The sequence below is a fragment of the Molossus molossus genome, unplaced genomic scaffold, assembly GCF_014108415.1.
Source record: "Molossus molossus isolate mMolMol1 unplaced genomic scaffold, mMolMol1.p scaffold_m16_p_6, whole genome shotgun sequence".
NCBI lineage: Eukaryota > Metazoa > Chordata > Mammalia > Chiroptera > Molossidae > Molossus > Molossus molossus.
Genome location: NW_023425399.1, coordinates 6,186,927 through 6,258,499, shown reverse-complemented (window position 1 = coordinate 6,258,499; position 71,573 = coordinate 6,186,927). Strand labels below are relative to the sequence as shown.

The 71,573-nt window shown below is 47.4% G+C and overlaps 1 protein-coding gene across 5 annotated transcripts; it reads right to left on the bottom strand.

Annotated features, from left to right (window-relative positions):
* Positions 1 to 17,977: 17,977 nt before the first annotated feature.
* ZNF217 (zinc finger protein 217) lies at positions 17,978 to 57,603 on the bottom strand. Of its 5 annotated transcripts, XM_036244323.1 has the most exons (8): positions 57,489 to 57,603; positions 55,932 to 56,117; positions 45,107 to 45,189; positions 29,383 to 31,141; positions 25,371 to 25,487; positions 22,303 to 23,847; positions 20,305 to 20,436; positions 17,979 to 18,247 (listed from the first exon to the last, which is right to left on the bottom strand). In XM_036244323.1, the coding sequence occupies exons 4-7, from the start codon at positions 30,767 to 30,769 to the stop codon at positions 20,327 to 20,329; spliced, it is 3,159 nt and encodes a 1,052-aa protein (XP_036100216.1). In that variant the 5' UTR covers positions 30,770 to 31,141; positions 45,107 to 45,189; positions 55,932 to 56,117; positions 57,489 to 57,603; the 3' UTR covers positions 17,979 to 18,247; positions 20,305 to 20,326. The 5 variants fall into 5 exon arrangements, with proteins under 5 accessions (XP_036100220.1, XP_036100216.1, XP_036100217.1 ...); XM_036244324.1 differs by lacking the exon at positions 45,107 to 45,189; XM_036244325.1 differs by lacking the exons at positions 45,107 to 45,189; positions 55,932 to 56,117; positions 57,489 to 57,603 and adding an exon at positions 41,348 to 41,369.
* Between the last annotated feature and the right edge of the window lie 13,970 nt (positions 57,604 to 71,573).

Sequence of the window (71,573 nt, the reverse complement as noted above, 5' to 3'; positions counted from 1 at the left end):
CATCCGAGGACATTTTTCCATTTTTTATTCAGATAGAGTGGGAGGGAGAGAGAGAGAGAGAAACGTCGACGTGAAAGGGACACATCGAGTGGCTGTCTCCCGCACAACCCAACCGGAGCGGAGGACAAACTGCAACCGAGGTACATGCCCTTAGCGGGAACCGAACCCGGGTCTCTCTGGACTGCAGGCCGACGCTCTAACCGCTGAGCCAAACCGGCCAGGGCTGGCTTTTTATTTTATTTTATCTGACGATTTGGCCACAGTGGATTCGCATTGCTACCTGGCACCCGTCAGCTATAGCTAAGCTGCCCCTGTTCCTTTAAATGGGTCGAGGTCTCATGTTCCCCTCCCCATTGCACAGGTGCACGTGTCCACTCACACCCCTGAGCCACCTTGTGGGTCGCTGACCCTGATGGCGTTGGAGTTGGCCACCTCTGCTCTAGTCCAGTCCCGTCATTTCCTCTCGAGGGACCGAGGCCCAGGCAGGTTGTGGGGCCCACCCGAGGTCACACAGCACAGGGTTGCAGTGGAGCTGGGACTGGACCCCGGCCTCCGGCACCCAGCTTCCTCGTTGCCACCACGATGTTGACAGACATGGGTGAGCCTGCCTGATGCCTCCAGGTGACAGGGTGAAAAGCTTCCGGCGTCCCTTTCGGCCTGGCCCTTGGCAAAGACGGAAGTGGGTCCACCGCAGGGGCTCTCGAGTCCTTTGGTGCCAGAGCCTCGGGGGGCAGTCAGGCGGAGCCCACAAACCCCTCTCGGGAGGGCGTTTAACCCACACAAAATAAAACCCATACGGTTACAAGCCAAGTCAATTATTGTAAATAAACCTTTTGAAATATAAACCATACAAACACATTGGAGGTATTGTACCACCTGTACTTCTTCATTGAGGCGTTAATTACAAGATGCACGACTGACCATGACCCCAGTCGTGATGAGGGATAATGTTCCCAGCTGTCCGTGGCCGATGGAACACACAGGGAGGTATCTGTGGCCTCCGTTGGTGGCAAAGTCACCGGGCCCCAGCCACTGCATGGTTTGCGGCCACAATCAAGGAGACGCTAAATTAGGGTTTGGACTTGGTGACAGTCGGCGTTTGTCACTTTCCTCCTGTGCAAATTCATAGACCTGGTCAGTTCTGTCACTGAAGCTCCCAGACTAAATCTCCGTCCCAGGAAGGAGCCGGCAAAGCTGTGACTGACAGCTGAGCTCGCGGTGCCACTGAGTGGGGTCTCAGTACCTCCACACACCCCTGGCTCCTCTGGCGACAAACGGCAGGAAACAGAGATGGGGAACAGGACGCATACTTCCAGAAACCCCCAGAAAGGACACGCTCAATCCAGAGCGGAGGGGGATCCTGATTAGAAACTAGAACCCTCTGGAACCTCTACTGTTTTTCCACCTGGATGAATAACAGTACATTTAAATCATAATAGCTTGTCTTCATTGAGCATTTGCCACATGCCTGGCTTCTCTCAACTGGAATAAATCAACTCATGAAATCCTCCCAACAGTGTGAGATTGGTACTACCAATATCCCCATCCCACAGATACGGAGACAGAGGCTCAGAGAGGCTAAGCCACACAGCCGAGGTGGCAAAGCCCAGGGGGGGCAGAGCTGGGATTTGAACTCAGCGTTCAGAGCCCCCACAGCGAGACTGATTACAATCATGGATTTCCTTATCACTCACTTCCAAAATCTCTCTCCTCCATTTCTTTTTTCCTTTATTGATTTTAGAGAGAGAGGAAGTGAGAGGGAGAAACAGAAACATCCATGAGAGAACATCGATTGGCTGCCTCCTTCATGCCCGCCACTGGGGATCAGGCCCACAACCTGGGCACGTGCCCTGACCGGGAATCAAACCTGCAACCTCTTGGTGCAGGGTCGACACTCTACCACTGGGACTCTCTTCCATTTCTTCTTTGCTCTTTCAACAATCCATTATTGGGGACCCAACAGCCTCAATGTTAAAGCCACAAAGATGAGTAAAACCCAAAACTAGTAGATGTCTAAAATTGCATGCAAATCATGTTTTTGTTGTTGTTAATCCCCACCCAAGAATATTTTTCCATTGATTTTTAGACAGATTAGAAGGGAGGGAGGGAAAGAGGGAAGGAGAGAGAGAAACACTGGGGGGAAATCAAACCTGCAAGCCAAGTACATGCCCTTGATTGGGAATCGAACCCTCAACTCTTCAGCCCGCAGGCCGATGCTCTAACTGCCGGGCCAAACCGGCCAGGGCCGATTCTTTTATTTCGATGCAAGTTTTGACTTCTGCCAGCAGACGCTGGGATGTTATCAGGTGGTCACTGTGTGAGCGAGTGCTTGGGGGGTGTTCGCCGTCCCCCGAAGGTCAGGCTCTCGGCGACATTTCAAAGTCCAACTGTCTCCTCCTTACAAAGAAAAAGCCACCTTCTTTAGCAGGAGGAGCTGGGCTCGCCCAAACTGGTTCTGGGCTCAGCTGTTCGCTGGGCTGCGCCGTGGTTCCGTGACCTCTGGAGAGGCCTCTGGGCGCAGGTGGACCGGCCCGGTTGGGTGCGGGAGGGAGTGGCGGCAGTGTGCGGGGCGCTCTGTGCGCGCGTGGGTCTGTGTCTAACGGTTCGCCTTGCGTGGAGGAGGCAGCACAGGAGGGCGGTCGCAGCGCTCACCCTCGACCGTGCAAAAGAGGGGCCCCAGCCCCGGCGCTGGCTCCCTGGAGCAGCTGGAGGCGCGAAGCTAACGCGGCCTTGCTCAGACCAGAGAAAAACAAGTGTGGCCCTCGTATTGGACACATTTAAGGGGTCACCAAAAAAACCTCAGTAATCAAGATGAGTGATATTTTTTTCTTTATTGATTTGAGAGAGAGAGGAAAGGAGAGGGAGAGAGAGATAGAAACATCGATGAGAGAGAACATCAATTGGCCGCCTCCTGCCTGCCCCCCACTGGGGATTGGGCCCACAACCCAGGCATGTGCCCTGACTGGGAATCGAACCAGCGACCGGGGCATGAGGCTTAGGTCGACGCTCAACCACTGAACCACACTGGCTGGGCGATGTTTTATTTTTTAAAGCATGTTTTTATGGATTTTCGAGAGAGGGGGAGAGAAATATCAGTCGGCTGCCTCCTGCACGCCCCCGACAGGGGAATGGAGCCCACAACCTGGGCATGTGCCCTGATGGAGGCTCGAACCTACCACTTTGGCATATCGGGTGGCTGCTCTAACCAACTGAGCTGCCTGCCAGGCCTCCTCCGTAAACTCCAGGTCGGCTTCCCTTCCCTGTGGAGCGGGAATGGCTGGGCGCTCCCGTCGGAAGGGGAGTCTGAGAATTCAGCGAGCCTGGGCGTTGGCTGTGCGTGCTCACTGCTCGGCTGGGGAAGGAGGACTCTCCTGGGGTCTGGTGGAAAGAGCCCGCGTGTTGGGGGAATTCAGGGGAGTGACTTGTCCTTTGTTATCTTGATTTTCTGAAGAAGTTTCTCTCAAACCAAAGGAATGAACACCTTTCGAATGATGCCTCCCAAGGGGCATCTTTGTGCGAGTCTTAATGAAGTTTTCACTGATTTCTTTTTCACGTGGCTGTTTTCTCGGTTTGGGTTTTGTTGTTGTTTTTTGTCCATTTAAACAACCGCCCGTTAGTCTTCAATTATATTTTTCCAACAGTCCTGCGCTCGCTCTCTTTTATGAAATAATGGTGACAGCAAATGCCAACTGCATTTTTTTTTAATACCCTTGACTGGCAAGATCCAAACTTGGTGTCCATCCTCATGATGACACCTATTTATTTTTTTTTTTTTTTTTTTTGCAATGTTCCTGGTTAATGAACTCCAAAGGTCGGGGTGCCACCGGCCCCCACCAGAACGGAAGGTCACCCTGGACCTCGCTTTCATCTGCTTCTGAAAGAGGCACGTCGTGCCACGTACCTGCCCCCTCTTCCTGGCCGAGGGGCGCCCTTCCCTGTGCGTCACCACCTGCCAGTGACGCCAGAGCTTTGACCCAGGAGCGCATCCGGCAGGAGCGGGGTGTGAGCCCGTGGCCTCCCGCGGCGTCCGTGCGAGTCCTCCCGCGATCCTCCAAGCCGGTGCCCGGTCTGTTTTATATTGTTTACCCAGAGTTCTACAGCTGCTGATTAATTTCTTTAAGTTGCCCTAGAAATCCAGCAGCCAGCTTCTTTGTTCCAGCGACTGCTCTTCTTGGCTAATCCTGCCCCCGTGTGGACCGAGGTGGTACTACCATGGCCTGGAGGGAAAAGCTTTTCTTTGGTTCACCAGTTGAAGGAAGTCGCTCTAAAGGGCTTAAAAAACAACAAAAACGGGCAGTTGTGGGGAAACAAGAGGGTGGGGGACATCTGTAATACTCTCAACAATAAATATTTTTATTTAAAAAAAAGAAAAAAGGAAAGTGCCCTCTCTACCTGGGTCTGGGTTCTGAGTATTCGGGTTCTCTGGATAGAGAAAGTAGCCCAATTTAGTAAACTGCTCTAGGATGTGGGGGTGAATGTGAACTCCACTGCTGAGAGGCCTCTGGTCCAATAAAATAGGAAACACACTAGTTGTGAGATTGAGACAGAAAAAAATTAAAATATACAGCCTATGCCCCTTGATAAGAATAAAGGTTCCATAACCATTCATTATAATCAGGTCCTTGTAATAGACTCAGTTGGATGTCCAGAATATACAAGACATATGTAACAATGTTTCAGATGCTGTAATTGACCTGGGCCCCAAGGCTAAGGGGACCAGATTCCATTCTTATGTGGGCCTCTTGGCCAAGGTGACTAACTCCATTTTTATCATCAGTGGACTTTCCCCAAAATGTTTCCAATAATAGGTTAATTACCCCTAGAAGTAAAGGAATTTTGCCTAAGATTATAGTTGCCCCACGTGTTGGGAGGCATCTGCAGGTATTTGTGAGCCTGGGGAATAACGCTAATTTTGACTTCTGTAATCGCTGTCACACCCACTAGTGTACCGGTCTTGGGGGGGACGAGCAAGAATCAGGGCTGCTGATCTGAGGGGAGACCATGCCCTCCGCAGCCCGCAGGCAAGAATAAAGCTTTCCTTTACAATTTGGCTGTGCGTCTCTGGTTATCTCGCTGACACATTATAACATAATGAATAAGGTGCAAATTCATTGGTCTGGGTGGTTTTTGCCATCAAGGGTTGTGTTGAGGAATATCATTCATCCATTTACTAAAATATATTTATTCAGTATCACCGTCATTTGCAATAGAGATTCAATAAGGAAAACAAGGCCATTATTAGTATTTAGAGTAAAAGTCTGGAGGACAAGTATCACACTACAAATGGGTTTACATGTCATTTAAACATTTTAAAAATAAAAGTAACATGAAGCAAAAATATGGGTTTTCATGTTTGAAAATGTAAGAAAAAAGTGTGTGATAGCCCTAGCCAGTTTGGCTCAGCGGTTAAAGCGTCGGCCTGTGGTCCGGAGAGACCCAGGTTCGGTTCCCGCTAAGGGCACGTACTTAGGTTGCAGTTTGTCCCTGGCCCTGGTTGGTCGTGCGGGTGGCAGCCACTCGATGTGTCCCTTCACGTCGATGTTTCTCTCTCTCTCTCTCTCTCTCTCTCTCTCTCTCTTCCTTCCTCTCTCTCCCTCCCACTCTATCTGTACAAAAAAAATGGAAAAATATCCTCGGGTGAGGATAAAAAAATTAAAAAAAAGTGTGTGATATAGTGACTCATGTGACCAAATAATTCCACTCCTGGGTGTGTACCCAACAGACTGAAAACAGGGACTCGAACAATAACTTGCGCAGGTAGAAGTTCCAGTACTGTTCACACAGTGGGGAGGCAAGAAATCTTGAGTTTGGGGAAAATCAATGCAAAGGAGACCCCACTACTGGAATTACAAATGTAAATGGTAAACACCCCGTGCTGACCGACTGGAGGCAACCCCCCCCCCAGAACATTTGAAAACACCTTCCTCATATAACCCCAGATTCTCCACTTTGGGTGGGGGTGAGGGGCCGGAATGCACGCAGGCCATGTCCCACACAAGAAAAAGTTGTCCTGCCCCAGATGCCAATAGAGCCTCCCTTGGAAAACACTGCAGACTCAAAATCTTAGCCAACCTAAGGGAGACGCGAGCGCTAGCCACTGGCCGGTGCCACCCAGAAGCAGGACTCGGGTGGGGCAGCCCGCGCGGGACACTTGTTCTTCTTTATAATGCTCTTCGGGTGTTTTAACCGGCTGCAAATATAAGTTTGGTCACTTTGATTTCGATGGCAATTTTAACGGTTCAGAAAAGTCTGTGATACGGAGCATTTGAGCTCTTGCTGCCCGGCATCTGCCCTCAGTTTGGCTCAAATAAACTCGTATAAAAGGGGGGAGGGGCTCTGACATAAACTCGACCATTGTGCAATTAAGGCATCAGCTACCATCTTTCATTTGAACTTTTAAATGTTTCCTTTGGCCAAAAGGCCTCTGGTTGCAGAGGCCTATCCAGCTTGGAATTACAAGCAGCTGCGTTCCGGGTGTTTGTTTTCTGTTTTGTGTTTTCCTCTCCAAAGCCCACATCAGCTGAAGCCACAGCATCCAAGCCTCGTCTCAACAAAGGATTGCCCAGAGGTCCGGTTACCTGACGGCGGGCGCCCCCGTGTGGCAGTGATGTGTAGCCACCTTCATGACATGAGCGTCTCTGAAAACGTCTAATTCTGTGCAAATCGCTCTATTGCAAATTTAGTACACACGATGGGACTCTATTTAACACGTCTCTAATTCACAATTTCAGATTTGCATAATTCAAATTTGCATACAAAGACCTTGCTGTGGCAGCCAGCCCCACAGCTGGGTTCCCTCAGGCTGATGCTCCTGCACCGGCAAATCTTTTCTTTTCTTTTTAAAATATGTTTTTATTGATTTTTTTAGAGAGAGAGGAAGGGAAAGAGAGATCGAAACATCGATGTTAGAGAGAGACATCCATGGGTGCCTCCCGCACGCCCCCTACTGGGGATGGAGTCTGCAATCTGGGCATGTGCCCTGCCCTCTCAGTCCATGGGGTGACGTTCAATCCACTGAGCCACACTGGCCGGGCGACACCTGAAAATCTTTGCCCTCCTCATCTTGATGTGTCGTGTGTGTTGCTGTTCCGGAGGCGGCCGAGCTGGCTGTGAGTTCAGCTTGCTTATTAAGGATCAGCGAGCAGCAGCAGGAGTCGGCAGAGGGTTCCAGCTCACTACGCTCGCCTTCCAAGTCTAACCAGGACCGATGAGGGAGATGTTAACACAAGTTCAACCGAGAGTTGTCATCTGGCGTCGCCTTTCTGCTTCCGGTCGATGAAGCCGCGGGTCTTGTCCTGCCATGTCTCTCATGGTCAAGATGATGGGAGCTCCCTCCCCAGCGACCAGTCCCTCTTCAGCCTCTTCACGTCCTCCCTGGCAGAGGACTCTGCTCAAAGGTCCCCCCCTCCTGCTGAGCCCTGACAGGGGCCTTGCTGCCTTCAGCCCCCCACGGGGAAATTTGGAGGGAACTGCAGGCCCTCCCGGCTCCTCGTGCAGGTCTCAGATGAGATGGCCCTTCTTCCGGGAAGCCCTCTGGCCCTCCTCCTGGGGGTCCAATGCCCTGATAGGCGGTGTCTTCCAGAAAGGAAAGTCAAGTTCAACATGGTGGGAAGAGCAGCTTGTCAGTGTCTCTGCTGCATGAATGCTCAACCTCGTTTGAAGGCAACCTCAGTGATACAATGACCAATTAGTCTGACCACGCTGGGAGCTGGGGATACAGCTGGGACTAAGTCCAATCGCGTTAATCCTCTGCTCAGACCCCCAGCGACTCCCCATCATGCTCAGAGCAAAAGCCTAGATCCTTCCAACCGCCCCGTAAATCCCCATTTCTCTCCTCTCCTCACACCTGGCCCGCCGGCCCCCTGCACCTGCTCACTGTTGAGTAGCCCAGGGCCTTTGCACCTGCTGTTTCCTTTGCCTGGAACGTTTCTGCCTAAATACCCACATGGCTCCCTCTCACCTCCTTCAAGTCTTGGTCCAAATGGGACCTTTCCGGTGAGGACTTCTCCAACCGCTGTACTTGAAAGTGCACCCCGCGCCCAGCCCAGAGTCCCAGTTCTCCTCACCAGTTTGTTTCCACATAGTTCTCACGAGCCCTGACACCCTGTGCAACACCCTTAGTTACTGCTTCATAAGTGCCCAAAACGTCTGTTTCCACCGTAGGCCCTGAGAGAAATAAATAAACAAAGGAACAAATAAATAAATAGCGAGTGAGTGAGCCTGCCCTGCCCTCGTGGAGACTCAGCCCGCGTGTAGCCGACGTCACAAATGAGCATCTCCTCTTGTGGTGGTGACATCATGCAGCCCTGGAGGGCCCCCTGTGCTGGAGATGCCCAAGGCTCCCTGGGCAGCCACACCCGGACCGAATCCCTGCCCTGCCCTGCCCAACTGCGCCCAGATTCACGGTGCTGAACTGTCCGAGCCTCAGTCTACCTGTTTAGAGAAGGGCATTAAATTGTGCTCATCAGATAGGCACCTTGTGAGTCAAAACCTCAATATTGCTCTGATTTTTAAAGTCCAGCGTTCCCAAATACCTTCCTGCACTTTTTTTTTTTTTTGATGTATAAGATACATAAACGTGCCCCAATCCTCCTTACAGACCTCAGTACATTTGCACAAAATAAACCAGCCCCCAGAGGAAGAGAAGCATTTCCAGCCGCCCGGGGGGCCCCCTGCACCTCTCTGCAGTCACCCCACCACCACATGACCCAGCCTCTGACTCCCAACGGCACAGCTCACTTTTGCCTGTTTCTGTCCATTACATAGTGGAATCCCACAGAATGTTCTCTCGTGCTCAGTTGTTTGTGAGTTGATTCCGTGTTACTGTCTCTTCGCGGGCTATTCACTGTCACCACCATCTACTGTGAGAATATGCCAGGGGGCACACATCCGTGCTGCTGTGGGCCTGTGCGCCTACGCTGTTGAAAAGGACCTGAATTCCGTCTTGTTGTGCCTTATACCATCACTTCCGTACCTTAAGAAATCTGAAAGCAGAATTATTCATCGCATGCGGCACACCCAACGGGATATGTGTTGCATCAAACTGGCATCTCGCCCTGGCCGGTGTGGTGCAGTGGTGAGAGCGGGCCTGTTCCCCTAAGGGTCAGCGGGACTGGATGCCCATCGAGGGCACGGACCTGGGTGGCAGGTTCGGTCCCCGCCCATAGGGGGCGCACTCCAGAGGCAACCGTCTCACATGGGTGTTTCTCCCTCTCTCCCCCTCCCTCCCTGCCTTCCACTCTCTCTAAAAATCCATGGAAAAAATATCCTGGGGTGAGGATTCACCACGACGACAAGCTTGCGTGGGAGCCGACGCTCAGGAGGGCTGGCCTCCCTGGCCCGCGGCTGCTTGAATTCCCCTTTCGGGCTTGGGTGGGTCTGCGCATCCACCTGCGCTCTTCTCTGCGCTCCTCGCGGCCACGCGCAGCCGGGCGCCCTTCTCCACGGGCCACCTTAGGCGAGGGGCTGGAGGAGAGAGAAGGGACAGAAGGACACGCAGGAGGGTGTGGTCGGGAAAGGGGGGAGGAGGGAAGGCAGGGGATCAGGGGATGGCGGCTCCACGGCCCCCCTGCAGCCTGGGACGCCCCTGCCCCGGGACTAATTTCCTTCCTTTCAGACTTGATCCCTCTTTGCCAGGAGAATGGATTTGAGCCTGGCCCTTCTTGCCCCCCTCCCCGCCCCGCTTTCTCCCAGAAGCCAGCAAAAATAATAGAATAGAATAGAATAGAATAGAATAGAATAGAATAGAATAGAATAGAATAGAATAGAATAGAATAGAATAGAATAGAATAGAATAGAATAGAATAATAAAATAATAAAATAAAACAGAGTTTGGGGCATTGCAGGAAACAAACACCAAAGCGAGAGCGGTATGATTTCCTTCAGTGTTTCCATCCCTAAATGCAGGACTAACCTCGGTAATGGACAGAAAGTCTGGCTCCTGGAAAGTCGAACTATAAAAACTCTAAATATTTCAATAACATCATGTTAATAGAGTCTCCTATTTCCTGCAGCATTAGAAAGAACATAAATGTTCTGTCTTTGAAAATGTGTCCCAATGGCCTGGCCAGTTTGGCTCAGCGGTTAGAGCGTCGGCCTGCGGACCAGGGAGTCCCGGGTTCGGTTCAGCTAAGGGCACGTACCTTGGTTGCAGTTTGTCCCCGGCCCCGGTTGGGGTCCTGTGGGTGGCAGCCAGTCCATGTGTCTCTCTCACATGGATGTTTCTCTCTCTCTATCCCTCCCACTTAACCTCCTGCTCTATCTGGGGGATGGGGGGGAATGTGTCCCCAAAATAGTTGACTATCAAAGCAGGTGAGACAAGTAACCCCAGATTGCTTGGGACAGCGCCCCCTTGTGGTGAAGTTCATTTAACACTTTGCCGCGTTCAAATGTCTGTGGTCGCTGGTGGGTTAGTCAGTTCTATGGGGAAAGTAGTCTTGAATTATCGAAAGGGTTCATTTACTGACAGGCTTCCCCTCTCAAAAACAATCTGGCAACAGTATATTGTGTTCGTCACCCTCCTCATGACCAGACAGGGGTTGGGTTCCCAATGTAATTCAATCTGATTTACTACTTCAGCTAAATTCACAGAAATATCCACCTTTTACAAAACTCACCCGTGAACTGCAGCCAGCTACCACTCTATAGGTAAAAAGCACAGACTTCCGTCAACCCCTTACCAGTCATGGGCAAGTCACATCACCTCTGTGGGCCTCCGTGTTCTCATCTGTGACACGGTGAGAGTAACTCGGCCACCTTGAGATACTGCATGTCAGTCCCTGGGTGGTCTCGGGCACATAGCACGTACGTTAGCCCTGGCCGGTTTGGCTCAGCAGTTAAGAGTGTAGGCCTGTGGACCAAAGAGTTGAGGGTTCGATTTCTGGTCGGGGGCATGTGTCTCGGTTGCAGGTTCAATCCCCAGCCTGGTCGGGGTCATTCAGGAGGCAACCAAGCGATGTGTCTCTCTCACATCGATGTTTGTCTCTTTCTCCCTCCCTCCCGCCCACTCTATCTAAAAATCAATGGCAAGATAACCTCGGCTGAGGATTAAAAAAATAAATAAATAAAATAAAATAAAAATACTTTATTGCTAACAAATGGTAGCCATCATCTGAGCCTGTTGGAAAAATGGTGCTAATATATTTGCTCAAGGCAGGGTTGTCCCAAACCTTCAAGTTGTAAAAACAAAAACAAAAACACAGTATTGATGAAATGCAATAAAATGAGGCATGCCTGTATCTCTAGTCTCCTATAATCTGATCATTAAACTGCCCTGCCTCCTCCACCCCCACCCCCACCCCCGCACACACCCAGGACAAAGCCCACCAGCCCAAACCTCTCCTGATCCTCTACACCTGTGACTTGTCACCCACACTTCCCTCAGTCCACGTGTGGGGGGAACAGCACACAGCACATGTAGGGGTGCACTCCGTGTACTGCTATGGATAGATGGGGATGCTATGTGGAATCATTTCGTAAATAATCTCAAAGGCAGGATAATTCTGAGATAATTCTAGACTTCCTCAAGCACATACATCCACCCATCCGTCCATCCTAGAGCCAGATACCAGAGTGCCGTGCCCAGATCCACAGATACAATAAGCGTCTGCCCTCGCCCTGGCCGGTTTGGCTCAGCGGTTAGAGCGTCGGCCTGTGGTCCAGAGACTCCCGGGTTCGGTTCCCGCTAAGGGCACGTGCCTCGGTTGCAGTTTGTCCCCGGTCCTGGTTGGGGTTGTGCGAGTGGCAACCACTCGATGTGTCCCTTTCACATCGATGTTTTTCTCTCTCTCTCTTCCAATCTCTCCCTCCCGCTCTATCTGAACAAAAAAATGGGAAAATGTCCTCGGGTGAGAAAAAAAAAAAGTCTGCCTTCCGCAAGCCCACCTTGACCGCGAGGCAGTGCTGAGTGCCGGGAAGAAATGGACCCCAAACACAGAGCGAGCTGGGAAGGCATGGGGGCGGGTGACAGGGGAGTCCTTGAATGTGGATTATCTGAAATAAAACTGTCACCAGACTCCAAACAGCAAGCACAGCACTGCTGAGCCCTGGCCAGGTGGCTGAGCTGGTTGGAGCGTCGTCCCCGTACACCAAAAGGTTGTGGGTTCGGTCCCTGTTCGGGGTGTGTATGGCAGGCAACCGATCGATTTCTCTCTCTCATCATTGCCCCCACCCCCACCCCCGTCTCCTCTCTAAAATCAATAAACATGTCCTCAGGTGAGGATTTAAAAAAAGAACACTGCTGAAAGAGAAAGGCACTTTAGAAGTTTCCAGAAGGAAAATCAAGTCGTCTTTGGCTGCCATGCATGGTAAATGAGACGGGGGTAGGGGGAAGACCTCAGCTCTGCCTAGAACCCGGCCGGACCACCCAGCCCAAGCCACTGTCCAGGTGCTGCCAGGGGTGCAGGGCCAGTTCCCAGTGGTCTCCAGCCCCAGCCCCGGGGAGAAGCCGGCTCCAGGACGGGGGTATGGAACCTGGGCTCCCGCGAGGCAGGTCCCCGACGCCCAGCACACTCCTAGAAGTTCAGTGACTGTGATGAAATAATAAAACCAGGTGGACAGGCCACCAACTTTCACCTCCAAATGAATTTTTTTCCTAAGTCGTTTGGTTTCCAGGAGAAACACGTGCTCTCTCATTCTTAAGGGAAAATGAGCAGCCGGTTCCCAGCCTGCAGTCATGTGGGGTGTGCTCCTTTCACACGGGGGGCAGACGGCCTGCGTACCCGCTTTCTTTGCAAAATGAAGCAATACAAGGATCCATCAAAAACTTTCTTAATTCCTCACCCCAGGATACTTCTCTGTTTATCAGAGAGTGGGAGGGAGGGAGGGAGGAAGGAACATCGAAGTGTATCTGACTGGTTGCCTCCCGCGTGACCCGACCTGAATTGAACCCACAACTCATTGGCTGGCGGGCTGACACTCTAACCACTGAACGAAACAGGCCAGGACTCAAAAACTAATTTTTAAAGTTACTTTATAGCCTGGCCGGTGTTGCTCAGTGGTTGAGCATCAACTCATGTACCAAGAGGTCCCCAGTTCAATTCCCGGTCAGAGGACATGTCCAGGTTGTGGGCCTGGTCCCCAGTGGGGTCGTGCAGGAGGCGGCCAACCGATGTTCTCGCTCATTGGTGTTTCTATCTCCCTCTCCCTCTCTCCCTTCCTCTCTCTAAAAAAAAAAAATCAATAAAGGAAAAACATTTTTTTAAAAATAGAAGGAAACAGGTGAGGGGAAGGAAAGCTAGACCTCTCTGGGTTTGTCATTTCGGTATGAAAGTATGTTTTACGTAATAAAAGTAATTGAGCCCTGGCCGGTTTGGCTCAGCGGTTGGAGCGTCGGCCTGCGGTCCGGAGAGACCCGGGTTCGGTTCCCGCTAAGGGCATGTACCTCGGTTGCAGTTTGTCCCCGGCCCTGGTTGGTCGTGCGGGTGGCAGCCACTCGATGTGTCCCTTCACGTCGATGTTTCTCTCTCTCTCCCTTCCTCTCTCTCCGTCCCGCTCTATCTGTACAAAAAATGGAAAAATGTCCTCGGGTGAGGATAAAAAAAAAAAAAAAAGTAATTGAGCCCTGGCCGGTTTGGCTCAGCGGTTAGAGCGTCGGCCTGCGGTCCAGAGAGACCCGGGTTCGGTTCCCGCTAAGGGCATGTACCTCGGTTGCAGTTTGTCCCCGGCCCTGGTTGGTCGTGCGGGTGGCAGCCACTCGATGTGTCCCTTTCACATCGATGTTTCCCTCCCTCTCTCTTCCTCTCTCTCCCTCCCACACTGTCTGTACAAAAAATGGAAAAATGTCCTCGGATGAGGATTTAAAAAAATAAATAAATAAATAAAAGTAATTGAGGGGGCAGGGAGGCAAAGCAACGTCTAAAGATAGAAACCGGTGACTCTTACTGGACTGGACGGTGGCGTACCCACCCAGGTGACTTCAGACTCTGCTTCGTGACCACGGCCCCGCGTGGAACCTCCTGAGCCGGGACCCGTGAGCACTGACACAGGTAACACTGGCCTGCACCCCCGAGGTTCCTGACTCAGCAGGTCCGGGGTGAACCTGCGAATCTGCGCTTCTAACCATGTCCCGGGAGTCTGCTCGTCTGGGGCCACAGCTGAGAACCGTTGCTATAAACAAGGAAAACGAGATGGAAAAAAACTTTTTGGAAAACTTCATTTAGTAATCATGTTGTACATGACACTGGCATCATGATTTCATTGTTATATATACTAAAACAGCCCTGGCCGGTTTGGCTCCGTGGTTAGAGCGTCGGCCTGCAGTCCTGAGACCCGGGTTCGGTTCCCGCTAAGGGCATGTACCTTGGTTGCAGTTTGTTCCCAGCCCCAGTTGGGTCGTCCAGGTGGCAACCACTCGATGTGTCCCTTTCACGTCATTGTTTCTCTCTCTCTCTCTCTCTCTCTCCCCCTCCCACTCTATCTGAACAAAAAACAGAAAAATGTCCTCGGATGAGGATTAAAAAAAATTAAAAACATACTAAGATAAAGTAGGTTGTTAACATCACCAGGAACACAGGGTTCCCAAAAAACAGAAAATCAAGAAGTAAAAGCGCCATTTTAAATTTGAGTTAATACACAGCAGAATATTGACTGAGGTATTTGTCTGATATTTCAGCCCAGGAGCTGAAGCAATCGGCTGTCATGCACCCCTCCCCTTAGAGACCGTTTCCAATCACCGAACACAGGTTCTCGAAGAAGCGCCTCCAGGTCTGGGTATCAAGAAATGTTCAAGGTGATCTCAGAACATCTCGTCATGGCAAGAAGCTAAGACCTTTCAGACCATTGTCCCCAATACAGAGCCAACTCAGAGGAGCCCTGTTAGCCGAAGGACACTGGCCATCAAAACGCCGCCTGCGAGTCGTCAAACGCCTCCCATGCGTGGGTTCGTAATGAAAGATGAGCAAGCACGTTCCCAGCCGTGTCTGAAGACGCTGGGCACCGACCAAGTCGTTCGTCCAAATCTGGTCCATCACGGGAGCAAATCAAGGTTTAGACCCCCTTTTTTTTTTAATCCTCACCCGAGGACATTTTTCCATTTTTTTGTTCAGATGGAGGAAGGGAGAGAAAAAAACATCGATGTGAATGGGACACCATCGAGTGGCTGCCACCTGCACAACCCGACCAGGGCCAGGGACAAACTGCACCTGAGGTACGTGCCCGTAGCGGGAACCGAACCTGGGTCTCTCTGGACCACATAGCCCCCTTTTTTATAATCCTCACAAGGGTATTTTTTCCACTGATTTTTAAAGAGTGGAGGGGAGGGTGAGAGTGGAGGAGACACACCCATGTGAGCGAGGCACATTTGATTGGTTGGTTCCTGCATGTGCCCTGACCAGGGACCTGCCCTTGACCAGGGATTAGACTTGCAACCCTTTGGTCCTCGGGCTGACGTTCTAACCACTGAGCTCACCAGCCAGGGCCAGCCCTTTCTGTTTAAGCTGGGTCAGGGTAACCAAATAATCAGTGAGGTCTTCATAGAATTCCCACTATGGAATGCTGAGGAATGAAGAACATTTTAAAAAATCACTTTTTGCCATATTTCCTAATGTTCATCAGGGTTGTTGCTAAAACCCAAAGGAGAAGGGTTGGTGGGAAAACTCTGTAAAGGCTGCTTACTGGGACATCTGAGTCCACAGGTCAAACTCAACATCGCTACAGGCTGGCGGCCCAGTGTTGAATGCCCAGTGGCGAGCCCCCCTCCCAAACTGGGTTCCAGTCCACTTCAAACGTCTGATGCAGTTACGTGTACAGGACAGAGAGGCTGGAGAAACAGGTGAGAGGAAACCACAAATACACACACAAAAACAAAGAAGGATGTGATCACTCCTGCAGGGCAATGACCCACTTTCTTCAATAAATGTCACCCGGGGAAGGTTCGATTCAAACAAGAAACCTACCACCCGAACTGAAGAGTGCACCTCGTTTGGGCCCTGCCTCACCGTACCAGCCGTGAGACGTTCTGGGGACACCCGGGAAATGCAGGCATGGCCGTCGGCGTGGAGGGACCCTGTCCATTGGGCCGGGTGTGATCATGAAAAGTGCTATTGGTCAGACATATATACTCAGGTGTTTTAGGGATAAAATTAAATCATGTCTGAGATTTACTTTAAAATACTCGGGAGAGACGGGCGGGGAGTCACAAAAAGCCACAAATGCTGCTGCTGAGGACGAGAGTAGTCATTATACTAATCTCGGTACCAGTTTGTGTGTGTAAAACTGTACTTATGAACAGTCGAATAAAATCAGAAACCAGGAACGCAATAAAGACCAGAAACCAAGACTGCAAAACACCAAATCTGTATTTACATCCACATATAATAGCTGAAATATATCATAAATAAAACAAGTAATGTCTACTGTTTGACAACTTAAGTATCAACAATTAAAATAAATCAAAATGGAATGAAATAAATACATAAACAAAAATCCAACAGATTGTACCTCTATTATATGTACTGTTGTCTCAAAGGAAAAAAAAAAACATACAAAACCAGTAGTATCCCAATAGTTAATACTGATGGACAAAATAAAAACAACATATTTTGGAATACAAGGGCTGTGAAAAAGAAAAAAAAAAAGGTATTTCCATACTTTCAGAAATGTGGTTAGAAAGGAGAAATATGAAAACCTCCATAATTTCAGCATAACACAAACTGACTTTTTCTCACGTAGATTTGGTGACTTATTTTTAAGCATAGGTTTAGTTTCAGCCCTCCACTATGATGTATCCCCTTTAAGATGCACACTTAGTCAGCACAAGCTTCTGTAACACTCATTGGATTAGGCAACGATCAAGTCAATCATCTTTGCAAATGTGTTAATCTTCAAAAATAGGCTATAAAAGTGCAAAACTATGGAAACAAAAATCTAGATTATGTACATATGGCTCAGCTTGTGAACAGGAGAAAGGGTCAATAGTGTATGCCTTCCTGATCGAAGCAATCCGCTGCGCAGCCTGCAGCCTGGCCTCCCCGGAACTCGGGAGCTGAGGCCCATCCGCTGCGCTCATGTTGCATAATGAGAACAACAACAACAACAAAAACAATCAGGATCTTCTAGGACTTTACCCTTCGGACAAGAAACATTAACAGTGCAAATTTATTTCCGAACAGTTTTCTGAATAGAATGGTGTGTGGCTGTTAGACCCAGGAGCTCTGGAGAGCTCAGTGTGGACTGCGAACTAAGGGGCGCAAGTTAAAACACCCGGTCAACTGGTGGCTGCCCCTCTTTAAAACCCAAACTGCATGTGTGCTGAGAAAATGCTGCTGCTTCAGAACCGAAGCTGGGAAGGCAACCGAGGGGTAGACACAGGCCGCGTCTTCCGCGGCCAGAGGCGGGCCACAGTCCTCCAGACCACGCGTCGGGACTCGTGCGCTGCTGACCCCACGCGGGCGCACCGCGGCCTCCAGCGAACCTGACGCACCCCGAGCTCCCCCGTCCTTGCAAACTGCTTGCGGTAACTATCTCCCATGTATCATTTAGCGTTTATATTTTTATCTACTAACTTAGGCGAACGCCCAAAAAACTGAATTTTCCAACAGAAACGATTCACTTGCGAGGAGCCTGGGTTAGGCAGCGCTCGGTACAGAGGCGCGATCGCCGGACAGCGGCTGCGCCAGCGCCCGGGCCGCAGGCAGGGCCCCCGGCGGGCCGGTGACGGAGGGCACCGCGCTCGGAGTGGCTGACCTCAGACGCAGCACGTCTTCGCAGAGGGTCAACACTTCCCTTAACAATTTTAAGACAACAGACTGCAGACAATTTAACATAATACAAATCATCAAGAAATCTTTTTAAACGTACATTTTAAATGAAAGAGCACAAATAGCAGGAACTGCTCAAAGTGATGAGCTCCATGACGAAAAGAATACACAGGGTTTGAAACAAGCAGGTACAACTTATATATGTACAGATTTTACCTGAGGTGCAAGCGTTATATACTTTCTCCCCACCCCTCCCCCAGCCCAAATGATTCTTTTCAGCAGCGCTCAAGTATGCAAAAACTCCACTTATTTGGTCAATTCTAAAAAAGAAAAATATTATTCAGGGACAAAGTAGAGATTTCCAGTCTCCATTTGTAGACAGCCCAACTGTTCACTGCGGTTTATTGCTATCTGGTGGGAGCCGGCGGCGCGGTAGTGTTCCTCGTGTGCACAGCACGGTCACAGCTTATTTCAGTAGCTTTCACTGTTCTTTCTCAAGGGGCGAACTAACTTAACTTCACAGGACGGGGAGCACACACATCTATCAGGACCTAAGGGAAACAAAGATTTAAAAAGTGATTAAGATACAATTGAAGGCAATTAAAGAAAAAGAAAGAAAGAAAACAACCTTACGTGTACTAAGTAAACAGAACCACAGAGCTGGGGTCCTGGCCCTGCAGTGTGTCACTCATCCCTGAAGTTCCAGGAGATACAGATAGAGGACAGACAGACAGGCAGGCAGGCAACGCTCCACTGCTTCACAGGCATAGGTATGTGACCGAGACTCAGCAGAGGATGGAAGCAAGAATCAGAACTCCTATCAGTCACACTGTCTGCAGAGCCAGTCGCTACCTCCCGCAACCTCGAAAGCGTGTGCCTGCCGAGGAAAGCGTGTGGCACAGGCCAGACGTGACTCAGAACAGCCTGTCCGTGAGCAGGAAGGTGCATGAAGAATCTGTGACTTTATTTCTTCAGCCCACACCTGTCGAGTTGTCAGTGATCCCGGCAATGGGCCTCGGTGGACGGAGGGCTGCCCTCCGGGCTCAGCTAGTGGTGGAAGTCAGACCACAGGGAGATGGGCGGAAAGGGGCATAAACCGCACGTGCAGAGGCAACGCACGTGGGGAAGAGGCCGGGGCTCCCTGCAAACATGTGCAGAGATGGTATGAGCTGGTCCTGAAGTATCCGCTGGCTACTTGGCAACAGGGTGCAGGGCCCTGGCCGGTGTGGCTCAGTGGTGGAGCATCCTACTGTGCACCAAAAGGTCCCAGTCAGGGACTGGCCCAGGTTGCGGGTGCGGTCCCGGGTTGGTCGGGGTGCGTACAAGAGGCAACTCTCTCACACTGATGTTTCTCTCTCTCCCTTCCTCTCTCTCTCTAAAAATCAATAAGAACACATTTAAACAACAAAAAGAGGGTGCAGGAGAGATGGAAGCAGAGAAGCCCCGAGGTTGCAGGAGGCCAGTGGTAGGCAAACGGGACAGTCAGCTTGTGCTGTTATGGCTGGTTGTAATGCACAGTGCAAGTAATGTCAGCAATCACCTGTTCCTTCCAATCCACGAACTTTTTATGTCTCGTGTGGAGTGGACCCATCTCATTCCCGTGGTGACACCACCTCACGCACTCGTGTTCTACTTAGGAGTCCGAGTGGGAGAAGAATGCAGACCAGCGGAGGGCTGACGGGCCCCTGCGGGGCCCCAGGGAAACAGGAGGGGAAGCCTGCCCTGGCCCGGAGTGTGTTTCCATCTCTGTCTAGACCCGCAGGCCCTCGGTCCGGAGGCGCTCCGGGAACACACGGCGGTGGTTTATCTGAGAGAACAATCTGCCCAGGGCCCCGCTTTCACTCATCTTTCTGGGGGCAAGTCCTAGAGGACCGACCCAGACGCCCTCTGCCCAACCTTGGGGCAAGTGTGCACGCAACGCTCACAACTCTACTCGAGCTGTTTCGGTTACTCTCCAGTTAAATACGTTTGCCACAGGAATCAAAGAGTCAAAATAAATGAAACCTTCTACTTGCTCCATCCCAATCCCCTCTTCCAACAGAAAAGGATTTACAAAGGCTTCGAATACGCTGGTAGGGAGGGCTGGGGCACAGGCTTGGGCAGGGCGGACCTGTGACAAAAGCCAGGCCGAGTAGGCAGTGTAGCCCCGGCCTTCTCATCTGTGAAGTGCGTACACTACTTCCTAACCCGAGAAAGGTCCAGAGTAAATATTTTCAGCCTCACAAGCCATGCAGTCCCTGTGACAACTATGCAACTCTGCAGCCCCAGACAACAGGACATGGCCAGGTGCCAATAAAACTTGACTGACAAAAACAAGCAGAGAACACAGTTTGCTGATGCCTGACCTACCGCCCCCTGCTGGAAGAAGGATGAAATGAGAGACCATGTTTATGAAACACTCAATGCCTAGCACAAAATAAATGCTTACTAACTTTCATTGGCTATCTTCCTCTTTCTGTCCTGAGCACTCTAAGATTTAAAACACCTAAAAAAAAATCAAAATTAAAACTAAGAGCATTTTATTTTCTATTATATTGGATAAGCTAGACAGTTTATTTTCAATTCAACAAAATCAATACATTATATATATATATATATATATGCTCACCTTTCTTCCCCAAAATAGGAAATCAAGTTTTTTTGTCATTTGTCCGATAATGTGCATTCCCAATAAAATTCTCATAGTTTCTCTTTTGTAGCATGCTGCTAGATAAATGCTGATATGACACGGGCCTTTTTCCTGGTAAAAAAAAAATGTGTAAAAAGGCATTCAGAATTCAGTGCAAGGTTAAGCTGTGGGTGGGCAGCTAGAGGTCCATTTTCAAAATTCCTAACTGATAATGTGGTCAGAACCCACCAGTCACATACATCTTTAAGTGCCATGAAGACATTTGTTACCACAGAATTTTAGGCCACTAAAGCTACAATTACCTAAATATTGGGCTGTCACAGAAAGGATGAAAATGCTAAAATAAAAAGGCAACATCATATACTTTAGACCTATATCCATCATGAACCAAAACTGTGGAAGAAGAGAAAAAACACTGATTTTAAAAAGAACTTTACTGCCCTGGCCAGTTGGGCTCAGCAGTTAGAGCATCGGCCCGTGGACCAAAGGGTCTCGAGTTTAATTTCAGTCAAGGGCACGGGCCTGGGTTGCGGTTTCCATCCCTGGCCTCAGCTGGGGTTGTGTGGGAGGCAACCAATCAATGTCTCTCTCTCACATCGATATTTCTCTCTCTCGCTCTCCCTTCGTCCCTCTTCCTCTCTCAAGTTCAATGGAAAAATATCCTCGAGTGAAGACTGGCAAAAAGTAATAACAAAATTAATAAAAATATAAAACACAACTTTACTGCCCTGGCCAGTTTGGCTCAGCGGTGAAGCGTCGGCCCGAGGACCAATGAGTCACGGGTTCGGTTCTGACCAAGGGCACATGCCTCGGTTGTGGTTCGCCCCTGGCCCTGGTCAGGGTCGTGGGAGGCAACCAGTCGATGTTTCTCTCTCTCCCTCTCACTGAAGATAAATAGAAAAATATCCTCCGGTGAGAATTAAAAAAAAAAAAAAAGGACTTGACTTGCAACATGGCCTTTTCTCATCCAGTAAAGACACAGTTTTGACTCATGTCCATTTTAAGTGCTTAGGGGGGAAATGGACACTTTTATTTTTATTATTTTTTTATTTTTTTATCCTCATCCGAGGACATTTTTCCATTTTTTGTACAGACAGAGTGGGAGGGAGGGAGAGGAAGAGAGAGAGAGAGAAACATCGATGTGAAAGGGACACATCGAGTGGCTGCCACCCGCACGACCAACCATGGCCGGGGACAAACTGCAACTGAGGTACATGCCCTTAGCAGGAACCGAACCCGGGTCTCTCCGGACCCCAGGTGGGCGCTCTAACCGCTGAGCCAATCCGGCCAGGGCGGAAATGGACACTTTTAATCAAAACATTCCACGGGGAGAAGGCCAGAGTAGTTACAAAGTAATAAATGACTGACATATGGGCACCTAAATGGCACTTGTGAATTCACCTGCCACGTCACTAGGCCTCGGGAGGCAGTACAGTTCTGCAAGTGCTCACACTGTGACCAGCAGGAGTCTGGACAGGGTCTCCAGGCAGCATCTACTCCCTGCCCCCTGTCCCCCTTGAGGGGGTCTGTGAGGGGCTGCAGGCAATTCAAGGTTCTCTAAGAGTGCCTTCCGCTCTGAAGGAGCTGACAACTAGGAGGGATGGCAAGATGTGGGCAGAAGCACCCAGATCCCCAGTCCCAGGGTGGGCTGGGAGTGAGCACTGGGCACAGCACATATGTGCCAAGGAGGAGACAAGGCCTGGTGGCGAGAGGTGACTGGACCTAAATGACTCCTGGGATTTCAAGGGCAAGGAGAGGGCCAGATCAGCAGTTCTCCACCATTTTTTTTACTATCACCCCAGAAGGGAGAAAAATTAAATTAGCAAAAGAAATTCAACACTCAGAAATAAGACCAGACCCTGGAGGACTGAACTTGGGGACCACAAACCATTGCCAAATCTAGAAATACCTCGCTGTAGGCGAGCCCCCCACCCCCCGCCCCCCGCCAATGCTCGTGCGCTCAGCGCAGGGCAGTACCTTCCAGCCCAGCGGCGGCGGGGCCCGCGGGGGCGCACGTGTAGAGCGACCCCGGCCCACCGTAGGGCTTGTGCACAGTCAGCACGTTGGCAGAGTCGATCTCGCCCGAAGCCAAGAACCGCGGCTTGGGGGGCAGCACTGCTGGGGGCGGGCATCCGTATTCCTGGGGCAGCAGCGACGTGATCCCGCGGACCACCTGGTACTTGGGCAGGTCGAGGCCCCGTCTGTAGTGGGGCCCGGGCTGCTCCGCGTCCAGGGCCACCGGCCCGGCTTTCGGCCGTTTGGGAAGCGGCTCTCCGAGCTCCGGGCCGGCGCTGCCCGCGCTCCGGCCACAGAAGTAGTCTCTTCCCGGGGGCACCCACGGGCCGTCGTGCTTGGCCGGGAAGTCGGCCGAGCCGTTGACGGTGCTGCTGCCCAGCGCGGGCTGGGACGCGGAGACGCCCGGGGCTTTGAACTTCGCCTCCGGCCTCTTCATTTTCTCCGGAGCAGGAGAAACTCCGCTTTTAGAAAACAGCTCCGAGGGCTGCTGCCTGCTGGCCGGAGCCCCCTGCACCCCGACGCTGGGCTGTGGCCTGTGCGACTTCAGGTTACTGGGGGCTAAAGTGCTAGAGTCAGTCCCTGAGGTCAGAGGGGCTTTGCCTGGCCCCGGGGGGCCCGGCTTCCCCTTCTCCGACGGCAGGGTCTTGGACTGGGCCGGGAAGGCGGGCTTGGGCTTGGGCTTGGGCTTGGGGAAACTGGACAAGGGAGGCACGTCTTTGCCCAGCAGGGCTGGCGGGCAGCCAGTGCGCCTGTTTCTAAGCCAAGACTTGTTCCTACAGTTTTTGTGAATGTCGGGATTGTATTTATGCTCCAGTCTCTGGTGCATCATTAAAACTTCTGGATAAAAGGTCTTGAAGGTACAAAATGGGCAGGTGATACTTGGGATTAGACTCTTGCTCAAAGAAATGGCTGGGCAGCTGTGAAGTGCCCCCAGGGATAGATTTAAGGGCTTCTCCTGACAGTCCGGGCTGGGCTTGGCCTCTGCCTTCTTCTCTCTGGGGCCCACGTCACCCTGCCAGACAGCGGCGTCGGGGTGCGGGGGGCGTGGGACGGCCGCCTCGGTTCTGCGGAGGAGGTGACTGGCCGGAGGCTCGCCGGCCGGTCTCTTCTTGAACATGTCCAAATAAGCGGGGGCGGGGTTTCTGCTGGTCTTATCAGCACTATCTTCGGTTGCATTTTTACTGAAATCCTGAGTATCTTTGAGTACTGGCGAGAGGGCAGCACTGCCCAGAACATTCGGAAAGGCGGGAGCCGCCCCCTTAGGTTGCTTGGCAGGTGGGCTGCCTCTAGCATCTTTGGCACCATCGAAAAATCTTTTCAAATTTTTGGTTTGCGCACTGTCGGCAGTGAGTAGTGCATCTTCGGTCTCCTGGTTTTTCCCATCGCTCTTGACCTCGGCAGCCACATCGACCTGCTTATCTTTGTGGTGTCTCTCCAAGTGATACCGCAGAGAGGTCTTCTGGGCTGCAGCATAGTCACAAAATTCACATTTGTATGGTTTTTCACCTAAAACAAGAAATGTCGCCGTATTACATAAGCATCAAAGAGATCTTTCCTTTCCCCTCCTCATCTACTAACCTTCACATCCAGGGCCCCTCACTGGTGTCCGCTTTATCACGCTTACTATACTGGGTATCTGAACGTGTAAATACACGTCTTTAGTTTAAACTTCCTTAATCTTCCTAACAGCCCTATGGAAGTGAGTGTTATGACCCTGCTTTTATGGCTCAGAAAATGGGGGCTCAGAAAGACGAACTAACGTGCCCCGAGGCTGCACAGCAAGCGAGGAGTGCAGGACTCCGAGTGCACGCTGCCTCCTCGGCCTCCGCTGCGGCCGTCTCTACAACCTCGAGAAGACTACAGAACATATTCCCATTTCCTTCTAAACCATAAAAATACAAAAAAGCTGAGGCATTAAAAGACATTGAAGGCCCTGGCCAGGTAGCTCAGTCGGTTAGAGCGTGGTCCCGATATGCCAAGGTTGCAGGTTCGATCCCTGGTCAAGGTACATACAAGAGACAATTAATGTCGCCCGGCCGGTGTGGCTCAGTGGTGGAGCATCGACCCATGTACCAAGAGATCGCCGGTTCGATTCCTGGTCGGGACACATGCCCAGGTTGTGGGCCCGATCCCCAGTGGGGGGCATGCAGGAGGCGGCCAATCAATGTTCTCTCTCATTGATGTTTCTCTCTCTCTCCCTTCCTTTCACTCTAAAATCAATAAAAAAAAAAAAGAGAGAGAGAGACAATGTCAACAGTATGGTGATTGCCAGAGGTAAGGGAGCACAGGGGGGGTAGAAGAAGGTAAAGGGGGATAAATGGTGATAGGAGACTTGACTTGGGGTGGTAAATGCACAACACAGTACACAGATGAAGTGTTGTAGAATTCTATATCTGAAACCCGTAATTTTATTAACCAATGTCACCCAAATAAATTCAATTAAAATTAAAAAGGAAACAGCCAATGAATGCATCAAGAAGTAGAACAAATCAATGTCTGTCTCTCTCAAATAATAGAAAAAAATATTTTTAAATGACAAAGAGAGCCCGGCCGGTGTGGCTCAGTGGTTGAGCATCGACCCTGCACCAAGAGGTCGCCAGTTGGATTCCCGGTCAGGGCACATGCCCAGGTTGTGGGCCTGATCCCCAGTGGGGGGCATGCAGGAGGCAGCCAGTCGATGTTCTCTCTCATCAATGTTTCTCTCTCCCTCTCCCTTCCTCTCTTTCTAAAAATCAATAAAAGAAAAAATAAAATCATTTTAAAATAAAGACAAAGAGGTTTGAAAAAGGGAGGATACAATAATGAAAAACTAAACAAGAAACTAACTTCAAAACAAGAACCACAGTTGAAGTTACAATGAAACTAAAATAACTGAGAATGACAGCAGCAGCCTGCACACTGCACCTTATTCTTGAACTAGTCCACTTACCAGATTATCGGAACCAAAAAAAAAAAATCAAACACAGAACACTACATCACAGTTCTTTTGACTAATAGATCCTTTTTTAAAAATCTAAAAAGGTCCTTACCTGTATGCGTTCTGAGATGAATATTGAGGTAATAATTTGAACGGAAAAATTTCCCACAATAACTACATTCTCTTGAAGATGTCAGATGCTTTATTTTGCCTCCATCATCATTTTTATCTTAAAGCAGAAACAAAAATATGTAAGAAGACAGCTCCAGTATATGAATAAGGCAAGCAGACTGAAATGTTCTTGAGAGAAACAAAACACTTTTGGAAAGCATAAAACGACTTTTACATAGTGTTAGGTAAACCAAAAAGGCTAAAAGCACAGCAAATGTTGTTTTGAGGCTGCCTCAAGGTTCATAACATGTGTGTAAGTGGTGGTGTTGTTTTGGTTTGTTTGTTGGTTTGGGGTGGGTTTTCTGACGAGAGCAGAGTTTGCTGTTCAGACAGTTTTCCATTTGTTCACCCCGGGGCAGATCACTGGCAGATGCGGGGCGGCCTTCCCTCTAACGAGGCTCACCCGAGCAGGACCTGGCCAGCCGGAGCCGGACCTACACAAACGGCCTGGAACAACCAGCTTCTTCAGAGCAAGTCGTTTAGAAAACGGAGCCAACACAAATTGCCAATTTTCCCAACCACTGGGGAAAGTAAGTTTTCTATCTTCAGATAGGACAAGTTACCACTAGAGGGCAGCACAACTCAGTCCTCCCAGAGAAAAGGTTCAGCTCAGGCAAACACCCAGGCAAGTTTGTCAACACTGACACCTCTGGAAAGCACGCTGGCTGACTGTCCTTCCACGGCACTCATGGCCACAATCCACCTGCCAAACCAAAATCTGTCCTCAGGTTACAAGGCGTTCAACTTCACTCTGCGATCTCGCCAGGACGACCGGGACCCTTACATGCCACAGAGTCCAGATCCACTGGAGACACCAATTAAAGGAAGGTCAGATGCCACTAAAACACCAGCCTCCAAAAGACAAATTAGATATGCTGCATTTAAAACCCCCGCTCCTGGGCCTTGGTCAGTAGCTCAGATGGTTAGAGCATCATCCTGACACAAAAAGGCTGCAGGTTCAATCCCCAGTCAGGGCACATACAAGAATCAACCAATGACTACATAAGTAAGTGGAGCAACAAATCAATCTCTCCCTCCCCCTCTCTCCCTCTAAAAATAACAACAACAACAATAATAATAACTCAAAATACCCACTCCCCCAAAAATGAGTGTGTAAGTTTTAGGTCACCTTCCCCTTACTGCAGCTCATCTTACCTACTTTACAACGTGACAAGTGGGGACAGCTCTCCAATCAGCATAACTGAACTGATCGCTTTGCCTTGAAAATCTTATTTCCAGTTAAAAGGCCTCCCCCCTGCTCCTTCTATATTTCACATTCTCGATTATTCGTAGCTTACCGATTTTAAAAAGCAGTTTACAAGCCAGCCCTTGGTGAGCCTCCAGGTGCAATAAAGACAGGACCGTACAATCTGCCACCCCACGTTCCCGAGGAAACTGGGTCCACCCCCACCCTCTAACTCCACACATGCCGACATGGCAGAAGGCAACCCAGATCTAAAGAGGTGCCTTGAGGACTTTAAAAAATAATCACATGGACAACTATTATATGAAACCCATTTATAAAAGCTGAAAAAAACCTTCAATAAATTATTTACTTTGCTTTTTTATCTTCAAAGTAAATCTTAAAAAAGCCAGGTTGATAGTAAATGATATAAGACCAATCTAGACCAGGAGATCAGAACACAGAGTGGGGCAAGAACAGGTGTGCAGTTGTTCAAATGGGAAGTAACACAATAATTAATAATAACACAAGAATACACTGGTCTGCGTACTCACAGCTGTACGCCTACTTGGCCCCAGTCTGTGTAAATAGGGAAACACAATCCCCTGCGCACAGAATGCACAGCCTTCCTTCTTACAGTCACACACAAGTAGCTGAGTTTGTAGCTGGGCTTGTACCTTATCGCAATTTCCTACTTCCAACTATGTGTCAGGATTTATGGTATGTTGCGTCACATCCAAAAAGTTATGAAATGCCTTTGTTTTAACAGAAAGGACATGAAATGTCCACATCTACCTGGTCCCTGCTCTTTTTAGCATCACCTCTGATTTGACAGTGCTGTCCTTTAAGGCTGAACTCTATAAATAGGCTACTGAAATTGTCCTTGGGAGGCAGAAGACAAGGAAAATTTTGATGAACCAATTTCACAAACAGGGAAATCAGGACAAAGAAAGGTTAAGCAACACATAATCAGTCACAAACAATGCGGTGGCAGAACCAGACGAAACCCAAGTTGGCGCTCCCAGCTATTATGGTCTTGTAGCTGCCTGACAGCCGAGCCCAAGGTTTCCACACCAGGTTCTTCTGCCCACACCACCTGCTGGCAGAAAGTGGACTGGCCATTTCATTTCTCCCAGGGCACGGGACATCCCTGGGGCCTAATTATTTTCCCATGATCAGTACTGCCTCTCCAAGAAACCACGCCGAAGACTAGAGGGCTGGGTTGCAAGCTTTTTATGATGTCACTTAAGACACCGTAACGTGTTTTCTAAGCTTCTGAAAACTGAACATGGTAGTTCTGAGTGTTAGGTTTCCTGTGTCCCCGGAAACTCAAAACAGTCCAAATATTCTATATGAAAACCACCGCTCTCTGCCTTGGCTGGTCTGGCTCAGCAGTTGGGGCGTCGACCCAAGGACCAGAATCTTGGGTTCTATTCCAGTCGAGGGCACGTACCTCAGTTGTAGTTTGGTCCCCAGCCCTGGTCGGGGTCATGCAGGAGGCAGCCAGTTAGTGTGTCTCTCTCACATCAATGTTTCTCTTTATCTATCTACCTACCTACCTACCTACCTACCTACCTGAAAATCAATGGAAAAATACCTTGGGTGAGGATTCAAAAGAAAAAGAAAAAGAAAACCACAGCTCTCTCAGGATCAGGAAAAGGGCCGGGCACAGGCTTAAGCGTGGGTGGAGAGTTCAATGTATCACCTGGTCCAACCCCCTGGGCGTCACACACAGAACTGAGAGACATCCACAGCTAGTTACAACAAAAGACAGTACTTGTTTTAACCAAAAAATACTTCTCTAAATGATAGTGTTTCTCTAAAACGACCTCGTGTTCTCATTATCAACTTGTAGAGATTTTTAACTGTTTTCAAGCAGCAGAATTCTTTATTCAAGCAAAATATGACAAAATCAGTGAGAGGCTCTCAGTGGGATGAGGGTGGGCAAGACTCCCCATGGGTGAGCCCACTGCCCTGTGCCCACTGGAACTCCAGAAACAGGTCAACCAGCCTTCAGGGGCAGGACTGGTTCCCACGAATGTCATTAGCACGCTAAAAATTCGACCAAGCAAATGAGATTTCTTAAAAGCATCTTTGATGTGTTCACATTCCCTGTAAGTTACAAACCATTTCGTTTCTGAGCTACCTGTGAATGAACACGTCCCAGACACCAAGGACAGGCCCCAGGCAGCACCGAAGGTGCCCTGACAGCTGCAGCCCCGCTCTGTTACCCATCATCCGAGTGCCTTCTGTCCACTGGAAACCCCTTTGCAACAGACACACACGAGCTGGGCCTTGACAGACAGGGAGGCTGACTGCACACGGGGGCTGATTGCTATGGAGAGATCAGGAAACCCAAGCACAAAGGCCAGCGTCTCACCCTGGCATTATTATCGTTTGGGGCCGGACCCTTCTGTTGTGGGGCCGTCCTGTGCATTGTGGGATGTTGAGCAGCATCCCCAGCCTCCACCCGCTGAGTGCCAGCAGCCCCCACACACACACACAGCTGTGACCACCAAAAATGCCTCCAGACAGTGCCAGGTGTCCTCTGGGGCAAAAATCTCCCCAGTTAAGAAGCACTGCTTTAGGGTGACGCACAGGTTAGCAAAATATAAAACCACAGGATTTTCAGAACAGGAAGAAATCCTCGTAGGCCTTTAACTCGGCCCGGACAGGGTTAAGTGACAGGGTGATACCCAAACGGGCTGGATTCCAAGCCCCTGAGCCCCTAAGCCGCCCGTGCCCTGCAGAGGGCTGGTACGCAGCTTACCCAGATGGAGTCCTTCGGGAAGTCCGTCCTCGGATCCATCTTCAGAACCACCCTCTCGGTCGGTGGCTCCGTTCTCGTCCAGGGTGCTGGTTAGGTCTGGAGAACATGTCCTCGGCTGCCTGCCGTCCACAGACATGGTTGGCGACTCAGCATCCGTCCTCCGGTCCTTCTTGTGGACTCTTGAGTGCAGGACCAGCTGGTGGTAGGTTCTGAACGCCTTGCCACACTCGGAGCAATGCGTCGGCTTCTCACTCTTACTGGACAACTTGGGGTCCGCGTCCCCGGAAGGCACTTCACCGTTGGCGTGTCTAGGCTTCTCCTTATCTTGTGCGAGGCCTGCACAACCGCTCTTGTTGGTTCTGGACTTTCCAGAACCTTCGGGATGGCTTTTACTGGCATCCCAGATCTCTCCCAGCTCTTCTTTGTCCGAGTCGTCGTTGTCAGTGCTCCCTTCCTGCCCAGGCTGCTCTTTCACCTCCCGGCACACGGCGACTTTGCCCTTGGTGGCCAGCTGCCAGGCCTGGTAGGTGGTGAATGGGTCGAGCTGAGGTATCCATCTGGTGGGCTGCTTCTCGGTTTCGGGGTGCGCTTTGGGTCTCAGGTTTAGGAACTGCAGGAACTCGTCCCTGGGGGCTGGCATCCCCGCCTGCTGAGAGTCTGCTTGGGGACTGTCACCACCGGAAGCCGTGTCTTTGGTGTGCATCTTCCTGTGATCAATTAGACTTTCTTTATTTGGAAAGAGGAAGCCACAAACCATGCAGATTTTGTAAGGAGAGGAGATGCTCTCGGCCGCCTGGCCCTGGACCACCTCGTTGATGGTGGCTGGGCTCTCCAGGCCCGGCTGCAGCTTGCTCTTGGCCCCCGACTTGCCGTTGTGTGTTCGCATGTGGTTCTTCAGAAACCAGGGCTCCTTGAACCTCCGTCCGCACACGTGACACCCATAGGTGAAAGAGTCCTTGTGTTTCTTCATGTGGATCTCAACGTCGAAAGCGACCCTGAATGTCTGCCCACACACTTCACAGCTCAAGTCTTCACTTTCTTTGCCACTCTTGTCCTTGGGAGGGTCCGTTCGCACCTGACTTTTATCTAGAGGACTAAGATACTCGGCTTCCACACGCAGGACCGCGGGCTCACAGAGGATGGGCCGATGCTGCACCAGGACGTGTTTGTTGAGCTCTTCAGAGTGTGTGAAGGTCTGACTGCAGAACATGCAGTCCAGGGGCGCATAGCCTTCGATTTGGATGATGCTCTTCTCCTGTGTGGCTCTGAAAGGGACAGCAGTCGTCCCTTTTATTGACATGGCATCATCCAGCTCCATCTGGCTGCCAAGAGCATTGCCGATGACTTCCGGTCCATCCATGTACACTAAGAGGGATTGAGTCGGCATGTTTGCTGTCACTCGGGGCTATGTATAAAATAAGAATCTGGTTGAGGAATGTCTGGACTTGGAATAAGGCCACTTGTAAGACTTGTCACTCACACCCCCAGAAGTCCTGGGCTTCCAAACTAGAGCAAATATTTGTTATAAAAGTTCAAAAGAAAGTTTTTATTCCTTTAACTGCTTATCTTCAGAAGTCTTAGGGAGCTCAGTGATAGACAGTATCACTGGCTCTTTCCACCACCAAGGCAGACAGACTCCCAGATGCTTTGATTCAAGTATGACTCAGCACAAAGCATTAGTTCTCTTTGTCTCCATTGAGTGATTCAGTTGAGCCAGAAGTCAATTCCAGAAACCTGGAGACAAGGAGATTTCCAAAACCTGAAGGGAAAAGAACAGAACGGTTAGCAGCAGGCAGAAGGAAGGCTGGGTGCGTGGCTCACAGGGACCTTTTCCTGTGGCTCCGACGGCACCTCATTCCGCTGCTTCCTTTCTGACTTAACACAGCGCCAGCCTGCGAAACGTGCTTGTTAATTAAGTCTAACAATTTCATTTTATCCAATCAGCACACCTATTAAATCACTAGAATTTCATCCAGTTAAGAAACTTAAAACATAGTGCTTGAATGATGAAAATCCAAAATGTGAAGTTTCAGGACAGAAAGTGTTCAATTCAGCTAAATACATCTAAAGTGTCACTGAAATGCACATCCGTGCCCTTATAAACAGCCTCTACAAATCTAGAGACTATAAGACTTGTAAAAACAGATGACAAAGCACTTTAAGTAAACTTTTAAAAGCTAGCGCTTCAAATTGTCTTAAATACAAACGAACAGACAAGAAACACACAGGTCGACAACACAAACATAGGGACCTTTCCCTAAAATCCCTACTCAAGAAATACAGAATACTTCAGAACGGTTGCTCATCTTGGCCTAGGGAAACCTTGAGAAATTTTGGTTCGCTGGATACTGCACACCTCAATCCACTGCCCAAATCCAGTTTGCTTCTGACAACTCTCTGCCTTCAACAAGCGTCAGGGTAGGGCTTCCTTGTCCGAACAACAAATAAGAAAATGCATACACAAGCTGAATGCACACGTTTAAAAATAATCAACATGGTGGCCTCAGCCTGAAAGTCAGAGTAGATCCCCTCCTTTCCATCCACCTTTCGGAGTGGGCACTGGCCAGGTCACAGGGGACAACTGACCATCTGCAGCTCTGCAGGCTTTGCTTTCGAATAAGCTAATTTTCACTCTTGGAGAAAAATTAACTTCTAAAAGCCAAAACCCTCCACCTTTATGGCAAGCATAGGAACTGTTTTTAAATAATCCCAACTACGTTAACTGAAGTCAGTTAATTCTACCCAAGAAAACAAAAAGGCATACAAACTACTCCCACAGGCAATGTTTAAGAAAAAAAAAAGTTTACTTTCCTTCTCTCCACTTCCTCAAAGAGCAAGCTCAAAGACAGGAAACATTTCTTCACACTCATAAAAGAAAAAAAAAAATGCTCATATTCCTTATCTTTTGTTTTGGAAAAAAAAAAAACCCCGAAACTTTTCTAAATAACACTGCAGATCAAAGATCAGGGTAAAGAAAGAATGCACTGAAGTATTTCATGTCAATTTCTTCGTCTTTTGTTGCCATCACAATGGAGAATACACCCTGGGCTGACTACCAGCTTGGAGGGATATAATAGAACAGTCCGGAAACCTGAGTTCCAGTCCTGCCTGAGTCACAACCTTAAAGTGGTCACCACCACATTCCCTCAACTGTATCTACTTAATACAGTTGGATACATTATAGGATCAACTCAGAGTTCCAAAATTCTGTGGTTCTGGGGGTTAAGATATGTATTTATGGACAGACATAGTCAAAAGAATATTTCATGAATATACTAATCAAAGCAGTAAATGGTATTTGGATATGTGACTGATCATTTAGGTTTCTATGAAGGGATCTACTCATCCAACAAATATTTACCGATTGCCAGTGTCCCAGGTAATGTTCTAACTGAAGAAATGCACACATTCTAGAAAAGCAGTCACCAAACTCTCTGACAACACTATTGTCACTGGCCAACAGTTAAATGAAAAAAACAACAACTGAATGAGTGCATATTCATTTCAATTTAAGAAAAGACCGTCCTTTACTTTGGGTCTTTTCTACTTTTTGGTGCCAAAATACCCTTCTTTTTTAAAAAACAAAAGGGTGCAACAGCAACGAATAGAGGTTTTTTTTTTTTAATTTAGGTTGTCTGTCCCAATTTGGCAAAAATCAAAGTTACTCCCCCATGTCAAACCTCAACCTTTTTTTTTTTTTTTTTTAAAGAAATTTTACTATTCTGTGACATTTTTAAATTTGGGGTAATTCCACTTTTCTAAAAACAATCTCTCCCCAAACAACACAACCCTCCACTTGGTCTCTGGCTTGGGAACAGAAAGTGGGCATCCCTGTTATTTCCCACCAGGCAATGGCAAGGCTGGAAAAGCCGCTTGGAAAGATGGTTTAGTTTCCATTTTTATCTCTGAAATGTTAAGTATCTGGGTTAAGTTATCATCAGCCCTAACGGAACACCAAAGGGATAGGCAAAGGAGGCAGTGTTCAAATCTAGGAGAAAGAGCTTTCAGTTCTTCCGGGGGGGTTGGGGGGAGCAGGGTGGAACCCTAAAGATGAGGGGAAAGGGGCCCAGGCCAGACAGTCCTCCAGTGTGGCATGTAGGGAAGACACCCTGCCAGGGAAAACGGAAGCTTTTCTTCCTCTGGGGAAGCTTCTGAGACAGATTCTGATAGTCATTAACTTGCCCAACTATCCCAAGCACGACTTTGGGTCATCAAAATCCTCACTGGTGACCCAAAAGGTATGAAAACCCTGGGCCATCCCTTTTAAGCCCCTAGGAGCAGAGACTCTCCTGGCCTTGTTCCTCTGCTGCCCTCCAGTGCCTAAAAGGGGTCCCAGGCACAGGGTTAGGCCCTCAGTCAACACCTGGGGAATAAACGAACAAACACTACATAATCAGCACAGGTGTAGAGTCAATATGCACATCGCTGGCCTCAGTCACCAACCATATCTGACACTGAATTTAATTCGAATGTTCATCAAAACTTCTATGGCTGCCATCTAATTACCATTCTCTGCAAGTTGAAGAGCATAATAAAAAATAAAATCATTTAACCATACCATAAAGTTGACTGGCACAAGCAATCCCTTGGGTTTATAACCACTCAACTCACAGACCCACCGAAACAAAGATGCAGGCCACACCGGGAATCCTGAGAGCAAATGCCCTCGACTCCTGCCTTAGAAACTAAAGGTAAACAAACACTTCCTTAAACTGTAAGTCAGTATCTGTGTCACTTAAAGCCAACCTGCTAAACAAAAATCTTCAGAGTGACTGTGATAATACTTTCTAATAACAGAACGTAGGAAAAAACGGACATTCTAACTAATTACTGTTAATACCAAACCACCACGATTTCCAATGAATGGGGTGTGGATGCAAACGGCTTCCCAGACCTTCAGTGTTCTACATGTGGAGCACACAGAAGCCACAGAACCGATGACTGTTGATAATGTCAATTGTCTCTCTTGACAAAGAACTGGAGGGGGGAGGGAGGACATTCTAACCCAACACCTAGAAGTCTAAATGCTTTTAGTGTGCAGAAAAGTGAGCATTCTGAACACACTAGGCTACTGAAAGGCACGTTGCAAAAATGTTTTTCAATGTTTAAAAAATTTTTTTCTAAACCTTGACTCAGGTAAATAACAGCACTTAACCCTCAGCCATACCCCCCCACCCCCGCCCGCACCTAAGGCAAGAGTTCTTCAGTATAACCTTACATTCTGAGAGAATCTAGGGTTTAATTTGTATTGTGATTATTTAAAAAAAATTTTTTTAATTCACATCATCATCTTTCTTTTAAAAGGCAGAAACTCTATTGCTATAACTGCCTGCAACAGAAGTCTGATGTTCTTTAGGTTATTTCTTCTTTTGTTTTAAGATACTCATTTGTGATTCTGCCACTCCCTGTAGATCTTGAAATTAGCAAACATTACACATTATACAATGCTTAATGAAAAGCACAATAATGTGTGCTTAAGCACAACAAATTAGAGGTAAATGCCACCATGCTGACAATTGCTATCACTTTTAAATATTGTTCTTTATGCACAGATGGCCCCAACCTGAGACAGCACAACTAGACTTCAGTGGAACAGGGCACCTTACAGTTCTTGAGTGGAACATTCATTACCATATCATGGAGCAATAGGGTATTCGTGGTCCTCAAAAACTGTCCAAACACATAAAAATTCTATTTATAGCCTAGCAATGTAAAGTACCCAGCAAATCTACTAGCTCCCCCTCTCCAGTTACTTATTATGCCCAATTAAATGATCATTAAAATATTCAACTTAAACCAACTGCTAGTCATTGACCAATTCATTTGTACCTCTAAACCCCAAAATTCTCTCCAAGATCTAGTTAGGAGACTTACAGTTTTTATAGAAGTGTCCCTTCCATATGTTACATACGATTTTTTCTTAAACTGACTAGTGAAGAGAACTACACAGTAATCTACAGTACCAATTGAAACCTGTAACTTAAAATCCTTCAACACCATTTCAAGAAAATCACCAAGTTCACAGCCAGGATCTCAATGGTCAACCTAACTTTCCTAATAAAGCTGTGGAAAGATGTTTAAGAGTTAAGTGAAAGAAAAATATTAAAATACTCAAAGCTGATATTCAACATTCCAACCTAAACTATTCAAAAGCAAGTGACTGTTCAAAGGCAGAGCTTGGGAAGAGCCGACAGGACATTTCATTTTCTTGAAACTATACAGAAGTGCCCAGTTAGTTCTAAATAGGACAGAGACCAAAGCAGTACTATAAAAATGTAATCACATTGGCAGATTTCAATGTCATGATTAAAAACTCTAAATAATAAAATAAAAATAAAATAAAATAAAATTTTAAAACTGTCTGATTCATTCCAAATCAGTTAAGGTCAGTTAAAGGGTATTAATATGAACTTAAAGCAGCATGCATTAGTTTTAGTTTCAGTATTATCAGTATTAACAGATACTGAAGTCTGTAATCTGGCTCTCAAAATTCTTCATCTTGTCCTGAAAGATGAAAAGAAAATGGACAAAAAAAAAGAATTTCAAGTAAGCAAGGTTAAGTATTTCTATCAGTGAGTTCCTATTATTAAGACTTAATTCAGTACTACCTTAACAGTTTGAAAGGATTTAAGAATAACTGTACCAAAGAGAGGGAGTAAGTTCAGAGAACTACAAAAAAAAAGCTGTTCTATCTTTACTTGTACTTTTTAACTCTACAAAGGAAACACTGAATGTGTACATGTGCCCCCACAAATGTATCTGTGTATGTACAGATATAAAAATAACTGTAACCATTATACCACACCACTACACTACACACTTATTACACCTCTTTCTCCTCAAGGCCAAATGGTGAGTGTTCTTAATTGTACTCAACTTAACTAACTTCAGATTAAATATAAACATGGCAATCAATGCCTTTTAAGGCAGGAGGTAGTTCTTTAGAGATATTTAAATACTCCCCTCCCTGTCTTTGGAGAGAGCAAATACTAAAGTTGTATGCTAGCCCTTTCAAATCATGTTTGCTTTCAAAATTAAGAAAAAAAAAAGTCTCCTGTCAACTAATACATGCGGCCAGTGTTCAGTGGATTTATATACTGAACAACAACAACAACAAAGGATCCACTCATTAAGAACAAAAACACTTCTGGTATAAGTGAACTGTTTTTGAATTATCTGGATTTGATACAGGTAGGAAAAAAACAAGTACTTCTCTTAATGCTGATTCAAGAACAAAACATATCTGGGCTCTCAATCTCCAGGCCATATAACTACACACTCTGAATTTTAAATTCAAAAGGCTTTCTGATACTAGAAAATAACCACCACCAATACACAAAACACGACAAGAGCCCATTAAAAAGCCAGAGTCTGACTCCCGGGTGGCTCTGCTCCGTGAAGTGGAGGGATGTGTACATCAGAAACAACGTTGGTCAAGTTTAAAAACACAGGCCAAGGAATTCAACGAATTCTCTCATACAACTTACTCAGCTGTCTTTTCAGGTTTAGTAATTTTATTTCTCAACTTGATCATAAAATTACCAAACTGGCCCCAAATTTCCAGTAACTCAGCTCTGCAGTTACCCTGGGCAGGAAGTAATGGGGATGTGAAGACCAGGCAGCCAGCAAACGTTCAAATGCAAAGGTTTTTCTTGAGTGTCCCAACATCAGGCATAAAGGGGCAGCCCAAGGTGGCAGCAGCTGGCAGGGGCTGCCCCTCTATTTGTCTGGAAGATAGATTCATACAAGAATTGGGCTTGCTTATCAGAGCTGCAGGTTTCAAGAAAGGATGGTCCCTGTCCTCCCACTTCCTCAAAGTCAGATTCCTATCTGCCCTCATGGTCTCACTTCAAAATCCTTTGGCCCACACACCACTGCCAATTCGCCTAACTGTATTACCGGTTGCAGAAAAACAAGCCAAATCACCTTATCCTTACAAGTCAGCATTTCAGGCAAGTTGTTCTGCTGCTCCCAAAACGAGGCCATTATGCTATAGTGATCAAGCTTCCCTCACCCAAATTTAAGAAATTTCCTGCTGTCTTTGTGTAAGTCACTTCTTCCACGCGCATTTCAACTAGTCAACAGCCCTCCCCCCATCTGGAGATGCGTAGACAAATCCACTCTCCCCACAGTCCTGGGTTTAATTTACACGCAGGAAACAACTCGTGAAGACTAGTTAGAATATTCCATATAACTGGGATTCCTTTAATGCCTGGTCTGTAAATACCTCCCAGGTTTTTATTTTGTAACACACCTTGGTAAGTTGAAAACTATTCTACCTATTCCAATGGCAGTCATATTAATTTCAAGTCTCATTACATTGCCCGCCCGGAGGCGCCATCCAACTTTCCAGGAGAGCCCCCTCCCTTCTGTTGGCACACTCCTCAGTATACAGAACCTCTCGTGTTTTTATTCTGAGTACATAATTCTGCTTGGGAAAAAAAGAAAGAAAATACCTAGCCACTGTCCACTACTTGGGCTTCTTCCCCTTTCCATTTCACTTATTAACCATTGTGCTACAGGATTCGACTGAAGTAGGAGATCAGGACTAAACCATTTAAAACAAGTCGGGCACAGCAACCTCAGGAACTGCAACATACAAGCCACACTGGCATCCACGAGATGGAACAGTTTGAACTAGAATTTTTTTTTTTGAGCAAGTGGAAACAAAGCTTCGTGTAAAACAGAAGAGAAGACCAATCACAGTCCTCAGAGTAGACAAAAGCTTTTTTTTTTTTTTTTATAAGTAGTAGATTGTAAGCAGTCACGTCATTAAAACTACTCCGAAAAAGTTCTTATCAGCCAGTATCATGTTTGTGACACTGAGAGGAAGGAATGTAATTTTATAAAGTGGGGGAACATCTTCTGGGACCCCCAGGCTCTCATCAAGCGGCTGGGCGCGAAGAGTGCCCTGGGGTGGAAAGGGCACCCCCGCTGTGGCGAGAACTGGCCACTTGCCATAAATACTGCCAACTGAGGAAAAGTGACCGGCATTGATCTGAAGTGAGATAGAGGGGCACTGTCCCTGCCAGGCTATTCCATTCCTTAATTATTTCATCAGTTGGTAAGTGACTTGATTAAGTCTTATTTTCAAATTTCCTCTTTAAAAGGACCACTGGGCTGCTATTCCTTCCAGAAAGTTCCACTGCCAAAAATGGAGGCTTACAAAGAGAATGCAAATCTACCTCCACCTTAAACCTTAAAAGCAAAGGCACAGCCAAAAACCTTTACTCCTCCCTCTTCCTCTCCTATTACCTGGAGGGGAGGGGGGGCCAAGCTGTTATCTAAATAGAGGTCTTCAGGCTGAAGGGGGAAAAGTTTTACAAGTTTTATTTCACTGGTGTATCAGTTCCTTTTTTTGATTAAGAAGTGAAAGGGAATAATATGAACCCAAGACAACTGCTAAACTTCGATCTCAGAAGTTAAAAAAAAAAAAACAGCAAAGGTCAAACTGCAAAGCGTTAGGTGTTGTGAAGCTAAAAGGATTCAAAGAATCAAATCTCTGTAGAAATGAGTCCACCTAGAAAAGACACAATCTTCCCCCTACTTCCTCCTCCAGCATGCAAATCAATGTTCGGCTCAGGGAGCGTTCCTTCCTCACACCAAATAACTAAAATTCCAAACAATCAGATTATTAACCCTATTCCAACAAATGAGTCCAATAAATTATAAATTATACATTTGGAGCTACTGACTTCTGGGTGTTTTAATAAGGCAACTGCCCTCCAAAATTTAACTTACATAACATTAAAAATGGCAGCAATGGGGTGGTGGGTGACTTCAACTAAAACACCAGGATTAAAAACACACACTACTACAATCTTTGGAATACTGAACAACAGTATCTAAAATAAACATGACTTTTCAGAAAAAGCCATGTACCATTAAGGACACACCTTAAAAGTTCTTAGTACACATTAACTAAGCAAGCACAAACTAGTGATTCGACTGTTGTATTTTTCAGACAAAAAGCAATTAGGTTATTGCTCTGCACTCCACACACACACACACACACACACACACACACACTAAGGGCTTTTTAGAAAACTCTGGATCTATTCCTCATTCTCAAACTACTATAAAATTGAGTATTTTAAGTCTTACTTTATATAAAGGCAGTCCATCTATCCCACGGGGAAAAGTACAGTAAAAATAATATTTTTAATGGACTTCTTGACACATAGGAGAGAAGGTAAAAGGCCTCCCAAGACCCCTACCTAGTGGCCAGGCCTGGCCGGCAGCTGTTGCTACCCTGCCTTTCTTTTGTTGAGCTTAATCTCATGTCAACTCATTCAACCAACTCAAAAGCGATGAAGACATAATTGAATCAACCTGAACTGAATCAGACCTAGGCTTCTTAAAACATACAGCTTAATGGTTGCAAAAGATCTAGAAAGCCGGGAAACCAGCGAGGCTGTGGTATGCACGGTGGTCAGTAACACGGGGGCCCCAAACTGCCCACAGGACCACTACCGCCATTTATTTAATACACGTTGGGGAATGTTCAAGCCCTACAGGCTGACTCAGAAATAAACTGAGGCTCAAAAAGCGTCCAAGGGGAACACACCAAAGCCTTAAATTCTGAAGTGACTATCCTTTTCTTAGAGAGAAAAAAAAAACAGACAGAAAAGTTTCTGCTGCTCCCAATGTGAACAGGCTAGTGGGGTCCCAGAAGTGGCCACTGGTGGCTCTTTTCCTTGCGGAAAACCTCCCCGCCCGCCCAAGAATGTGACTTCCCGTCCTCGGTGGCCCTACCCCGAATCCTAAAATGTGGGGTTCCCACTAGGAACCTGAATGGCTATGAGCCCCGGCGCGCAGGTTACCGGCCTGAGCACCCCGCAGGCCACCTCTCGCCCGCGGCGCAGGACCAACCAACCAGGCCGCCCCAAATCCAGCCTCCCGGGCCCCCAGCAGCGCCCTCCCCTCCTTCCCCTCCCCATCCCGTGCCGCTTGCATTTTGGGGCCAAATCAAGAGGGAAGAGGGCTCTACATCTGAAACTGCGCGGTTTCGCCACTCAGCGCCTGCTGGCAGAAAACTTCCCTTTTAGAAAAAAGAAACACTTTTAGGCGAACATTTCAATCCCTCCTGCCCTTTGGAGCTCCCGGTTCTGCTTCAGGCGGGCGCCGGGTCTCCCACTAGGACTGACTTCTGAAACGTCTTCTTTAAGCATTCAGGGGTTATTCTGAAAGTTTGTTTTGTTTGTTTTTTACACCTTTAAAATTAAAGGGGGCAAATAAAAATCCTAGTCGCACATCCAGGAAAAGCGGCCCTGTGCACCGCCTGCTCAGAGACGGCCAGAAGACCGGGACTCCCAGGCACGGATTTGGGGGCGCCGGGGGGCCCGTCGGGGTGCGCGTCGGGGTCCGCGGCCAGGCCCGGCCCCTCCCCCGGCCCCCGTAGGCGCGCCCTTCGCCCGGCCGGTGTGGACGGTCCCGGCCATTGTTTGCGGGGGACGCCTGTTAGGACGCATTGTTTTGGCTGTTTCCAACTTGCCCCGGCCCCTCCCGGGCCATTGCGGGGGACCCCTCGCCGGCCCCCGCCCCCCACGGCCGGGTGGGCCAACAGGGAGGCCCGCCCCGAGGCGCCATCCAACTTTCCAGGAAAGCCCCCACGCACCCTCGTAGGCAGCCCCCCGGCTCCCTCCGGCCGGCCCCTGGCGCTCGACCCGGAGAGGGGGGGACTCCCCACCCCCAAGCCATTTCGACTATTTCCCAGAGTGAGTGTGATGGTAAAACACTGTCTGTACACACCGGGGGCTCGCCCGACACCTTCTCGCCGGGTGGGGAGGGGGCGCCCTAGAGGAGCGGAATCGAGGAGGAACGGGGGGGCCGGGCGGGGCGACCATCCGGGGAGGGGGCGAGGTAACGAGCACCGAGGACTCGAGGGCGGGCGCGGGGGGACGCCGGAGGGGCGAAGCGGGGCGCCCCCTGGGGCCCGGCGCGGGCGGGGGCGCGCCCCCTTTACCTGCGGCTCCGGCTCCTCGGCCATTTCCTCGCTCGGCGGCGGCCGGGACTGAACTGACACCACACGAGCCAGCCGAGGTTTGAATGAGGAGGGAGCAGGCGAGGGGAGGGGGCGGGGAAGCAGGCGGGAGGGGAGGCGACGGGGAGTTTCTCTCGGCCTTTTGTGCGGACACCTCCCGGATTCCGCGCCGGCACCGGCCCCCCAAAACAGACGGGGGGCCACGGGGCGAGGGGCGAAGCCATCCCCCACGGGGCCTCGCGCCTGAAGACCCCCCAAAAGGAGCGCCCCCCACCCCCACCCCACCCCCGCCCGGAGGATTTGGGGGCCGGGCTCACCTCGGGCGCGGGGCTAAGGTGAGCGGGGTGGGGGTGCGCACGGGGGGCAAAGGCTCGGGCGCCCCCTACTCGTCCGCGAGGGGACAGTGCAGGCGCGGGGGGTCCCTAGAGCCGCCGGGGCGCGGCGCGTCCGGCGCACCGGGACTGTTGGGTCAGAAAGTGCTCAGGGAGCAGCTGTTGCGCCCTCCCTCGGCCCCGCCGTTCGAATACGCCCCGCCTCCTGCCTACACCGGCCGCGCGACCGCCCCCGAGGCCCCGCCCCGCGCCCACGTGACCTTCGCGGGCGCGCCCCTGCCCCGCCCACCGCCGCGGGCTCCGCCTCCGGGGCGCGAGCCGGCGGACGAGCGCGCGCACTCCCTGTTCTCGCCCCGGAGACTCCCGCGCACGCGCGCGCCTTTCACCGCCCCCAGAGCCCCCGCCTCCCGCCATCCGGCCTAACGTGGCCCGCGAACGCCCGGCGGTTCCAGTGACAGGTACGCGGGGAGGGGGCCTAGAGGGCAGCGCGCAGGCGCAGATCCAGGCCTCCGCCTCGCCGCCTCCCCCTCCCTTGCAAGGTGTGCCCAGCGAGGGGAGGGGCTGGTCGCCCGAACTCCTGGGTCATACAGAATTACCAGCAAACAAAAAGCCTTTACACCCGTCTGGGTAGATTACACGGCAGCTGTGCACAAACAACATTCTTTTTCAGGTTTTCTTCAAGTGTGAGGAAGGGCGATGAGACAAGATGATTAAAATGTTTTTTAATTAGTATCTTCATAAAGCTGTCCTTTGTTGTTATTTTTCTGAAAGGCCTGGGTTTGCGCTATTATAACTTGAGATTTCCAAACTTGGCCTAGGTTCCAAGAATCCACTTGGCTTTGATAGAAATCCACGTGGATGAAACCGGGCTTATTAAAGTGGGAACCAAAAGAAGAAAAACCTTTCCCCCTCCTCCCCAGCCCAACTCATTTAAAGCGTTTCCCTTGCTCACCAAAAAAAAAGTTATAATTCCGAGGACACTGATTTCCCCCATTTTAAGCCCCAAGAGGAAGCACGGAGGCACAATCACACCCACTAAGTTTTCTGCCCCAAGATGCAAACGAATGCAAATGTAAACGGAGCTATGCAAGTCACCACAAACAAAGTAGCCCAGTATTTTTTTTTTTTCTTTTGGCCTTCAGTGTATCCAAAATGGAAAAACTTAAAACATATCAAGAAAGGCACTTAAAGTATTTAGTTAATAAATCAGGACCAAAAAAAGAAAAGAAAAAAAGCCACTACCTAAGTGCTGGGCTGGTGAGCAATGCAATCCTTAATAAATAGGAAATGGAATTTGAGAGGCAGCTTCTTAGCAAAGGGGAAGAATTTGCCAAGTGTGATGTTTTGCTGTCATTTCATATATAACTACTAGCCCCACATATGGTCTGGTTAGTCTTTTCTAAAAAGGAAGTGAACCAATTACTTACTCACACTTAATTAATTAGCAGCGCCAGAAGTAGATTCTTAGGCCAGAACTTTTTTTTTTTTTTTTTTTCACTCAAGCACACTGATACCGATTACTTCTAGTACTAAGGTTCCCTTTCTCAGATGAATACCTTTCTTCAAAATACTTTTTAGAGGCTTATACATAGTCACATCCTGAAACACAGGCCAGAGGCAAACTCTTCATAAACAAGAAGCTTCATTGAACTTACCAAAACAAATGACTCCCAGCCTTGCGCCTGAACAAAGAAACTATGAACTAGTGGAACCAGGTTGAGTCTTCACATAAGTGTAGCCTCACTCTACATGTTAATGGATAACCTTTGAACTCTGAAACCCTGAAAGCTGTAAACACAATAGCCACTGATAGTTTAAAATCCTATCAAAATCGAGCCAAAAAGAAAAGTCCAAACTTTTTCAGTAGGAATAGGGAAACAATCAAATGTTTTGACAAATAATCGTTTCACTAAGAACAATAGGGCTCCTGGCTCTCAGACCTTGTTGCTACTGAATTATTTTCAGAGCAAAAAGGCTTTTTTTCCCCCCTCTATGCCCTCACAAAGCTACCACCCTGTTAGCATAATAACATCATATGGTCTGTTAGCTACTGTTTCTCCCCCCCCAAAAAAAACCTTATTATGTTGTAGCTTTTAAAATTGAAAGATGATTGTATTAACTGTTCTATCTGCTAAGAGTTTTATATGTGATCCTTATGTTTGAGCAAGGAATTACAAAGAACCTTATTCTTGGAAGCATGCCAATAAAAAACTGGGAAATGCTTGCAAAATTCTGCCAGTGACTGAGTGCTGGGTTGCAAACATACACCGTGTTTTCAAATGGTCATGGAGTGATCTGAATTCGCTCTAAGGGCGCCTGTGACACACCATCTCCCTTCGGAATGGAGAGACGCCTACTTAAGATGTGTTTGGAAAGCACTTCGAGTTAAAACAATTAAAAATGGGAACTCCAGAAGTAGCAACACTAGGAACATGTGTTTTGTAAAAAAAGGCGAAGTATCTAGTATTATTGTGTGAAATGAAAATTGAAAATCGAACGTTGGTCTACATATACTTAGCTCCACCCACCCAGGAGTAATCCTGTTTCGCCATCACCCCCTAGCTAGACTAATTCTTAAGGAGTCAGGTGCTGCAGGAAGCAGCAACACAAAGAAAGAATGGGACCAGAAATGTCTCTTCCAATGTGAGCTGATGCTCTGCACATGCTACTCAGGGAAGGGGCAGAAAAAGCCTCACTTCCCCTCTTTCTAATTCGACAAACGTCAGCTACACTTCATTATTCACAATTATCTAAACAGACCAGCCCTCCTTAAGATGTTTCCCAGTGTCCGCTTTTTAAAAATCGCCCTATTATCTCTGATTTAATCCTAGTGATATGAGACCTCTTTTAGCCAACTATGATTTTTCTCTCCAGATCCAATAGCAAAAAAAAAAAAAAACCCTTCTGATTTGCTATATTTACCGTCTATTCGAATCATCTTTGGGGACCTAACTTTCATTAGAAGAACAGAAAGCGGTATGATCTCCTTATTTCGCAAGTATTTGTTTTACTGGGGAACTATTACAGAAAAACAATTTGGGAACTGTGTGTAAAAAGCCTGGAGCTGAAATGGAGCCAACATAGATACTTGACTTAAAAAGAATTTAGTGCTCAGAGCAGGAAAACCTGAAAAACTGCAGTGAGGAGTTAGCAGGAAAAGAGAATGAGAAAGTTAGCCAAACCTGCCAGCCTCTGCAAACTACAAAGGACATTTGAGAAGAAAACAGGGGCAGCCCTTTTAACACGACTGAGTGCACTAAATTAAGTGGGGATCACCACCAACTGCAGGAGCCCCCACACTTCTCTCTCTCCTGTGAAGTTTCTTGATTTCACTCAAGTCGGCTCAAAACGTTAACCCCTCTATAGAACATCATGATAATAGACGACCACAACAAATAGCAGAAATTACCTTTGGGAAGTGGAGGCAGTGTGTGGAACCTGGAGACTCCCTTTTCTCGCAGAGTTTGCCAGTCCACCTGGCTCGGAGCAATCCTGGAAGAGATGTGATTGCTGGATTTTATGCGCAAACCAAAAAAGGGAGGGGCCAAGAATAAGGCTCAATTTAAATAGAGGTCTAGATTAGATTAATTTGACAGCGTGGGCGGGGGGTGGGGGGTTGTTATTTATTTTAACTGAATTTATCCCATTGACAAGTCAGATCAGTGCCCCCCTCCCCTTTGCAAGCACTTTTGTCTTTAATATTCTGGAAGTGTCGCCAAGGTTGACGTCACTCAACCTGGAAATGTGAACTTTCTTTAAAAATTATGTGTGCCACAATAACTTCGGGAGCACCTCTTTAAAGCTTTTTGCACTCATCTGATATTCCAAATGGGGAGGCTCCGGGACAAGAGGAAGCCTGGGAAGAGGAAGGTAAGGAACATTTCTTGAAATCTGATTCCTACTCTCATCTCAATAAATGGAACCCTCTTCCATGCACCCACTCCCTCCAGTCAAAACCAAGAAGCCAAACTCCAGTTCGCCCTCCTTGGCCACACAGCTTGAATCCGTCAGTAAAGCCTATCACTTCTAAACATATTTCAACGTTGGGCACGTCATCTCTAACCCAAGCCTACTCCACAGCACCACCAACTCACTCTCTCCTCCAAATATTTGAGTAAGTGAGGTTTCTCCAAACTTGCTTTCTTTCTAGGTTGGCCTAACTAGATTCCCCACCCCACAGCCCAAGAGATCATTTCCAGTGTAAATCAGATCATGGCACTGCCCTTCTGAATGGTTTCCTCTCGCCCCAGGAGCTGAGAACAAACTCCAGTGCTTCCTGGCCTCCCCAGGCTGGACCTCTGGCCCCTGCCTCTCTCTCCAGCCTCAAGCCTTGGCCCCCCTTCACGTAGGGTTCTCAGCTTCAACCAGTGTGACCCAGAGCCTTCAGACCTGCGGTTCCCTCTGCCCGGGGCTCCCTTCCCACTCATTCAGGAAATCAACTTCTGTTTGTCCTAAGAGTGGTTTAAACCCGGGTTCTCCGGGGGGCGGGGGTTGTCTGCCAAGGTGTTGGAATGTCTTCTCTCCAGTCACTCAGGGCTCAAACACTCCACTCCACTTCCACCCCTTATTTATTTATTTGTTTGTTTGTTTGTTTGTTTTCTTTATTGATTTGAGAGAGGAAGGGAGAGAGAGAGAGAAACATCGATGAGAAAGAACATCGACTGGCCGCCTCCTGCACACCCCCACTAGGGATTTTGGCCCACAACCTGGGCATGTGCCCTGACCCAAAATCGACCTCATGGGTCAACGCACAACCACTGAGCCACACCAGCTGGGCCACTTCCACCTCTTAAAAGCTCATTAATTCTAGAATATTACTTAATCCCTTTGGATTAAGGTTTCAGTTTCTTCATCCATAAAATGGGATGATGATGAAGTGGAGGAGATGGTGGAAGAGGGAGAAAAAGAAACAAAAGTTCTCATCACAAGGGAAAAAACTGTAACTGTGTAAGATGATGGATGCTAACGTACTGTGGTAATGATTTCGCAACATATACATACATCACATCATGTGGTACAATCTTATACAGTGTCATATGTCAAGACTATACTTTCAGGGATCATTTCTATAGTTTGTTACAGTGTCATATGTCAATTGTATCTCAATAAAACTGGAGAACGAAATATATATAATTACATTATTGGCATAAATAATATTTATTTTTACATGAGACACACTGTGCAAAGTTGTGAGCCCAGAGTTTTGGGAGGGCCTGGCACTACTGTAGGACGGGAGGCAGAGTTCAGAGTAAGTTAAACACATGAAGTCCTTACCCCTCTGGACTTCATTGTATGTTCTAGAGCAGTGATTTTCAACCTTCTTCATCTCCTGGCACATAAACTAATTACTAAAATTCTGCAGCATACCAAAAAATATATTTTTGCCGATCTGATTAAAAAAATAGGTATAATTCTGGGGTTTTTCTGTTTTTGTTTTCTTGATTGATTTTAGCGAAAGGGAGAGGGAGACAGAGATAGAAACATCACTGAGAGAGAACATAGATTGGCCACCTCCTGCATGCCTCCCACTGGGGATATAGCCCACAACCTGAGTATGTGCCCTGACCAGGGACCTCTGGGTGCATGGGTCGACGCTCAACCACTGAGCCACACTGGCCAGGTGATAGGTATAATTTTGATTCATTCACACCAGACAGCTATTGTTGAGTTGGTCAGTGGCCCTGACTAAATCATCAGGTATTGCATGTTTTAAGAATTCTTGCTCCTGGCCAGTTTGACTCAGCGGTTGAGTGTCGGCCTGCGGAACAGAGAGTCCTGGGTTCTGTTCCCGCTAGGGACACATGCCACACACACAGAAAAAGAAAAAAAAAGAATCATGGCCAAAAATCTCTGCCCTGGCCAGTTTGGCTCAGCGGTTGAGCGTCGGCCTGTGGACCAGAGAGTCCCGGGTTCGGTTCCCACTAGGGGCACATACCACACACACACACAAAATTCTTGCTGCACACCGGTTGAAGACTGCTGTTCTCCAAGGAGACAGACCACACACAGAGACCTATATTTGCAACACGAGGGTCACTGGAGAGGGGAAGGTACTGCTATTTCAGGTTGGGGTCCCCAGGAACAGCAACCTCCGTCCAGAAGCCCAGTGGGAACCGTCAGGATGGAAGGGAGGCTGGCTTGGAGAAAGAACTAGAGGCCCATGTGTGCGGCCCAGTGAGTAAGGCCAGGAGCACATGGAATACGGCAGGGCCTCGCAAAGACAGTGGCAAGAACTGGGTTTTCACTCCAGTTGCAGTAGGACGTCAGACACTTTTCCACCCTCGTTTCATTTGCCACATCTGCAGTACTTGATCAAAACATACTTCCAACTGCCTACTCCATCTGCACTCAGATGTCCAGTAATGAATCCTAGATCTCACCCTCCGACCTCCTCCCACACCTCTCCACCGCTAATGGGTACTTCATATGGAACTGGAGGAGGCTGCAGGGAGTGGACGAAGAAAGGGAGCAGGGACGGGTTCCCCGCCGAGGTCGGATCACACACCCCCGCCAGCTACCGCCGGGGCTCAAACCCGTGCGGTCACACTCACTCCGCGTTATATCGCGTAATCAGTGGCTCCTGCCTGTCGTCCTGCTCCACCAAACTCCACAAACACAGACGACACTGTGCCCTGTTCTCGCTGGAACTCCATGATGTCTGCCTGCAGCCGTGATCAATATGCTCAGAACAAACGAACACAGGAGTGCATGTAATATGCAAATCGGGATTATAATCCCTTACTCGTCCGCCTCCTAGGTAGTTGGATCGCCCCATGTGGGACCACGGGGCAGCTCCAGTGGAACAGCAGCAAAGGGTTGTTTTTAGGGTGACTCGTAGTTTGCATGGCGTGGGCCCACTTACACGCGGGAGTGTTTTCCACTAAAACTGTTTTTCCCTCTTCCTTACGATTTTCTTAATAATATTGTTCTCTATCTTACTTTATTGTAAAAATACCGTCTATATGCCCTGGCCGGTTTGGCTCAGCAGTTGGAGCATCGGCCTGGGGACCAGAGAGTCCCAGTTCGGTTCCCGCTGGGGCACGTACCAAAAAAAAAACACCAAGAATACCGTCTATAATACATACAATACACAAAATTTGTTAATCAACTGCATATGTCATCGGTAAGACTTCCAAGTGACAGGAAGCTGTTACTTGTTAAGTTTGGGGGTGTCAAAAGTTATACTCGGATTTTCCACTGCACAGGGGTGGGCGCCCCCTAACCCCTGCGCGGATCAGTGGTCAATTGTAGCGAGTATCAACCCCACAAAGGGCTGTGCAGGACTCGCTTTCCAACCGACCTGGCACCCTAGTCTCAGCTCCCCCGATACCACTGATTGGACCTGGAACCCGAGAGGTTCCGCAGTTTGCTAGGGAGAACATTTGAGCCTTGGACCTCAACTTCTCCCCTTTTCCCCCCGGCTCCCTCTTTCGGATGACATCAATGGCCTAATACGTTGTTTGTATAGTTGTTGGTTAGGAACTTTCTTTTATTATTTGGTCTGAATCAGCCCGTTAACCCCGAGAGCAGGGACTTGTCCAAACCCACACCCAGGAGAGCCTTCTCTGCTTTGGGATGGAGCACTGTTTCCCAGAACGAAAACCATCTCTGCCAAAAGCAGGGCCGGCGGGCGAGGCTGGCCGGGAGGGCTCACGGAGCCCGTTCTCGGTGTGCGCTTCCCCTGTAGCTCATTTCCTCCCCCTCCTAGCGACCCTTGGAGGTAGACCCTGGGTTTCTCCACTTGTGTGGACGAACCTGGGCACAGAGGGACCGCCAGGCTCTCCCACAGCCCACTGGTCAGCAGCAGCAGAGCTAGGAATCTAATCCAGCACCAGACTCCAGGGCCTGGTCCTTAACCACAGATATGGGGCCTCCCTTCCAGCCCATCCCACCCCCACCCCAGGTCCCCAACCTCAGCTCCTGCCCCCCCACCACCACCCTTCACCAGGTGGCTTCCTTTCCTGAGCAGACACCAGCCAACCCCCACACCCCATTCCGTACCCCGGGGACCTTGAGCCACGCCTAGCGAGCAGCAGATGCTCCTTAAATACTGGACGAAAAATGAGTAAGTGGTTACCGTGCACCGGGCATGAGATAATCTCCATTATCTCATTACATCCACCTACTAGGACAACCGAATGGCTAGTTTTACTCTTGCTTTACAGGCAGAGAGTCAAAGTAGGTGTTCAACCAACAGAATGCACACCGGCTCGGTGATGCGCCTGGCATTTCCCCGCGTGCCAGGAATACATCCGGAAGGAACACGCGCTCTGTGTGCAGAACTACCTTCCCTGCAGACATCACTGATCTGTCCCACACATTGTTCCCAAAGAAGTCAGCCCTGATTACGTGAGGGTGCTGCCCACAGCTCCCAACACCTCTTAGGATAAAGACAGAATTTCTGAGAGCCTGGCTGGCAGGTTCTGGAGTAAAATCCCCGTGAAGACTTTGGATTTTACTCCAAGAACACCAGGAAGCCACTGAAAGAAAATGGAAGTAAAATCGAAATAACTATGAAACCTCAAGTGTTGATTCTCTCCTCAACGATCCCATCCTGGCTACACAGAGAGGCAAACGAAGACGGGATCGTCCTTTTACTTCGTGGACACCTTCCTGTCCCTGTGTCCAGGGCCTGAGCAGAGAATCAGAGCTCTCAGCGGTTAGAGCGTCGGCCTGCGGTCCTGAGAGACCCGGGTTCGGTTCCCGCTAAGGGCACGTACCTCAGTTGCAGTTTGTCCCCGGCTCTGGTCAGTCGTGCGGGTGGCAGCCACTCGATGTGTTTCTTTCACATCGATGTTTCTCTCTCTCTGTTCTTCTCTCTCCCTCCCACTCTACCTGAACAAAAAACGGAAGAATGTCCTCGGGTGAGGATAAAAAAAAAAAAGAACACCTGTCCCTGGACTCGCCGTCATCTTAGCAATCTCCGCCCTTTTCGTGTCACAGCCTTTCCTTTCAACAGAGGAAACTGAGGCTCGGGATGGTGGAGTCACCCTCCTGAGGCCAAGGGCTCACAGTGCGCGCTCCCCGTCTTCCAGAACACACCGAGGCCAGGGGGCCACGGCGAGGTCAAACCTCAGCTCTGTCCCCGAGCTAAATGTCCTTGATTTCTAACATCTACACTGGTGCCCGTTTCTGGACACGCTATTTGCTGGATGTTCAGCGGTCAGCCAGCCGTGTGTGGCTCTGGGGCCAGGGAGAAGGATCCTCACGCTGACCTCCCTCCCCTCGCCCCATTTCCAGAACAGCCAGAGTGCACCTGGTCGCCCTCCCACCTCAGTCCCTCCCCTGCATTCCTGGGGTACCCGTGGACTTGCCCATCTTCCCCAACAGACTGCAGCTGTCCTGCGAAGGGAGCAGGAGAAAGGTGTGGCAAACTCACATCTGGACAGCAATTCGTGGAGGGGTCTTTGCACAGAACCGGGAGGCAATGAGTGTTTGTTTACACAAGGAGTGTCCTAAACTAGTCCTGACCCTCCAAGCCTGCCTGCCTTTCCCGCTGCCCCTCAGAGCTGCTCAATGCGTGCCCCGCACAGACACCACCACCCCAGCAGCTCTCACACGCACCCTTTCCTTTCTGTCCCTTGTTCCTTGTTCCTTCCGATCCTTACAAGAGTCTCATCACCCGGCCTCCTGAACCCGTCTTCCTCGTAGCCCAGAACACTTTTTCATAAAGCCCACTCATGAGCAGCTGCTACTGCCCTGTGCAAACACCTCACGCCGGACCCAAGTCCGTCACTGTTCCCTCTCGAAGGATGCCACAGCACCCCGTGGCCCCAGCCAAGGCGGCAGCCGAGTCATTCCAGTTCCCGAGGACACTTGGTCTCGAGCCCGTGGCCAAGGCAGTAACTGAAGAGTGAGGTACAAAGCAAATTGCATTTCTGCCCTCCCGGAGCTTACGCTTTAACAGACAAACTCGGCATTAAACACGTTAAAGCGTAAATCAATAGAAAAGCATATAATTATAAGACTTCCTCTAGGGTCATAAATAATCCCTCGGGTACGCCAGGATGGTCGCTGCAGCAGTTTACAATAGTGAAAAATTAGAAACAACCTATATGTCCATCAAAAGAAAAATGGCCACAGCCCTGGCAGGTTTGGCTCAATGGTCGGAGCATCAGCCCGTGGACCAAAGAGTCATGGGTTCGATTCGGGTCAAGGGCATGTACCTTGGTTGCGGTTCGATCCCCGGCCCTGATTGGGGTCGTGTGGGAGGCAGCCAGTCAATGTGTTCCTCTCACACTGATGTTTCTCTCTCTCTCTCTCTCCCTCTCTCCCTCCCTCTCTATCTGAAAATCAATGGAAAAATATCCTCCGGTGAGGATTAAAAAAAAAAAGAAAATGGCCACATAAACTATGACCTACCCAAATTTAAGAATAGAGACAGCAGTTGGGACGAATGAAGTAGGGCCACATGTACTCACGTGGCTAAGTCACCAAGACACTGTGGGATAAAGAATTCTAAAAAGATTCAAGCTTTAAAAAGGTATGCCATTTTTGTTTAAAGACACACACTGTAAAATATTTTCTAAAGCAAATATGTGTATATAATATATAAGTATGTATGTGTATAATGTGTATACACATACACTGTGCATATAATATATACTTATGTTTATATACACAGATTTAAATATATATGCTGATCATTTCATAATACATACAAATATCAAATAATATTGCATACCTGACATTAATATAATGTTATGTCAGTTACAATTAAATAAGTAAATAAGAAAGAAGGAAGAAAGAAATATGCAAATACATGGAAGTTGGGAAAACCCTTACCAAAAGTGATTAATTCTCAAATGTGAGCAAGGATCCAGGACCGTTTAGTGGTGGCTAAATATTTCGATCTTTTTCCTACCTGTATAATTAAAATTTAGTTGCCTATTTTTTTTTTAATGTTTTTATTGATTTTTAGAGAGAGTGGAAGGGAGGGAGGGAGGGGGAAGAGGAAGAGAGAGCAAGAGAGAGAGAGACAGAGAGAAACACTGCAGGCCTGGAGATCAACCTGCAACCCAGACACATACCCTTGATAAGGAACTGAACCCAAGACCCTTCAGTCTGGTGGCTGACACTCTAACCGTGGATAACACTGGCCAGGGCAAAACTTAGTTGCCTATTAACATAGACTCCCACTGAGGGGCAGGCCTCCAAGAGAGGAAGAGGCAGTGGAGGCCCCACCCAGGCTGCTGATTCTTGCACAGAGGTTCCTGGCAGAGTATCTCAGTTGGTTGGACCATCTCCCAACACACCAAGGTGCCAGGTTGTGGGTTCCATCCCCGGTCTGGGTACATACAAAAATCAACCAATGAAAGAATAGATAAGTGAAACAATAAATTGATGCTTCTCTCCCTCTCTCCCTCTCTCCCTCTCTCTCTCTCTCTCCCTCCTTCTCTCTCTCTCTCTAAAACACATTAAACTCAAGAAATAAAAATCAAAAAAAAATTAACATAGAATCCCAAACTGGGGAATAAAAAATAGTGAATAGCCCTGGCCTGTTTGGCTCAGCGGTTAGAGCGTCCGCCTGCGGTCCGGACAGACCCGGGTTCGGTTCCTGCTAAGGGCACGTACCTTGGTTGCAGTTTGTCCCCGGCCCTGGTTGGTCGTGCGGGTGGCAGCCACTCGATATGTCCCTTTCACATCGATGTTTCCCTCTCCTTCTCTTCCTCTCTCTCCCTCCCACTCTGTCTGTACAAAAAATGGAAAAATGTCCTCGGATGAGGATTAAAAAAAAAAAAAAAAAGTGACTAAAACAGTTAGGATTTCCATATACTTCCTTCTGATAAACACTCGAGAAACCATTCTCTGCTTACCATCCCCTTGCTGCCTGACCCATCCTGACACGGAATCTCCCCAAACCACGTGCCCTGTACACGCCAAACGCAATCTGCACCCATCCTACCCCCCCCCAGGGCCCACTCCAACGCCACCACTGTCACTTTGTTCAGTCACCCTTCGTTCAGCGTCTCCTTCACGGCATTTGCCGGGCTCTGGCTCGAGCTGGATGTGGGGCTGTCTCACCAGCTGAGCGGATCGCAGGCCCCTCAAAGGGAGGGCCCGTTTCCTCCACGCTGTGCAGTATGGCCGCTCTGGGAAGTGTCCCCATCCAGAGCTGTTCTGTTTAAATAAACATGCTCCCTGGACTCCTTCCCCCATTCATTCACTTTCTCACGCACCAAGAATGGAGTAAGGCCCTACCATGCATCAGCCACTGCTCCGGGTGCTGGGGCTGCAGAAGGAGAGCAAACCTATCACATGCCTGTCCTGACAGACACAACAGAGCGCACTGAATCTTATGGTGTGTTCAGTGATGATGCTCTGGAGAACTCCCGCCTTAGGTTCCTTGGGGTACATGGCTGAAGAATCAGTGCTGTTATTTACCTGAGTCGAGGGAGTGCAGGGGGTAGGTGGGGTGATGTTAAATAGGCTAGCCCAAGAAGACCACAGGTGAAGACCGCCGAGTGAAGATCCGAAGGGGGCAACAGTGGGAGCCATGCGGAGTTCTGGGGAAAGGGCATTTGAGGCTAAGGGACTGGCACTCAAAGACCTCAAGGCAATGTGCCCAGTGGCTCAAGGAACAGCAAGGATGCCAGCCGGGCACTGTGGCTTGTGTGGAGTACGAAGAGGGGACAAGTCAGAAAATTAAGCCGGGGTTGGTGGGTCATTGCAAAGAATAGATTTAAGGGGGGTGTCGAGGTGGGTAGGAGAGGATAAAGGGGGGATAAATGGTGACAGAACGCGACCTGACTTGGGATAGTGAACACACAATACAATATACAGATGATATTATAGAACTGTACACCTATAGAATTGAAACCTGTATAATTTTATTAACCGGTGTCACCCCAATAAACTCAATAAAATAATAATAATAATAAAATACAAATAAAAGGACCAAAAAAAAAAAAGACCACATTTAACTATGAATAAACTGAGAGTCACTGAATGGTATGAGCAGAGGAATAATGACCTGGCCCGATATTAAGAGGCTTATTAAACAGACTGATAAGACCAAGCGTACTCCTAAAAGAGTAATGCAGGTAAGTCTCCTCTGCTGAAATTCAGATTTTTAAGTGTATTCATATTTTCAGGTTACTTTTACAACAACAACAATGATAATGGTAATAGTAAGAAGAGATAAAGGTAAGAAAGGGGAAAATAATACACTTTCCTGAGCCCCTGCTATGTGTCTGAGTCTTAGCCCCATATGCAATGTATCGGATCATGGTGGTATTTAGTTCTCCTAATCGCCTGTGTATGTAATTTGGTGGGCAGATGAGGAAACTCAGCCACCAGAGGTTAACCCTCTTTCTGACTTACTAACTGCTCTGACTTCCTCGAGGTCCTACAACAAGAATAAAGTGGAATTCTAGCCTGATCCAATAGCCCATGCTAACTCAGGCCATTCTTGTCTATACTAAGTGGTTGACCTTGGCTTTAGAAGAATAGAGAATAAAAGAGCTATCATTGATTACCCACTTATTATAGGCCAAGCACATTTCATACGCCATTTCTGGATACCCAGGCAAAGTCAATACCATCACCCAGATTAGAAAGCTTCACCTGAGCCCGGGCCGGTTTTGCTCAGTGGTTACAGCATTGGCCCGCAGACCAGAGAGTTTCGGGTTCGGTTCCCACTAAGGGCACGTACCTCGGTTGCAGTTTGTCCCTGGCCCCAGTTGGGGTCGTGTGGGTGGCAACTACTCGATGTGTCTCTCTCACATCGATGTTTCTCTCTCTCTTCCTCCCTCTCTCCCTCCTGCTCTATCTCAAGATAAGTGCAAAAATTCCTTGGGTGAGGATTAAAAAAAAGAAAGAAAGAAAGCTTCACCTGAGCCGGCCGTGATACAGGTAGCGAGCTCTTAGACCTGGCTTTCTGGGTTCAAACCAGGACTCTGGGCTTCCAGCCTCTGCCACCTCCCTTGAGCTCCCTTTGCCTCTGTGTCCCCATGTTACAGATGGAGGTTAAGAGTATTCGCTGATAAGCTTATTTGGAATAAACAAGTCCTCACTTGTGAAATGCTCAGGGGGAATTTGGCACATAGCAAGACACTATTATCCTGAAGACCATTGCCCACGGGCAGAAGCTGAAGGCCTGCTCAGCCAGATACTTACTCCTGGGCGGGGAAAGAGGGGCGAGTATGTTTACATTGTAAGAGAGACAGTCAGATTTGGACCCAGATTTGTCCGCCCCAGAACCTGAATAACTCTCAAGCACCAGTGACACCCACCAATGGAGACGATCCTCAGGGCGCTGGAAGACAACCTGCCTGCGGGGGCCCCCTGGGCATCTTCTCCAGGCGAGACGGAGACTCCAGGCAGGGACGGAGTGGAACGGATCAGTCGCAGTCTCCGGGATATAAAGTGTGCCCTCTCCAGCCACGCCTCAAAGAGGATTTTGGGATTTGGGGAAAATGCTGAAGAAGAGATTAAAGTCAGAGCCACACCCTTAATAGGCATCAAGTGACCAAAAAAATCTTAAGTCGAGACGCACATTTCAGTAGTTGACCGAAAGGCCCCCCACCTCAGCACTCCACTAACAGCTCTAGGGCTTCTTTCTGCCCAGCACCTCCCAACACTACACAGCGGGTTTTCCCAGAAACCAGAACTGAACCAACTGCGGCCTCAGAACCTGCCTGAATCCAAATGCTGGCGGCTGGCAGCCCTGAGCCCAGGGGACCTCACCTCTCCGCCTCACCTGTAAAGTGGGACTAAAACTTTTGAATATCGGGCTTTTGAATATTAAATGAGTTAACTGTGATGAAATCTTAAAACTGCCTGGACCATGGTGATCACTCCATAAACATCAGCCCAAATGACATTAGCCATTCTCCTTCCTGAATGTGTCCCTGCTCAAAAACAGCCCTAACTAAATCCCTCTGGCTTCTTTGACAACTTTTTTAAAAAATGTGGTTAGCACATTTTGTTGATGATAGATAGATAGATAGATAGATATAAATATAGATATACACAAACACACATATATATGTGTAATATAGATAGATAGATAGATAGATAGATAGATAGATATAGATTTTTTTTTTTTTTTACAAATACCAAACCTGCATGTCCTCTTAAAAATATTTTAAGAGATTACATTTTTTCCCCATTTGCTTTAAGAAACACGACTTCAGCCTCATTGAGTGGAGTGGAAACAATGAAAAACCTAAGATACTAGGACTGTCTTTCCTGAACTTTTTCCAAAAAGAGAGAGAGAAGGAAAAAAAAAAATAAAGATTCAGATGTAAAGACCATCTTGCTAAGTAGTTTCTTATCAAGTTCCTTTTTTTTTCCTCCCCCATAAACACGACAGCAATGAAGATAGTTTTTCTTTCTCCCTGCCTCCAAACCACACACACACACACACACACAAATCTGTCACATAAATTTCTCCAAACCCATACCACTGAATTTTCTACAAGGACTTGGTAACTGATATGCTCTATTCGCTCAAGAAAATAAGCATGCTATGCACCGAAATACACAGTTCCTGAGACTATTTTATGTGAAGTCAACACATAAGAACAACGTGTCCCCAAGGAAACAAAGTAGAATTTGGACTCGCAGCTAAAATGGCTCTGCCTTAATCCTCTGTTACCCGGTACTGCGGGGCTGCGCCCACAGGAAGCGCCACCAAACTTTGCTGCTAGTTTTCAACCGTATTCTTGCATCCTCAACCCAGCCAGATGGAAACAAGTACAATACCCAGCTCTACACCAAGGGAGAGAAAAATAAATACAAATAAACAAAGACCCCAAAATCGTAAAGGAAAGGAAGAGAACGCTGACCTGTTCATTTCTACCTTCTTGAGGATGGGAAGAGAGGCTAGAAGGACCGCAGGCGCCCCTCCCCCTCCAGGACTGGGCTTCCCGGGGGGTGGAAACTATCTCATTACCACGTTTTCAAATAGACCGGTTTCTCTTCTAATCAAAGTTAGTTTGTGGTTGTTGGGCAGGCTGCGCATGCCGTGTTTTCAGACCGAGCTAGAGAGAGAGAGAGGGAGAGAAAATGTGTATTTATTTATTCTGAGATGGTTACAAACACAAGGCAGCCCCAGCCAATGATTTCTGTAAGAGCTCTGGAAAGGGCTGCCTGGGAGCATTTTAATAGAGGCGCTCTCATCCTTTGTAAGTGGAAGTGTAAATTGGTACAGTCCTTTTGTAAACAAGTCAGGGACACAAGTCAAGGGCCTGGCCATGTTCGTACATTTGGGCAGTAATAACACTCCTGGAATGGATCCTAAGGAAATAGCCCTGACCAAGGGAAAGGTGTTGGGAACAAAGATACTCGGCGGCAGCAAGTTGACTCGAAGAGGAAGAAAAACACACCCTCTCCATATATACGTGGAAGCAGACCTACCGAGGAATAATTAATCACCCAGCCTAACCCACCCCCCACACACATACACACACTCTCTTGCACACAGCCATTTCGCAATTAGAAAGTTTTGAAAATATGCCATTGGGAAATAGTTATAATAGCAAGCTGGAGAAAAAAAAAAAAAAGTCAAAATGCACGACTGTCTTTTTAACAAACTGTAATTTTTTTTTTTTATTTATTAGTAAACAAAAAGGGAGGGTAGAGGTATACATACATGTTTTAAATTGGTGTTCTTACTGGGGAAATTTTAGTATGGACAGTACATTATGTGATACTGAGAACTTACTGTTAATTCATGAGCTGTGATAGTGGCGTTGTGGGTCATTAGAAAAAAATGTACCTAGATATTTAGAGACATATATTGAAGACATATATTTAGGAGAATGACAGGATGTGTTGGAATTTGTAATACTTTAGGAAATTTAGAAAACTGAAGAATTGAGACAAATGTGCTTAACATCTTGAAACTGCAGAACTGGGTGTTGGGGATAAAGGGTTCATTTTATTATTTATTTATTTACTTATTTATTATTCTATGTTTGCATACATTTCAAAATTTTATATATATTTTTAAAATAGACAAATATGGCCAGTGGCCATATATAAACATTTTTTAAATGGTTGTTTTTTGACTATGAGATCTGCACCACCTTTTCCTATCTCCTAGTTTTCTTGAATTGTTTTCAAGAAAATAATTTGTAATAATATGCCTGTATTACATTTGAAATAAAAGAAATCAACATTGATTTTTTTTTTTCCTCCAAAAAAAAAATTTTAAATAAGAGCTGCCAGGCCCCCAGAGATGTTTTTATTGCTGTGTCATAGTAGTGAATCCTCAGAGGGCTGTGATAAGGCTGTGTACCTGAAAATGTGAGCCCGTAAGTGGTCCATATCCTGTCCATGGGTTAGCAGTGCTGTCCCAGCCGGGGAGATGATGCTGTAAATATAATCAGCTGATAAAAAGGCCAGCTGCAAAGAGCCATTTTAAAGATTAGGAACCATTTAAACACACACACACACACCCCACATCTTGCCTCTTAAGTGTTAAGTGGCAAGATATTCTGGTTTTCTTTCTGAAGTTTCATGCAATCATCATGCAAGCGGCAAGCAACACACAGTTCCACATACCGCCCAGCTGACTCAGAAGGAAGGGTTCCACATTCCTTAATTAGCAGCAGCAGCACTTCCTGCGTGGAGTTTCCCATTTCATCCAGCTACTCAGTTGGCCCAAGGCACCCCACGAGTTCAGTAGAGGACTTCCATAAAGTCTGGGAATCTGCACAGTGTTATTTAATTGACTTTATTTTATTAAACTGCTTTACTTTGTTTCATCCTTTTATTCCATGACACTCTATTCCACCGCAGTCTAGTTCTTGCAGATTGAAGATGTCGTGGTGACCTTATGCCTATTCTTTGTTTCTGGATTTCACGGACACCCTGTGTATGTTGAGATAACAGTTGGGAGCAGAATAGACGAAAGCTTCACCAACTTCAAAATACAGCTCTCTCCATTATTAATAGTCCAAAGATTCAAAGTCCTGTACCGGGCCAGAAGTTTCTTTTTCAGTACGAATTACTTAAATTAAGTTCCTGATTTTGTACTCGACTCAAGTTCTCTGCCAGAACTCATACAGGATGCAAGAGCGCAAGGAAGATTTCCAAACAAGATTACAGTTTTCCAATGTGATATATTTGATCACCTTTGACAAGATTGCAACCTTAACCGAAATGTCAGATTCTCAGGAAACATTCTCTGTGTAAATATTGGAGTTAACCCTTATTCACAATTATTTACTTTGAACTTTGAGGTTTTAAAGAAATGTAAAATAGTGCCAGGCAGGTAGGTGGTAGACAGCTTTGAGGGACACTTTCAAAAAACTCATTGGTGCCCTGGCTGGCCGTGGCTCAGTGGTTAGAGTGTGGGCCCTGGAACTGAAAGGTCTCGGGTTCGATTTTTGGTCAAGGACATGTACCTGGGTTGCAGGTTCAATCCCCTGGCTGTAGTCAGGACACTTGTGGGAGGCAACCAACTGACGTGTGTGTGTGTGTGTGTGTGTGTGTATGTGTGTCTCCCCCCTTCTCCCTTCCACTGTCTCTGGAAAAAATAAAATAAAATAAATTAATGGAAAAAATATCCCCCAGTGAGGATTCACACACACACACAAAAAAAAACAACTCTTTGGAAAACACATTATTTCTGCACTCCTGCACTTTGAGGGGTCCTCAGTCTGCCTAGGATGCATTGTCCCATTTCCCCCTTCCAGTTACTTCTTCCTTGAACTCTGTCTTCTCAAATACTTCTCTTCTTTGACCGCCAGGTTGATAGATTTATATTTTGTTTTTAAGGAAGTGCTTTAGCTCTAAATAAGAGGATAAAGAAGAAAAGCCCAGTCTTAAATCCCAACAGGAAGTATGTGCTTAAACCCATCTTCTCAGGTGTCTCAGAAGGAGCAAAGAAGGTTTGCTTAGGAATTTTATTTCTTCTGATGACATCTCCTGGCATTTGAGATTATCTGAAGCTGTTGAGTGGGGTAGGCCACCCCTTGATTGGATCTCTTAAGAATGAAAGCCTTGCCCTGGCCGGTTTGGCTCAGTGGTTAGACTCTAACTGTTAGAGCATCGGCCTGTGGACCATAGAGTTCCAGGTTCGGTTCCCGCTAGGGGCACATACGAAAAAAATAAACATAAAAATTAATTAATTCATGAATTAAATAGACCTTGGGCTTTTGGTGTTCTTGGATCATGTTAGAGCAACAATTTGATTCTACCCCTGACTCAGTTTCCCCACTCCCTCCTTATATCACAAGATACTGTGAGGGTGCATGGAAATTGCCCTATGACTATGATATTGTCTTTATGGAGACATACAGATGACAGAGTTGTTTTATTTTTCTTGAAAATAATTTTTATAAAACCAGCACATCGTAAGATATGATCCTGAACCCCAAAAAGCTGAGTTTTCTTCCACCTTCAAAGAAATCAAGATTGAAGTAAAATCGTTGCTATGAATATTTGGGGGATAGCATTCGCGTCTCAGAGAGTTTGGCTTGTGACAAAAAGATGGAATTTGAATTCACTCTGAAGGTTTGTTTCCTCCCATTTCTGTCGATTAGAAAACGATTTCTGCTCTTCTCTTCACGTTTCCCAGTTACTAAAGATGCTGTGTCTTTCCTAGTTTTCAAGTACCGCGCAAAACACTGCAAATCCGTCAGGGAAATGCTGGGATTTCACCTGTAACAATTCAGAGCTTCCGCTCTGAACACGGGACAACACCATCCACAGTAATCCCGCTATATTCAGTCTACATGGAACCCGGTGAGCACGGTGCCCCCCTGGTGTTCAGTGGACTGAACTAATCTTAGCAGACTGGTCATGGTTTAGGCAAAACCACCACTTACTTCTTCCTTCACCCTCGAGCTGGGCCTGCTCTGGTGCCACAGTCTGTTAGATAGTGACCTCCTGGCCTTGTTGATATTTCTCCTCCTATCAGTGGATCATAAGTTAGAGTATTTCCTTAGTCACAGACCAGCCGGCCGTTTGTTAGGATGTTCTCAGTAGGAACTACAGTTGAAGATAACAAATGGTTATTTAAACATGAATGCCCCCCCCCAAAAAAAACACCTTTTTGGGGGGGGGTTCTTAAGATTATTTTGCTATTTTTCTGACTCATAAATTTTTAGTTGTTTTTAAGAGTGGAGATCTGATTTTTTTTTCATCCCTTCCTATGACATTTGAATGTTTAAAAGCCTTTTGAAAACATTTACATGTTCTGACCAGCCAGCAACCCTTAATATTGTCTGTAATTCCTAAGATTAAGAAAACAGGAGAAAGCTAGAGAGATTTGGCAAGCAAGTATGTAATAATCTGGCGAGGAAATTCTTGAGCAAGAGAGCATGGGTTTGAGTTTTATTGGAACATTTGAAAACAATTAAAATGTTTTTCCCCCCTCAAACTTATTTTTGTCCTTTTTAAGTACACATAGGCATACAACTGAAAAATATCATTACAACTATAAATGAATCATTAAGTTGATCAAACCAAGAGGCTGCTGCCAGGGGAGTTTGTAGAATATTGATAGAGTGGCTGTGGTCCATTCTCAGGCTTTTTGTAGGTGTCAAAATATACCCATTGCCCTGGGTGGTTTAGCTCAGCGGTTAGAGCATCAGCCTGTGGACCAGATAGGCCTTGGTTCTGTTCCCGCTAAGGGCACGTACCTCGGGTGCAGTTTGTCCCCGGCCATGGTTGGGGTCGTGTGGGTGGCAACCAGTCGATGTATCTCTCTCACATCGATGCTTCTCTCTCTCTCTCTCTTTCTTTCTCCTTCTCTCTCTGTCTCAAGATAAATGCAAAAATGTCCTTGGGTGAGGATAAAAAAATATATATACACACACACACACACACACACACACACACTAAAAAAAAATCAATCAGCCCTGACCGGTTTGGCTCAGAGGTTGGAACATTGGCCTGCAGACCAGAGAGACCCAGGTTCGGTTCCCGCTAGGGGCACGTGCCAAAAAAAAAAAAATCGATCAGATCCTTAGTATTCTAATTTAATTTAAATTTATTGAACTGATACAGAATGTCCTGCATAATGTTAAAAATACCATCTTCCAAAATATAGGGATAGGTGTGGAAATTGTATAGATATCATCAGTTAAACTATATTTAAATACGTGTTGAACAAACATATGTAGAATAAGTAGAGGCCACAGCAATGAATCAGAATTATTTGGAATAATTGCACAATAAGCTAGAATAATGTTGCTATTAGGCCTATAAACCTGCCATATTTGAAGTACAAGAATTCTCAAAGTTTGTAAGATTCTTAGAAAAGATCAGAGGATACATTCTAGTATGCAAGGCACAAACTTTAAAAAGCACTTTTTAAAAATGTTTATGGTTAGAAGGGCTTATTGCTTATTATACAAAGTTTGAAACCTGCAGAAATCACCCACAAACCCAACAAATAACACTCAGAAACTACCACATTGCCCTGCTGGTGTTTACTTGCAGCTCTGTTTGTTTGTTTGTTTGTTTATTTTATATATATTTAAATTTTTTATTTATTGATTGAGTTTTAGAAAGAGAGACTAGGGGAGGAGGGAGAGGGAGAGACATCAGTTTCTTCTCCACCTGTTCACGCAGTCAGTGGTGGGTTCCCTGTATGTCCCAAGCCTCGAGTACTGGGATGAGGCTCTCACCCACTGGGCATCCAGCCAGGGCTGCTGGTAACCCCCGGAAGATGGCTCAGTACTTGGTGGTACCCTGTTCTTTTTCACTGGATCTCTCCAGTGACGATTTTCTTCATGTGTTAAAAATGTTCGTTTCTTGAATCATGTCTTGTTTCCTTTCTCTTATAAACATTTAGAAACGTACAGCCCGGCCGGTGTGGCTCAGTGGTTGAGGTCATCGGTTTGATTCCCGGTCAGGGCACATGCCCAGGCTGTGGGCCCGATCCCCGGTGGGGGGCATGCGGGAGGCGGCCAGTCGATGTTCTCTCTCATCCATGTTTCCGACTCTTTCTCCCTCTCCCTTCTTCTCTCTCTATAATCAATAAGGAAAAAACAATGAGAAACTACAGATGCTGGACATCTCCCATCTCCCCTCGCCACCCTCCCACAACTCCTTTGGGTCAAGCAGGATGGGGCAGAAGACCTGTGCAAAGGAAGCAGGGAAAGGCAAAAGGTTTCACCGATAGCTGAATTAAAACCCTAACGGGTTTTTTTTGTTTTGTTTTGTTTTTGGTACGTGCCCCTAGTGAGAACCGAATCGGGACTCTCTGGTCCGCAGGCTGAAGCTCCAACCGCTGAGCCAAACCGGCCAGGGCAAAACCCTAACAGGTTTTAACAACACTTTTTTTTTTTTAAATCCCTCTGTATCCTAAGGTATTTCAGAGGGAATTACCCAGGAATAAAGACCACAAAAGTGTATTCCCATTGTAAAAGAAAACCAAATTGATAGGGTAATTATCTCCTTAAAAAAAAAACCTTCGCCCTGGCCAGTTTGGCCCAGGGGTTAGAGCATCAGCCTGTGGACCAAAGGGTCCCGGGTTCCATTCCCATTCGGGTCAAGGGCACGGCCCACCCGGTAGGGGTCCTACGGGAGGCGAGGCAGCCAATCAGTGTGTCTCACATCGATGTTTCTCTCTCTCTCCTTTCCTCCCTTCCACTCTAACAAAATTAATGGAAAAAATATCCTCAGGTGAGGATTAACCAAAAAAACACAAACTTCACTCTGGTCTTTGTGGTGACCAGAGTGGGGTGCTGGGAGGCTGCGGGGGAGGGGGAGGGGCTAGCTTTTCCTCCGTCCCTTTTTATCTCTTGAATTGAATACCAGAAGCAGGTATTAGCTTCTTTCCAAAACCACATATGTAGGTGCTCTTTTTTTTTTTTTTAAGTACAGTAACGCATGTGGCTGTATTCTAATTTTAAGGGACAAGCTTCTTAAATAAGGAACATGCCACCTCTCTTTGTCAGTACATCCGGTTCTTATCACTCCTCCCTCCTCTCACTTTCCATTTCAGAATCCAGCCGTATTTGGGGGGTGGGGTGTACCCAGGAACTCTGAACAGAAAACCTGCTCCATTTTGTCCACCAGTAAAATTGTCAGAAAAGGCTTGACAATGTCCCCCAAACTAGATTAAATACCCATATAAAAGAAAACACCTAATGATATTATGAAATGCATCTTCACAGCATTCGTATGGTTCCAAGTGTATTTTACACATTCTCTGGACACTTCCAACCTGATTTTTTTTTTTCCTTTTTCTTAATTGAGAGAGAGAGAGAGAGAGAGAGAGAGAAACATTGATTCGCTGTCCCTCTTATTCATGCATCCACTGGTTGCTTCTTGTATGTGCCCCTACCAGAGATCGAACCCACAACCTTGTTGTAACTGGACGAGGCTCAAACCAACTGAACTACCAGGCCAGGTAGTTCTTAAGATGCTAAATTGAGGGCTGGAGACCCCCCCCCCCACGCCCAGGTGTGTGTGTGGGGGGGGCTGTTCTGTAGGGCCCCTGCCTCCCATGAGCTTTCCCTCAGTCCTATCTGCAGGTGTGATTAATTTAATCATTTTCTGAAGCATTTATTCAAATCCATTCTCTTTCTGAGTCAGTATGGACTTTGCTCATCGTATTTCCTTGAACTATTTCCACCGTACATGGATGAGCAGTGCAGTGAAGCTCCGTGTTCTCCAGAGCCCCTGATGGACAAATACCTGCTTACACAGAGGTACAGTGTGAGCTTCCCTTCCCAAATGACGAGTCATCCTGGCTTTCATTCACAGGATCCAAGGCTGCGAGATCTGTAATTTGATCTATAGCGTCAGGATCTCCGATGGGGCGCCACTTTTTGTTTTTTGTTTTTTGTTTTTGTCTATTTCATTCTCTTTCAGTCTGACTGTGCGTCTGACTTGGAAGCCGAGCCAGGGACCCACTAGTGATGAGCCCAACAACCCAGGCAAAGCCACTCCTGAAACCTGAGTAGCAACAGAATCAGTCCTGACCTAACACACCACCCTTGAGTGACAAAAACTTTGATTGTGCAATTTTCTCAGTAAGATGACCCGAGGCCAGTGCCGTGTTTGCATTCTACATACTAGCAAATGTGTTGAATGCGTTTTGGATTCTTCCACACAAAGCACTTTTTTTGCTGGTTAACATGGCTGGAACAGTTGGGCCTGTTTAAGAGATTGTATTCTGAGACCAGGCGGTGAAAGTTGGGATTTTTCTCTTCCTCCTCTTTTTTTTTTTTTTTTTTCTCTCCTCCTGCTTTAAAAACAAGATAAGCCTGTATGCAAATAGAGTCCGCGGTAACCACAGTAACATTCTCAACTTTATTTATCGAATTGCAGAGTCCTCCTTCACCCGTTTGGGCTCTATTTGCATACCTTTAACATTAGCAACATTTATCCCAGCAATGAGTCATTGGAGACATCTTCTGGGTTTATAGCTCGGAGCTCGATACAACAGCAGTAACGCCGGAAGACTGGATGTCTTCCTTCTGCATTAAAACTTAGGGCTGTTTACGTGCAGAGGGAGACAAAGAGACAGAGGGTTGACTTATTTTTGTGTTTTGTTTTTTTTTTTCTTTTAATTCTAAAATTGAGATGTGCCGGAATTAAAGATAACATTGGACACATATTTTGCTATGTACTCACACACTAAAGCAATATACACTGGATGACACTGTCGTTCTGGGAAGTGATAAATGGCTATTCTCTCCTAGTCTCTTAAAGCTTGGAAACAGCTTTGTATTTTGAATATTTTGTTCCCTCTTTCTTGAGATAGAATTGACTCATAACATTGTGTAAGTTTAAGGTTGTTGATTTGATACATTATATTTTGAATATTTTAAAATAGAAAAAAAAAAAAAAGGAAAGCGAGAAAGACAACCTCAATGCTTTTCTCAGAAAGAACAGGAAGCCTGTAGGAGGAAGTGTGTGACAGGTTATTTTTCAACGAGCCCGTGTTATCAAGTGCATAAAATTCCTGGGGAAGCTATAAAAACGAAGAATGGAGGGCAGCTGGTTCAGAGCACAGACGCTCCTCCGTATTTAGAACCTTCTTTCAAAGCGAAGTTATTAATGAAAGCCAATCATTCCACTTTTCCAGAAGGAAAGACTGAGTCATTCATGAAATGATCTAAGATTTCGAAACCTGCTTACACCATTTTTTTTTTTCCTTTCCTACCTGTGCCAAGAGCAGGCCCAGAAAAACCAACCAGTAGCTGGAATAATTTAACAAAGACTCCTGATGACCCAAAGGGGACTGTCCCACCAGGATGGCAGTGTGTCTCCACTGTCCCCCTGGGTCCTGAGGAGAGGCGCCTCTGTCCCCTGGGGGGCGGGGGGTGCTGGGGTTAATTAGCTTGGGCACAGCCATTATTTGGCCATACTCTTGGCCTGCCTCCAAGTTTCATGTAGGACAGCGAATGGGCGTGGGCTCTCAGAAAGGCAGGCCCATGTTTTTAGGTGACATTACATATTATGGCCAGAGCCCCACAGAATTTGGCCAGAGATGGGATCCAGATGAGGATGCGTTTGGCAAGAAAATGCTAACTTCTTGATCCATTTCTCAAGAGTACCTAAGTATTTATCAAGAGGACACATTTATCCAGATCCAAAGACAGTCAGCAAATGCCTGGGTCAGAAATAAACTGGGGGAGAGGTAACTATTGAATGCAAACTGTAGTTGAAAAAATAAAATAAAATAAAATAAAATAAAATAAAATAAAATAAAATAAAATAAAATAAAATACACCTGTGAGCGAAGTGGTTTTAACCTCAGGGCAGCTTCACCTCGACTGTTCCTTGTTGAGGAAGAATATTTCTAGGGACTTATTTGTTAAAACATGACATTGGAGAAATTCACCAAGTCAAACCATCAGAGTTTCTGAATAGGCCCAGTGGAAGCAACTCCGCCTTACAAACAACTGGAAATCCATGCAGATGAATAATGTAGACAAGAAAACAATGTTTTGATCCGGACAATACGGAAAAGCTTGGAACCGGGCCTCCTAAGGTAAGGCCTTATGTTTGCATTGCTCCGTTAAAAGGATTTTACAGATACATTATCATAATATCACTCTGCAAGGTAGAGAGGGGACCTCAGAGAGACTGTCACCTTTCCAAGGTCGAAAAGTTAATCAGTTGCAGAGCCCAAACTTCAGTGGACTCCTGGCACAGAGTGCTGGTCTCTCTCTCTCTCTCTCACACACACACACACACACACACACACACACACACACACGTCCTGGCCCTTGTAACCTGGGTGTGAATGTTCCCGGCTGTATAACCAGACTGTGAGCTCCTAGGTCTGTTGCTACGGAAGCCAGTGCTTTTTAGCTCCTAGAACTCCCAAGGAATATTCAAGACTTTTTTCTACTTCCTACCAAGAAGATCCGGGTCCTCTCTCACAGTGGCAGGGGGACCTATTTGAAAAGAAAGTGGGTCTAGATTCTAGTATTTGTGCAGACTGACTTCCTCCTTTTAACTCCTTGAATTTCTTTTGGTATTATTTTATCCCAACTTCTTTTTTAAAAAAATCCCAGATTCTCCACTACGGATGAGGGACTTTTTCAAAAACCTTTTCTCGTCCACTGAGAGGTTACTAATAATCCCCAGTGGTTTTTAATTTCCTTTGTGTGTGTACATTTTTCTTTCTTGATTTTTTTTTTTTACAGTGATCTTTTGTAATTTAGGACAAAAATTATGTTTTCAAACTGTTTTATTTTTGTGTAAGTCACATTGTGCAATTCACACAATGGGTGTTATCCTTAAGGCCAAGAGAAAAAAATAGCACAGGGTTTCATGACAAACCATTGGACAGCTGTTGAGGGCTCACTTAGAATATGCCCGGTAAGCACTGGTTAAAAATTGATGATTCTGGTGCAGTCTTTCTCGAGTGATTTTTGTAAAATACCCAGGAGACCTTGAACATTCTGTTAGGAGCTTACAATCTCGGGAAGGAGTCGAGGGTGGTGTGAGGAGGAATAGTGCTGTATATTACTCAGCTAAAAGTCCCCTGGGCACTGAAAGTCCCACCTCCCTGGCGCTGCAGGCCAGGGGAAGTCAGCATTTTCTCTCCATTACTGGCCCTTGTACTGTGCAGAAGAGTTAGCTGTCTTCTGTGAACGGTCCCATTTTTAGGAAATGATCCTCCCCGCCCCCACCCCAAGGTTACAAATCCCTCCCTCCCGGGTGGACTCTTATTTCAGAACAGTAGCCGCTGGGGGAGGGGCACCTGTCCCCAACCGGGACAACGGCAAACATGTTCATATCTTGCTATTCTAAGCATTTTATACGAGTCAGCTCCGCGAACCCTCAGGACCGCCCTGCGGGACAGATCCCATTGTACAGAGGAGTAAGCTGAGGCCCAGACATGTTAACTGACCTGCGGGAGATCACACAGCCCGGGCCCTGCTGACTCATCCTCCTGTGCTGCCTCCAGGCACTGATGGGTCCTCAAACCTTCCGTGAAGGTAGCGCCCTGACCTCTGTCCCAGGGGCAGGCTCTTTTTTCCAAATGTGCCAGGTGTGTAGGTGAAAGTCAGAGGGTCCCAGGGCAGAGACTTGGATTGCCAGCAAGCCGCTGAGAAAGGGGGGTGACGTTGACCGGGGTCCACACTTTCCTTCTGCTCATGAATGTTTCCTTTACATCTCTGAGCCAACTCGGGGGCCGCAGACACTTGGGGATCCCAGCGAGGTGCCCTCCGCGAGGATCTATGACGTGGGCGTAGGAGTCAGCGTTGCCCGTCTTGGATTTCAGCAAGCAGTCCCTCCATTCTAAATGCGTGTGCACTGGACCATAAAATGGTAAAACTTGGAGGATTTTATTCATTAGCTGAAGGACTCGCAGTTACTATCTTTTAAAACAGTGGGGGGTGGGGAGAGAGAGAGAAACAATCTAGAAACATGCCTGGCGGTGTGGCTCAGTGGTTGAGTGTCGACCCTGCGCCAAGAGGTCGCTGGTTCGATTCCCGGTCAGGGCACCTGCTCAGGTTGTGGGCCTCATCCCCAGTGGGGGGCATACAGGAGGTGGCCAATCCATGTTCTCTCTCATCTATGTTTCCATCTGTCTCTACCTCTCTCTCCCTTCCTCTCTTTAAAATCAATAAAGAAGAGCGTGGGACTGCGGACCAGAGAGTGCCGGGTTCGGTTCCGGTTAGGGGCTTGTACCAAAAAATTTTTTAAAAATAAAGAAAATCAATAAAAAAATATTTTTGAAAAAGAAACAAATACGCCCTGGCTGGTTTGGCTCAGCAGTTAGAGTGTTGGCCTGCGGTCCTGAGAGATGCGGGTTCGGATCCCGCTAAGGGCATGTATCTCGGTTGCAGTTTGTCCCCCGTCCCGGTTGGGGTCGTGGGGGTGGCAGCCACTCTATGTGTCCCTTTCACGTCGATGTTTCTCTCTCTCTCCCCCTCCCATTCTATCTGAACAAAAAATAGAAAAATGTCCTCGGATGAGAATAAAAAAAAGAAACAAAACATGGGGAACAAAAGCCCTGGCCAGGTAGCTCAGTCAGTTAGAGCGTCCTCCCCATACACCAAGGTTGCGGGTTCAATTCCTACACGGTGGGGGAACATGAGGGAGGCAGCCAATCAATGTGTCTCTCTCACATCCTGTTTTTCTCTCTCCCCCTCCCTCCCTCCCTTCCACTATCTCTAAAAATTAATGGAAAATTCCCTGGCCAGTTTTGCTCAGTGGTTGGAGCATCGACCTATGGAACGGAGAGTCCCGGGTTCGGTTCCCGCTAGGGGCACATACCAAAAAAAAAAAATCAATGGAAAAAAAATATCCTCAGGTGAGGATTAACAACAACAACAACAAAAATGTTTATATGCCTATATAAAGTTTGTACATTTTTAAATATACAAGAACGTTTTTTCAATCATTAAACATGTGCAAGATGAGAAATGTCATCTTTTGTTTCCCTTTAGCCTCACCTGAGGATGTGTTTATTGATTTGAGAGAGAGAGAAACATCCATTTGTTGTTCCACTTATTTATGCATTCATTGGTTGCTTCTTGTATGTGACTGGGGATCGAACCTGCAACCTTTTTGGTATACTGGACGACACTCCAAGCCACTGAGCCACCCAGCTGGAGTGGAAACGTCATCTTTCATGAAACAAGGTTAGGCATCAATAAACTGAACCAGGAGTAGAAAAACAATAACATTTTTCTTGGATAATTCACAATTGTTCAGTGTCTTCTGAACTGAATATTATTCATAATGAAATAGAAAGAACCTACTTAGTTTTACCTACATGAACTTTATCACAATTCCCTGGAAGCTTCTTTTTTGGGAACCAAATTCCTAATATCAGTCCCCTTCTCACGATGTATCTCTTCCTCCTTCCAAAGGGGAAGTGGCTTTCACACAAACACACATATTTTAAAATGCAGGACACACTGTGTGGATGTCACCGTGCAGTTTCAACAAGAGAAAGAAAAACTATCTGTGGGACACCGCTGACGTGCGCAGAACTTGACAGGTCGTTAAAACTTGTCTTTATTGCCCTGGCCGGTTTGGCTCAGCGGTTAGAGCATCGGCCTGCGGTCCAGAGAGACCGGGGTTCGGTTCCCGCTAAGGGCACGTACCTCGGTTGCAGTTTGTCCCCGGCCCTGGTTGGTCGTGCGGGTGGCAGCCACTCGATGTGTCCCTTCACATTGATGTTTCTCACTCTCTCTCCCTTCCTCTCTCTCCCTCCCACTCTATCTGTACAAAAAAACAAAAAACAAAAACAAAACAAAAAACTTGTCTTTATTAACATCAAAACTTGTGCCAGACACTGAGGAATGCATGCATACGCTACGACAAGCATGATTTAATTAAGCTTGCCATTCGGTGGATGAAGGCGCCCATCTTAACGTGAACTCCATGTAAATCCCACAAGAGAAAGACAAATTGATTTCGTGGTATGAAAGAGTTCGGCGAACTTTTTCATTCTTATTGAGTAAAATAGATTCATAGTGACAAAGCCAAAT

Excerpts from the sequence above, each read along its gene's own strand:
- ZNF217 (XM_036244323.1), bottom strand. The coding sequence starts at position 30,769 with ATGCCGACTCAATCCCTCTTAGTGTACATGGATGGACCGGAAGTCATC. Across the intron at positions 25,488-29,382 it reads TCCCGAAGGACTCCATCTGG|ATAAAAATGATGATGGAGGC; the intron begins GTAAGCTGCGTA and ends TTCTGCTTTAAG. Across the intron at positions 20,437-22,302 it reads CGCCGCCGCTGGGCTGGAAG|GAAAAAGGCCCGTGTCATAT; the intron begins GTACTGCCCTGC and ends TTTTTTTACCAG.